Here is a 72,089-nt window from a genome sequence, read left to right on the forward strand (position 1 = left end):
CTTGGGCCAAAGCATGTCGACCGACAGCCAAGGGGGGTCTAGGGATCAAACGCCTCACAAACGTCCAGTACATGCTACAAAAGAAGCTCGTATGGCGCATGCGCACCACACAATCCCCATTTGGAAGTTTTATCTCCACCAAATATGGCGAATGGGCTCGACGAGAGATGGATATCCGAGGCCATCGGAGATGGCGAACATGGCAGGGACACTGGCTTGAGATGGCCATAGTCACGCGCTGGCATATTAGCCGTGGTGAGATCAGTGCATGGTTTGATACTTGGCACGCTGATGCGCCGTTCACCAGCCATCCCCACTTCGTACCACATAGAGTGCGAATCACATTGGCCCAACTGCTTATGGACAACACGCAACACCTATGGGAGCAGCATGGCCTCCCCCCTCACACGTTATTCCAGATCTTGAGTACTCCAATCAGGTCCAACCCCGATCGTGCCATTTGGATGCTCACACTCGATGGAGCTTACTCATGCAGTTCTTCCTGGGAGCATTTCCGTGAGAAAGCCCCCAACCAGCACTAGGGACGCAGCATCTTGTACCCGGCGATCCTAACTCGTGTCTCTTTTTTCCTTTGGAGACTTTTACATCGTGGCCTCCCAACGGATGACCGACTGATCCGTCTTGGTCATTATATCAGTTCCCGCTGCCACTGTTGTCTAGCATCCCCCCATATTGAAACTATGGAACATATGTTCTTCCATAGTGAGATAGCCTTAGACTGTTGGCGCCAAATTACACACCTTTGGCGGCCACTCTCTCATAGTCCACTAACTCCGTTAGAGTGTTTTGGCAAGCTCTTCCTCTCGCCAACATGCTCCAAACGGAGCCTCATCCTTCACATCACCATAGCTTACTTACTATGGGAGATATGGAAGGGGCAAAATTCTTCTCTTTTTGCAGGTACACCCATGCGAGCTGTGGATATCATGCACCGAGTCAAGATGTGGCTTAGACGCACCCATCATCTCACCCCCCCTAGCGCGTGCAGCTCACCACTTGTACGAGACCTTCTCCGCTCCTAGGGCATTCCAGTGACCCTTGCTTCCATCCGCACGCAACTACGGGTTATTTATTGGCTTCCACCGCCAATCGGCATCCTTAAACTGAATGTGGATGGTGCGTCCAAAGGGAACCCGGATCCAGCAAGGGGAGGGGGTATCCTCCGCGATCATACAGGGAGTATTCTTTTCGCTTTCTCCTCTTTCTATGGTGTACAAACTAACACGGTAGCCAAAGCTACGGCGATACGGGATGGTTTACTCCTCTGTGAGGAACGTAACCTTCATAATATCATCGTAGAATCAGACTCACAAGTGTTAGTTGACATGCTACGTGCAGGTAAATGCTCCCAGTGGAGATTACACCACGTTTGGCAGGACATCGTGCGGTGCCGACCTCGCACAACCAGCGTTCGTCATCAGCTGCGAGAAGGCAACCAGACAGCAGATGCCGTCGCCAACCACGCGGTACACACACAATGCCCTTCTTATATTTTTCTTTCTTAGCAGGCGCTCCCTCCGACACCTAGGGGCTGCTATCGCCTCGACCATCTCGGCTTGCCGACCATCCACACGTGTCGCATACTCTCGTCGACACGCCCGCAGGATTGGTGGATTGCATGGAGCACTCGAGGTGGAAGCGCTCACCCTTCTGCCTAATTCGAAGCTGCATCATCTCAAGCTAGCGGGGTGGACTACGCCCACCTCAAATGGAGCCTCACCACGTGCTTCATAGGGGCCACGTACTCCATTGGAGGCGAGGATAACTCCAACACTACTTCACCATCGTCACTAGGGGGCTTCGGCGAGACGTCAACGCAAGCACTTCTCCGACACCTACCAGGTATCACTTATGTATCTTTTCCTTTTCTGTACATGGGCGTGGACGAGTGGGATCAGAGTGTAATTGGAATATTTAAACTCGCTCCACGCCTATAAACATTGATAAACACTTCACTTTATAAATAAAATCTGCCTAGGTGGCGTCCACGGCACGGATGGATCGCTCTACGGGCACAACCCCAGGGTTGGCCGTACTGGGCACCGTGTATTTTGCTAAAAAAAAAACCTAATAATTCACAAGTTAGAACTTATAAATGACATTTAATGGACTAGATAAGAGGGATCAACCATCCAAAAATTAAGGTTTATTTTGTGCCTCAAATATTTATTGAAAGCATACCATATTTCAATGGATTGACATAATTTTTCTACCATGTGTTCACTGCCATAATAATGGTGTTTTACCTAAATTGAAGTTATTTCTTCATCATGCATTGTCAAGTTGTGGATTTGGTGGTGGTGTGCATAATGATGGAAACCGAGCGAAAAAAATGTATGTGGCTCTATTTACCAATTTAAGATGGATGGATAGAGGATGTGAAGACTGAACTATCCAAAAAAATTCTGCTCAATATTTCTCTTGGAGCATTAGATATATTCATTTGAAGTTGGAGCAATCTAAGCCATTTGATTTTCTATCTGCTCTAATTTTTCTCTCCCATGATCCAAATGCTGGATTGCCAGCATGGCAAAAAATTATTGGAAGACCAACCAAAGTAAATAAATTCAAATTTATATTTTGTGACATATAAAATTATTTTCTTCACGAATGTAATGTCAGAAAACAATAAAAATCAAGAAATTGGGAGAAATCAAAATTTCCTTATAAAATATAAGAAATAATAAACATATTTAAATAAATCCAAATCTTATTTTTGATTCATGATATTTTTTAATTTATGAATTTGATGTTCCATTAAAATGCCAAAAAATCGAGAAAGTCAGAATTTGATTATAGAAATACAATAAGCTTCTAGAAATGAAATTATAATAAAACTAAATACATAAAATGAAATAAATTACTTTCAAAATTAGCATGTTAGTTTTTATTATTGTTTACCAAGTTATTGAGTGGCATGATAACCCTCACGATCTTAAAATCAGGCTGACTCAGTTGTAACTTTGAGTCAAGGCAAGCAAGTTACAACATTGATAGCCATTGTTTCATTGGCCCACTCCTATGACCACCTAGCACATCGGCAAATCCCATGAACTGCTGATCCATTTTGTACATCAAATAATCCCAGAAAATTCTTATAAATTAATAATAGTAATCCTTTAAAATACATATCATCGATAAAGAATAACTTCGCATGAAATAAATCTCAAAGTACTGGAAAATTCCAAAAACCTTTAAAATGGTAAATTTCAGAAAATTCCAGAATAACATATTGTTTTATTTCATGCATAATTTTATGTTCAATCATTTTAAAACATTACAAAATATTCAAATATACATTATTTCAATCAGTTTCATGTATAAAGTGATGATAACTTACATATGGTAGTATATTATGAATGAATGTGATCAGGGGGAATGTCATGCATTATGTTCATCATTTATGAAAATTTTCATTGTATGAAATGGTGTATTTGACCTTATCAATTGTTTCTAATGAGAGAAATATGATACCCCCCATCAATGAGATGAATGTTGCTTCTTTTACATCTTGATATTCTTAGTGTGTCTCATTGAGACTCAGATGTTCATTTCCCATTTTGAGAAAAGAATGACATTAAGAGCATAGATATTTGTCTCATTTTTTTTCCTTTGTACTCTGATCTTCTTTGTTCTTAAAGTTTGAGCATTTTTTATAGTGGCTTAGTGTGTTATGGAAATATACGTGGCCAACAAGCCAATCATACATTCTACATCTCATTAATTCTTCATTAATAAAATGCTTGTTTGATGCTCATGAAAAAGTCCATGAATACATGGTCTAACTTATTGAATTATGATGAGATAATAATATGAAGATTAATAGTCTTTAATCATGTATTCTAAATATTTTTATTCAAAAGGATACTAAAAAAGGCACTGAATTATATAGATAAATTAGCACCATCTAGTGTCACTTGTATGATGAGTATGGACAGTGTTGTAGCTATTAGTGAAGAGATATTAAGGATAGATAGTGGGTGTTATTTAGCTGAATCCCTGAATTTATTTTTATGAATCCCTCAATGTAATTATACCTAACTATCAACCAGGTTGATTCACTTCACAACTTTCTATGTGTTCCTTAGACCTAAGACATAGTTTGGATGGATGGTTGTGCTTTAACTATGACTTGTGAGCTCCTAATCCTAATCATCAAATTCAAAAAAAATCTTACTTTGGGTGCATCAAAAAGTTCACGGTGATGATTGAGTGATCAAGATTGGATATTCCACCCTCAGTATAAGATAAGACAGCTCAAGGAAGACAATGTGATGAAGGGGAATATCGGAGAAGAGTTCTCCAAAGATTTTAGAGTGCATCATTACTAAATAGGATGGCCGATTAGGTTTTGATAATGGACCATACCCTAAATTGTCTTAAGAGTTTCAAGAAAATGAGGAACTATAGGTACACAATAGCCAATGATAGATAGGTTCCATGAGTGATCAATACTTCATTAATTTAAAAGCACAACGTGTAGCTTGGTACCCCTCAAGCTGGAGATTGAACCTATCGATTAGGTTGAATCAATCCATCATTAACTAATCTATATGATGAGATATATTTTTAATTTAGAAGCCTATAGAGATTATTGGGCATCTAGAGTCATTAACTAAATGGATACATGATCCAAGAGTTGTTAACTAGATGGCCTTTTGGACCTTGAAAGATATACTTAAAGTTTAGGGTTTTACAAAAAAATCCCCACTTAGTATAAATACTGGAAGGCCCTGAAATAAAGTCACCCAGTCTAGAATTGGTCAAGGCTTTCTCCTTCTTCTGCATTCTCCCCTTGGTTCCTCTCCATTCCCAATATGATCAGAACATCATAGCAACAACAATGGAGCACAAACAAGGGTTTTGAATATGAAGGAGGAGATTTGACATGTCAGAATTTATTTTTCAATCGGCGAAGTACTGAGCTTAGCATTTCTCAATCGGCGAAGCCTCACACCCAAGATTTGCTAGCTCATTTTATTTTTAATTATAATTTTAAATTTTATAATTTATTTTAATTATAAATTAAACTCTCATGAAAAATTTTACTATTGTTTATTTTTGATTTTCTAATTTTTGTCATTTTTTTTTTATTTTTAATTATTTTTTATTTTTTATTTTATTTACATAATTTACGTTTTACAATGGCACTATCTTTAAAATCCTTGTCTAGAGGCTCGTTTTGTTCTCATAAACCTGTTGTTTAGACCCTATGATATGAGGGGGTATGTCTCTGATTTGCTCACTTTTCTGTTCTCATTCTTTTTGTCACTATATTACAATTCTAATAACTGTATTTTTTGCAGTAAAATATTTTTAACAGAATTAAAGTGGCATTCGTAAAACGGTTGATCAAATCACATGCACATTGATCAGATCCATGATTTCTTGGTTCCACGAGTGAGAAATGTTGTTACAATGAAGTGTGAAGCCGCTTGATGCATTCACACACTAATCTAGAACTACATTTTTTATCAAACAATCAACAGTTAAAATTACATCATTTCAAGAAAAACGGGGTTATGTAAGTTCACAAATATAAAACAACGTTTGAGATAAAGAAAGTGATGATAAATGAGTGACATCATGATACAATCTCCAGTCTTTCTCAAGGACAAACCCGTCTTTTTCTCCTTCAATGTGTTCCCTTTAAATAGAGTGACCATCTATTTTGGAGGGCAGGCAGGAGCATTATGCAATTGGAAGCTCCTTGTCTCTTCTCCCCTCAACGTCCAATCTATGTCTCTCTCGCTCTACAATCCCTGCCCTTGTGACCATATCTACCTCATTGCATCTTTCAACGGTTCATCCCTAATCAATTCCTACTCCTCTGTTAAAATTTTCCTCTGATCATTGTTGTTCGCCTCCCCATCCCAGGAACTCTCTCTCACTCATCTCCCCCTCAAATGAATTCCATCTCTACAGAATTGATACATTTCATCATCAAAATTATGTCAAAGTTGCTACGTCCAGTGATAATGTACCATGTTCCCACAATAACAAATCAGTGTGTGACTTAAAAAATGGCAAGCTTTAAATCCATGTAACTTCATTAGTCATATTTTGTAACCATATAAAATAAGAGAAAGAGTCATTTAGTTCACTTAAGTTCCTGTGTTAAGAAGTGATGAGTAATGAACTATTATACCCATATTAAAAATATTTTCCATTCGTTCCCGTGTTAATTTTTGTACTCTCTAGTATCTAGTCACGTGTCCCATCAAGGTCGTGTTTGTTTAGTGCACAATATTTCACTTTTATGACTTTTTTTATGAAACTCATTCAACATTCTATGACTTTTAATGTTCTGTATTCCAAAAAAAATATCAGCTGATATTTGCCAATTTGGTACAAGGATATAATGGACCCAACTTTTTGTAATCTAAGACTCAAAAATCCAACACTCCACCAATTTTCAATCATCAAACCCAACCACATGTAATATTCCACTTTTCATGTCCAGCCCATCTACATTGTTTCCATGTCTCTTTCACTAAAATGTTACATCCACCAATTTTTTGCCTCAAATTTATAATCCTCACATTTTCATTTCACCTCCCTCCATAAAAATCACCTCTCCAAAAAATCATCCTCAGATAAATTTCACGACGAATTCCACTTTAGGTGAAAAAATCCCAGCATACTCCCTGTTAGGATAAATTTCACGACGAATTCCACTTTAGGTGAAAAAATCCCAGCATACTCCCTGTTAGGATAGGTAGGCCAACCACTTAACTTTCAATTGAGCAGTAGACAATTATCTATTGGAACATGAAAGACTGGAGATAAGATTCAGCACATGTTGATTAAGCAGTTCATCAAAAATTGAAAACAAAACTGCAAAATATTCAAGTCCTCCAATATATCAGTCAAATTACAATGAAAACAATTTTTCGATCAACGGCCAAGTCCGTCAAGTAAATGTTTAAGATGGTTTTCAGCAAGTAGATGGATACTAGCTGAGAATGTTCCTCCAGGTCAAAACTTGCATCACCATGGTGTCAAAAATCAAATCACTTTGATGCTTACTTTATGGTGTTAGTCATTTACCAAAGCTCTTATCTGGCAAACAATGCTTTGCACAAATAGTGCAGGGACGCAGAGGAGACGGTTTTCTCGTCCCAGGATGAAAAAATCATCCCGTCCGCGAGGTTGGACGAAAATGGGGACAGAAAATTCGTCCCGCGACGAACGGACGGCACGATTTTCATATCCTCGGAGGAGAAAACCGTCCCGTCCGGAGGTTTTGGACGATGGACGGTAAGTGATGGAAAATTAGCTTTTGACGGTTGAGATCTTGCCATGTGGCATCACTATATCAATTCCTTGACATTTTGCATCAATGTCCCTGCTTTTTTTGCACGCCCGATCTGACGCCCCCCAAAATTAATTGTACATATGTCGCTCTGCTTTCTCTCTACTCCATATTTCCCTAAAAAACTTCTACGGTTTTTCTACGCACGGAACGAAACTGGCAAAGTTGGGACGCGGACGGAACGATTTTTTCATCCTGGGACAAAAAACTCTCTCGCCCGCGTCCCTGCACTGATGCTGGACGTCGGACAGGACAATCTTCATCCCGTCCCGTCCATTGTCCACGTACCAGACGATCTAGAACTATATTTGCACTTTATAATCGATCTCGAAGTGGATCAAAATATATAGTTATCACTCATTGGTGCTTTTCTTGGGATGAATGATAACATAAACCCATGAAGTGGATCAAAAACATGTGCAATCCCAGAAAATATCACATTATCAAAGGCTTTGGTATTATAACAACACTCGGTGCTCAATACATTGCCACTGTTCTCGGTACCAAAAAATATTGCCAAATTATCAAAAATCACATATGATTAAATTATCCGACCACAAACCTTATCTTGGACAACGAGATTTAAGTCATCATCAAAATTTTTGAGATGCTGATTGAGTGGGATAAAATTTTAACCTTGAAATGTTTTAAGTGATGCATTTTAAGAACTGAAATCCCCAGAGTGCCCTCAGGTAGTAGCAAACTGCTAGCAGTTATGATCTGATAGCAAAACTTTTTTAAAAAAAATAAAGCAACACTTAATATAAAATAGTTACATATGATTTATTAAATTTTCAAAAATACTGGTCAATATGAATAGAAAACTCCCTGCGGGAGATATAAGAAAATAGTTTATCCATGCAATCATTTAACTATATTTTTGTAGTCTAAAACTTCTGGAGAATAACTGAAGGAAATAACTAACAGTCTGGGGGTATGATTTGAGAACACCTATGTATGCATATTTAATAGATTAAGAAATTTGTTGGTACAAATGAACTACATAATTACAGTAATTAAGTTTCTCCTTACTGCTAAGCTTGGACGACGAAACCTTTCTCATTATCTTCTTGACTGGCTTTCTCTGGCAGGCAGGCGGCATGTTGCTCCAGATATTCTCTACTGTTCATCTCCGTTAATCTGAATAAAAAAAGATCAATAAAACGCAATTTATTTTAGTATTGGAAAATCAATATTTGGGAAAAGTGCGCTTTAATAATATGGAATTTGTAAATACCGGCTGATAGTGCGATCCTTGGCAAAACCCAGCTCATTGTCAACGCAGAGGTCAACATCATCTGTCCTTTTTGACCGGGACGACGTCCGAGGCGAGATTTTCTGAGCATCCGCCACTGTTAAAATCCGATCGAACAGCTGATCTGGCCTTGCCGCCGCAGTGCACATCAGTCTGGCCTTGCTCTCGTACATCACCTACAAAAGATCAGAAAATAAGACATTATTTCAGATTTAAAAATCTGATTGTAAAAAGATTAAACCAATAAAATTCTACACTAGAGAAACCTACATCGACAAGAGTGACAAAACGATAGGCGGCTGTTCTGTTGTGGAGGCCAAATCTGGGTACTCCATCCAGGGCTAATGTGTGGAATTTCTCTGAAATGAATATTAGAATAATTAATCGTTCCGTATTCAGACATAGATATGAAGAAAATCATTTTTTAAGTGAGCGAATGAGCTTGTGATTAGAGATTATCACTCACTGAACAGGCCAAAATAATCAGCAGCCCCCAAAGGACGGTCACAGAGATCTTCGAAAGAAAAATACGCGCACCCATCAGCACCCAATGGCACCTGAGGAAAAAGAATGAAAAGTTCAGCAGTATTGATTTAATTCAGGATATTTCAGCATTTTTTGACAAGAAAGAAACTAGAGTGACAACGAACATGAGATTGAAGCGTTAAATAGTCTCCGTTTAATTTCAATGAGGCTTTACGAATATATTAACAAAAATAGAAGTCACAGAGTGAAGGAATATAATATTTTAAGCAATTTTTTTTTCTTCTCCCAGACATTTTCGTCATGTTTTATGAAAACAAATTTGGAGAGGAGGAATATGAGATTTGAAGCCATTTTTATTTTTTTAATTCTCTTTGACATTTTCAGCATGTTTTTAGAAAATGAGATTAGAGAGAGAGCTAAAGATTTTAAGCATTTTTATTTTTTTTCTTTGATAATTCAGCATTTTGCTCATTTTGAACAAAAAAAGAAGCTAGAGAGAAGAGACAAGAGATTTTCAGAATTACTTACTTTTTTCATTTCTTTGAGATTTTCAGGATTTTTTGAACAGATAAAGAAGTTAGAGAGAAAGTCTAGTGTGAAGAAGACCTGAAGCTTGCGGCCCATGACCACTTCCACCACCTGGGGACTGGCTGTATGCTGACCAGATAACCAGTAGAATTTCTGCTTGAGGAGCTCTGAATGCTCATCTCCGATGAAGTAAAAACCTTGCTCAGCCTACGCATTAAAGATATAATAAGTTGCCTTAAAAAATATTTGAATTCAGAAAGAACTTGTTCCACGTGTGAGGATGAAAATAGATAATATATTAAGTGTCCTACAGAAGTCAGCTTCCGATAGTCTGTAGAAGACCCAATGGCGTGGGTTACGCATCTTTCCTGCATAGGAATTAATTTCCTTGAATTACTCATTACTCAAATATAATAATTCGAGCCTCAGAGATGAAGGTACCTTCAATGTTTCAATAAATGGCAAGAAGAGATCCCTTTGCAAGCCACCTTCATATAGGTGGTCTGGTGCGCGATTTGAGGTTGCCACAAGGACCTAACGACAAATGTGAGAGGAGTTGAAGCATTTTTATCTTTTTTTTGAGAAATATATTTTAAAGAATTTCTTTCCTCTGAGATTGGGATGGTGGAGAATGGTGAATTCCTCATCGTCATCCCCAGATCTCGCTGTCATCATCATCATCCATGTTTGGGTGTTGGCAAATGACAATGAGGATGATTGTTGTCATCGTCATATCATCATCCTCATTATAGTCATAGTCATAGTCATTGCCATCTCCATCATCATCATCCACTCACCATTATTATCATTGGTGATAGACAACAGATGGCGGAGTATGACAAGTTTGGCATCACCATCACTCATGTTTCGGCTTGGAGGAATGACAATAACTAATGATGTGATGATTCATCGTAATCATCACATTGTATTTATACTCGATCAGGATAGACTAATCATGCACCATAGATTGCAAGGGTGAAACTTTTGTAGGTATTAATAGTTTTTTTTAAAGGTTTGTAGGTATTAATAGTATGGGGGAGATGCAATGAATTTCATCATAGCAGAAATTTGGATCCAATGTGAAATACGTACAATCCCCTTGCCGAACAAATGGCCAAAGAGCCGGTTTAATATCAAAGCGTCTGCAACATCCGTGACCTGCAAATCAGAAACTACAGAAAATAAATGAAGAAATCCGTGACGCATTAAGGATTAATATGTATGAATGAAGAGAAAATCAATGAATCCAACCGTATTTGACTCACCATAAACTCATCCAAACATAATAGTACGGACTCGTCAGCTATCTCACCAGCCACCTCTTCAAGAGGATCGGCAACTCCCTTGTGTTTCTGAAAATAAGGATGAAACAGGCCATTGGCTTAGCAGAATTTTATATTTATCTTGACCGAATAGAATGTGATTTTTTACCCTTTTCAAGATGAAAATCCTATGGTTGTAGAAGAAAATGTTGATAGTTATGGATTTATGCCGAAGGGTAATCAAAGGTTTTATGAACCCACCTGTAGGCGACTGTGGACATTTAACATAAAGTCGTGGAAATGTATTCTCTTCTTTCGCCAGTTACTCGGTCTGCCATTGAAAAAAAATATGACAGACATGCATTAAAATGAAATTTTTTATTCGGTCTCCAATAAATGATTTTTCCCGATGCATTCATATCACATTTGAGAAGTTTTTACTTCAAAAGAATTTAACCATAATTTGCTGAATAACCATAAAGTCAAACTGAATGTCAAGGAAATACTCATCATAGTATGGAGATTTAAGAAGGTATGCATCCAACATGTCAAATAACCTCGTGCATGTTCACATTAAGAAGACGATACTGAGAATTTATTTTTCCGTACGCTTCAAAGTCCACATGATGCTCTCGTATCATCCAACTTTCTCCTAAACATATCGAATGAGAGAAAAATGTAATATCATTTATAACGGAATAGAAGAATCATCTCATAATGTAATGATATCTTCATTAGGCACATCTCCCTTTATTTTTAGATTAAAACAGACAGTAACGGACATTGCTTCACAATCGCACATTTTTCAAAAATGGAAAGCCTTCGTAGACATTAAAGCAGTGAAAGAGAAACCTACATTGGATGTTTAACAGTGAGTTATGAAACTTACAGCTGGTCGAAAAACAAGTCCATAAGCATTGTCTTTCCGGTGCCAACTCCTCCATACAGATAAAGCCCCTTAACTGGAGAGTGAGACGACTGAGGGATGAAACGAGACCAAAGCCATCGGCTCCTAGAAAAAAGATAAGAGAAAAAAAAGAATCACAACAAGATTCTCAATGTTTATGAATTACCAACAGCTACTTAATCAACGAATAAATTGATTACCTTGACGATTTTGCAGACGCTGCATAGCGATCTAAGCGACAAGTATCCTGTTGTTCCACAAGCTCATCAAAGAGTCTCTGGAGAACCTGAAGTGTCTCCACCTGAGAGAGCCATCATTCAGCTTAGTACAGAGTCACCACAGATAAAATAAACATAAAAGATTTATTATAAAACTAATTTACCTGACAATCATCTCCATCCCTCAGATCACCAGATGCGATTCTCCTTTCATACTCAAGCAAGGGACCGGCGCCTCCCCCTTCTGGACATGAGAAAATGCCAGTCAATATCCCAACTATATATCCTTAAAAGGCGAAACCAAGTATATATCCTTACCTCCATCTCTAATGTTAGCAATTGAGTTGGAAAATAGACGTAGGGAAAATGCAGTGTTTGGGTACTTTGGAATGCTAAGCGAAACACGAGGAGAAAAATCAAGGCAAGCACTTGGTCTTCTTCCTCGTGCAGCTTGCCTCAGGCTTCTGCCTTGTTGTTGATAAGTCAACAAAGCTCGCCGAAGATTTCGAGCAATCAACCTCATGGCCAACACTGTGCAGGGAGAAGTCAATAACGTCTGATCTCAAAAAGAGAAACCTGCGTCCCTTATAAGCCAATCCTGCAAGGAGGAAGAATCAGAAAAACTAATAGCTTGGATCCTCTTGTTGGACACATAATTGTGTATGCTAGATTATTGATATTTAAATACACAAATTAAAAATTAAGGTGGTTCTACAAAGTCTAGGGCAAAGGCATTATTCATTGGGGTATGTGATAAGTTCTATGCAATGAAATACAAGAGGAAACACAAACACAGAGCAGATCGGTGCCCTGTTGACTAACGCCGTTGACCAAGAAGTTACTAAATAAAGTCCCGAGGGTATTTCCCTATAAATAAGACGGAGGTCCAGGTATGAAGCAGGGATTTTTCTTGAAAGTAACTCGGCAGTTACGTCGGGAGGCCGAAGCAGCTGGAGAGAGTTCGACAGCTGATCGGAGGGAGGAGCACGACTCGTCGGGCCGCCCAAGAACTAGGAATCACTAGAAGTCGGAAGATTCGAGAGGCATCGTCAAGATCTGGGCCGATCGCGGAGAAGCAGCCTCGGGGTGAGAGTATCCCGATCCGCGAAGATCTGATCGGAAGAGATCTAGAAGTTGTAATTTCGAATTCGGAAGACATTAGGGAAGAAATAATGAATTTCGAACATTGATACTTCTACTTGTATCAATCTGGTATCAGAGCAAACGATCCGCGGCATCAACCGTACCAAATAACGAGATCGGCAAGGAATTCGACGAAAGCACTCAACGATAGCGGAACAGTGATTGGTCAAGATTTATTTGGGCTTGGGCAAGCTATCCAAGATCATTATGGAAGACAGCAAGGAAAAAGGGAAGGCGATGTGCGACGAAGTACCTGTACCAGCGGAGATCCTGGTCGGCATAATGCAACAGCTCCAACTTATGAATTCGAAACTGGAAACTATTCCAGCTTCGGCGCCTAAACCAGTCCCAGAGGGAGAACCAAGGTACAATCGAGTCCAGACACTTCAAGACAATCCTTCTGACCAAAAGAATGTATACCGCAAGGGAGACTTGCCTTATTTCAATGGCGCCAATGCACAGATGTGGTTGAACTGTGTTGAAAGATTCTTTTCAGTCAACAGACTCACCGACGACGAGAAGCTGCAGTTAGTCTCACTGCATATGGAAGGACCTGCACAGGGGTGGTTTATATACACAGAGAAGAGTTTTGGATTCGATAACTGGCTGGTATTCGACATTTCTTTGAAAAAGATACAATTTCTCAGTAAGGACTCTCTGCATTCAGCTTATGAATCTCAAACAGACAGGCACCGTATCAGAGTATCGGTCAGAGTTTGAAGACTTGGTGGCTTTCTTATCACATATACCAGCAGACGTCCAAGAATCGGCATATCTCAAAGGGTTGAAACCTGAAGTACGCGTAGAGCTAAACAAATATCGTCCCTATGGCATACAGGACATTATGGACTACTCGCTTGAGGCAAAGAGTAACTTGGCCATTTTAGATGGACAAGAGCAATCGGCGCCAGTTGTTCAACCTGCTTCAAGACCAGCTCTCAATAACTATCAGAGATCGGTGGTGGCAGGAAGAGGAAGGTCCAGCTCAAAGACACCCCCAAGAGAGGCACCAAACCCAATCAGACAAGAAATACCTCTGAAGGAAAACAGAAAGAGACTTACTCGACTCTCCCTGAGGAATTTTACAAAGGCGAGAAAGGGGTCTATGCTACAATTGCAATGAGAGGTACACTCCAGGTCATAGATGTCAAAAGAAATTGAGTATATATATGCTTCAAGAAGATGTTGAAGAAGAAGAGCAACCGATAACGGAGGAAGACCTCATGCAGCTGGATGAAGCACCACTGATAAGAGGAGAATTTATGTCAATTCAAGGGTCAAAGGTGGTCACCGGGCCCAGACCCGCTCCTTTCAGACTCTGGGGCCGACTCTACAACCAACGAGTGACTATTCTTATTGATGGTGGGGCCACTTTCAACTTCATTAAACCAAAAGTGATCCAACAGTTGAAGATACAGGTAACACCATATCATAAATTTAGCATTACCTTGGGTGACGGATTTTACGACAAACGGAGGGAGTATGTTTGAATCTCCCAATAGAAATGCAAGGGCTGACATTCACTCAAAACTTCATTCCATTTCCCTTGGGGAGTTGTGATATTATTCTTGGCGTACCCTGGTTGAAAACTCTGGGGTGGTTTCACTGTAACTATCACCATCTTATGATCAAATTTTATCTGGATGGGCAGGTCCATACTATTATTTCCGACCCAGAGCTGAATGCGTTGAGATTTACAAAGTTTGCCATTGATCAAGCTCATCAAGAGTGGGAAGAGTCAATGACCTACATTAACGACGCCAAAGATCAGCCTGCATACTCAACTTATGAGGTACTTGCTCTCTCTAGATCATGGTCTGCCTTGGTTAAGAGAATGTTACCCATATGTTTTGAGCAACCGACTGAATTACCCCCATTCCGTGATTGTGATCATCGAATACATCTGGTTCCCGGGGCTAGTCCAGTTAATAAAAAACCTTATAGATACTCACACACCCACAAAAATGTATTGGAAGAGTTGGTACAAGAACTTCTGGAATCAAAAATTATTCAACACTCCAATAGCTGCTTTGCAAGCCCAGCATTATTAGTCAAGAAAAAGGATGGCGGCTTTAGATTATGTATTGATTACAGAGCTTTAAACCAGTTAACAGTACCCAACAGATTTCCAATCCCCATGGTAGATGAACTGCTGGAAGAGTTGCAGGGGATGACGGTCTTTTCAAAAATCGATCTAAAATCCGGATATTATCAAGTGAGAATGCATCCTAGTGATATTCACAAGACGGCATTTAAAACGCATCATGGCCACTTCGAGTTCCAAGTTATGCCATTCGGATTGTCCAATGCTCCGGCAACATTTCAAGCACTTATGAATTCTATTTTCTACCGACATCTTAGGAAGTTTGTATTGGTGTTCTTTGATGATATCCTAACATACAGCAAGGATTTCCAACAACATGAGCAACACCTTAAGGTTGTATTTGACTTACTGACGAGTAATAAGCTTCATATCAACCCGAAGAAGTGCAAGTTTGGGTGTAAATTCATCGATTTCCTGGGTCATATTATATCAGCTGAAGGTGTCCACAGATCCTCAAAAATAGAGGCAATAACACAATGGAAGACACCTATCACTATCAAGGAATTGAGGGATTTCTTGGACTGACTGGTTACTATCGAAGATTTGTGTCAAATTATGGGGCCATCGCCCAACCTCTGACCACCCTTCTGAAAAAGAATTCCTTCCATTGGACAGAAAAAGCTGATGCTTCCTTTGAAAGTCTGAAACTAGCCCTGTCCAGGACTCCAGTATTGAGGTTACCAAATTTCTCATTGCCTTTTATCATTGAGACAGACGCCTCAGATATAGCCGTGGGAGCTGTTTTATTGCAAGAAGGCCACCCAATAGCCTATTTCAGCAAGGCCTTTCCCAACCCCACACGGTATAAATCCGCATACGAGAGAGAGCTCATGGCAGTAGTTTGGGCCGTCAACCAATGGAAGCACTATCTTATGTTCAACAAATTCATTATACACACAGATCAGTTTAGCCTACGCTACTTAACAGAGCAAAAAGAAGTGCCTACTCAATACCACCGATGGGTGTCAAAATTATTGGGATACAACTTCGATATTCATTACAAGGCAGGGAAGAATAATGTGGTAGCTGATGCATTGTCTTGCTCTCAACCAGAGATCTCAGGAGAGTGCCTCTCACTTTCGATGACACATTGGCTGGACAAGATAAAACTCATGCAAGAAGTCAAAGATGATCCGAAGGTGGGAGAAATTTATAAAAGAATTGAAAGTGGCAGCGAACAAAATTCCAATTACACTATTTACCAGGGGTTACTACTTTACAAGGGAAGAATCATCTTACCGACCAACTCTTCTTTAATTGCTGCGATCCTAAAGGAATTCCATGATTCGAAGGTGGGAGGACATGGGGGTTTTCATAGGACCCTCAAAAGAATAACTCAACAAGTCTCCTGGCCCGGTATGAGAAGGACTATCAAGACATATGTGAATCAATGCCCAACATGTCAACAGCAAAAATCCTCCACATTATCACCAGCAGGACTGTTACAACCTCTACCAATCCCCAATCAAATCTGGGAGGATATCACCATGGATTTCATTGAGGGTTTACCCAAATCGGAAGGGTTTGACTCCATTTTGGTGGTGGTTGACCGCTTAAGTAAATACAGTCATTACATCGCAGTCAAGCACCCATACTCGGCTTCCACTATTGCTGAAATATTCGCTAAGGAGATTGTCAGACTGCACGGGATACCAAACTCCATCGTATCAGATAGAGGCAGCCTGTTTACCAGTCACTTCTGGAAGGAATTACATCGACTGCAAGGCACCCAACTCAAATTCAGCTCATCATACCACCCAGAGACAGACGGTCAGTCTGAAGTCACCAACCGAGGGTATATCCAGAGAAAATACTTAAGGTTCGGCAAACTCCCTACAGAACAGAGGTCTTAGTCAAGTGGACCAAACTCCCCATCAACGAAGCCACGTGGGAGTTGTTACATCGGTTTCGCAAATCATTTCCAGAATTCCAGCTTGAGGACAAGCTGTATCTACAAGGGGAAGGTATTGATAAGTTCTATGCAATGAAATACAAGAGGAAACACAAACACAGAGCAGATCGGTGCCCTGTTGACTAACGCCGTTGACCAAGAAGTTACTAAATAAAGTCCCGAGGGTATTTCCCTATAAATAAGACGGAGGTCCAGGTATGAAGCAGGGATTTTTCTTGAAAGTAACTCGGCAGTTACGTCGGGAGGCCGAAGCAGCTGGAGAGAGTTCGACAGCTGATCGGAGGGAGGAGCACGACTCGTCGGGCCGCCCAAGAACTAGGAATCACTAGAAGTCGGAAGATTCGAGAGGCATCGTCAAGATCTGGGCCGATCGCGGAGAAGCAGCCTCGGGGTGAGAGTATCCCGATCCGCGAAGATCTGATCGGAAGAGATCTAGAAGTTGTAATTTCGAATTCGGAAGACATTAGGGAAGAAATAATGAATTTCGAACATTGATACTTCTACTTGTATCAGTATGAGACCAAACTGGATAAGTTATACTATCTGTGATGGGACTTGAATCAGACAGTAAGTGAGGCCCTCAAGCCCTCATTAGCAGAGAGGGATGACACCTCCAAGGAACCTCTTTAAAAAAAACCTCCCAGCTGCATTTCAGTCTTTTGTCCTTAGGTTATTATACTCTATACATACATTTAGCCCCCCAAATGAGGAAGTAAAAAGATGTAATCTTGAAAAGAAAAAATCCGGGAATCTTAAAGATATTCATTTTTGCCCAGAACTTTTTACATGTGACATGGTATTGGTACATCATGTGATCCATCTCTTTTTCCAAACTTATTTACTGCAACTGTATCATTTTTTTCTCTTTATCCTGATATCAATCAATCAATCAATCGGTAGTTATTTCTTTTCTTCAAGGATTTCCTCCCTGAATGAAATACTTTCAAAGGACAAAAGATGGAAACGCCCGAGGGTTCTGCTGCGAACGATAAGAAGATCCATTTGATTCTCCGCATAAAGAACTTTCTATAACAACTATGATTCAATGCACAGAAAAAACTAAAAATCTGCAATCATGCCGCCTCCACCGAATCCCATTCGGAAGCCAAAACGCCCAAATCCAACAAATTCAACCATCCTGCTCGGAATAACAACTCAAGAGCCCAAAACACAAGTTTGAAATCATTCTACTAGAAGAACGCGCCAGAAATCACTCACAAACTCTGAATTCACCGTCGAATCTGGAATCAATGTACAGAAGAGATTAAGGCGAAGATCTCACCGTCAATCTTGCCGGCTTAGCGGAAGAACGAATCGGAAAAGAAAAGATCGTCGAGAAGAACACTCCATTCTCCCTCTCTTCGTCTTTATCCTCGCTAGAGCAGCCATCGAGATGTCAACAGTCAGCTCAAACTCTCCAGTACAAATTGATCTTCACCGAAACCCTACGCCACCGCCAATATCTCACGGTTCCTCTATATATGGACCCACATAAAAGCGTTGCGTACGAACTGGTGCGTAGCAATTTGAAGTCTTTGTTGTTTTACCGCCCATGGTTTTGTTAGCCGACGTGGACAGCGACGTGGCTTGCGTGCCTCTACTGTCACGCGTTTTATCTATCTGGTTGGCCAAGATGCCCAAATTGGATAGATATCTAATTTTGGAAGTATCCGGTAGTGTATCTGTACGAGATATTCTCGAATATAAAACTTATTTGGCGGTTAAAATAAGAGTTTTTGTAAACTAGGGGATATCGATAAATTAACGTCTACGCCCATGCAAGAAGCTTATTTACACGTGGCAGGGCGATTCGGGAAAATATTTTCCCAAAATATTTTTTAAATTTTGCAAGATATTTGTTGTAGTGTTTGCCCACTCCAAGATCAAATCTGATGTCAGGTATCGAAAACCGATATCCAGATATCGAAATCCATACTGAATATTAATGGCGATGTCTGAATACCGATTTAAAAACAAGCACATATTGTCCCATATGGGATTTTTTGTATTTCTAGTGGTATAAGTACATTGGTTATCTCAGATGGTAATCAAAAGCCTAGCAACCTGCCCATTGCAACCAATGAGGTTAAATTTACCCATAATAGGCCATGCTGTGAGAGCAATTAGACCCCTTTTGTTCTGGGCAAGACTATATTCCTACTTTATAGAGGAAAAATTAATTTTAGGTTATAAAAAATGTCCAAAGTAATATATTATAGCTCCTGATAGCTCAGTTACGCAGCATAATATATTATAAAACATATTTCTATTGATATGTTTAAACATTGAAGAAACTGATAACTGACCGTATCGGATATTGGAACTCGAGCAATAGACACCCGTTATTGTCACCCGGTATCTGGGTACCAGTATAGACTGATGTCGTATGGCCCATTTAATGGGCCGAGATCCCGGTTAGCATCCATCTCGATATTGTCATCCGATATCAGGATTTGGATGGGTGAACACTCATTTGTTACCTCTTGTTTTGACCAAGGCGAGGACGAAATAGGACAGAACAAAGTTTTGCTCATCCAGCTAGGGATGGATGATGGATGATGGTTAGAGATGGATGTGCCTTGGTGACAGGACTGAACGTCCTTCCATTCAGTCTATCCACGCATTTGTCCATATTTCATCATCGTCTCATTCCTTGTAAGTCATGCTATGCCAGTCATCCTCGATGAATAACAAAACTTACCATTGTTGTTATTTCATCATCTCCTCGCATATCCACCTGACCACTCCTCTCACTCTATCCCCTTCTTTAAATCTCTCATATCACCCTCCCCTTTCTTGATATATCTTTCCATCAATCAGTCAGCCATCATCATCAGGACATCAGAGTGATGACTAATGACAGAAATATCTTTGTCTTGTCATCCGTCCACCAAGGTAAAAGATAGAAGCAGATTGGGCTAAAACGGATAGACACAGTTGTCATGTTTTGTTCGTTTTAAACAAACAAAAAAATCGCACAAAAGAACTGCACACGGCCTTCTTCTTTGTTTTGCTCTTTTAAAAAAAACAAACAAAATTCGCACATTTCGCACAAAACTAGAACAAAATTCGCACAAAGCGAACAAAAGAACCGCACATGGGTCTGTGCGATGTTCTGTTCGAATTTGTTTTTGGTCTGTTCGGAAAATCGAACAGAACAAATCATTCTCACAAAAAGAACACAACGACCATGTCTAAAAACAGATGACTATCAGTTAACCAGTCATGGATGATGACTATGGATGGGGGATGACTATGGATGACTATGGATGGGGGACAACTGACATTAGAAATATAGATGACTATGGATGACAAGCAGAGGGCAATGGACGATGGCTATAAACGGGGGATGATGAATGACTGATGACTAGCAATGGATGATAGACGAGGGATGTTAGATGATGGATGACAGACTATGGATGATGGATTATGGACAGTGGATGACGGATGACAGACTATGGTTGACATACGATGGACCACAAATGATGGACAAATTGTGGATGATGGATTATGGATGACGGATGATGGATGCCAGACAATAGACGACAGACGATGGATGATGAATGATGTACGACAATCAGTTAACCAGTGACGAGATATGGTGTAAAACAGGACAACTAAAGGCACGCTAGACTGTGGGGGAGTTTGACCGGGTAAAAGAGCGCGTGTGTGTGTGTGTGTCAGTGAATTTGCACGGATAGTTTGACTAACGCCCAATGACAGTAATATGGATGACGACACATGAGGGATGGCGGTGACAGATTATGGATGACAGACAATCTATGATGGATTATGGATGGGGAATGGCGGACGACGGATGATGGATGACTGATGGCGGATGATATGCGATGGATAACAGAATCTATGATGGATTATGGATGGGGAATGGCGGACGACGGATGATGGATGACTGATGGCGGATGATATGTGATGGATGACAGACAATCTATGATGGATTATGGATGGGGAATGGCGGACGACAGATGATGGATGATGGATGGTGGATGACAGATGGTGGATGATTTGTGGTATGTGGATGATGGATGACGAATGGTGGATGATTCGTGGCATGTGGGTGGCGATGATGAATGACGGATAACGGATGACTTATAAACGGATGACGGATGACGGAGAACCAGCAACTTAAATGCGCGTTACTTAGCGGGGGAGGTTGACTAGAGAGAGAGAGAGAGAAGCGATGGCGAACCAGGGGGCGAAGAAGAGGAGGGACGAGAACAAGCAGCACATGACGAAGCTCTTTCGACTCATAATTGCCTCCAATGTTGGTTCCAATCTTCCCCAGAACCTGTTTTCGTCGTCAATTCTCGAATTTGGCCGCGTCGAGAGGTGGAAGGAATCGAAATCGAACTACTTTTGATCATTCTCTTGTTTCTTTTAGATCTAAGGTGGGCTGAATATCGAGATCGGTTGTTTTGGGTCTAGGGCATGTCGAAATCTCGTCGCAATCTAACGCGAGCTTCGAGCTGTTCCTTGATTTCTTGTGATTTCAAAATCCATTTTTTCAGAAAATCAAGGATGAGCTTTTTAATGTTTATGGATTTATGCTAATCTACCCATCCCGAAGTACTTATCCCTTGATCGATATATTCCAATTCCCCAATGAGAATTACTCTGTCCAATGGCTCGCTCCTTTTATCTGGTTTTAACTGCGAACAGCCAACCGGGTGTGGTTTGAATCTCGAGATTATAGTCATGAAATTGCATTCCAGAATACCGGTTAATTACATTACAAAGGATTACCAATTTCACTTTGAGGGCGTTGAACGAGACCTTGGATTATAACCTTCATTCGCTGGAATCTTTTTGAAATTTATTCTAATTGCCCAATTGAAAGGAGTTACTCAGTCGAAATGCCCGCTCCTTTTATCTAGTTTCAACGGTGAACAGCCTGGTGTGGTTCAAATGTCGAGATTAGAAATTAATTTTGCCAACATTCAAAAGTAAAAGTTGTCACATGGAAAACCAGCATGCTTAATAATTGCCTCCTTTTTCGGTTATCTACTCAATGGATTACCAATTTTACTCTCCGGCGTTGAAGGAAACCTAAGCTAGATGGATAAGAACCTCCCTTCATTGGAGTCCACCTTGAATTATGATTTTCAGACTGTTTTTCTAGGAACTATTGTGGAAAAATATATTTTTTTCCGGCTATCTTTTATATTTCATCTTGTGTTTTGATTGCTACTTCTGGTTCTTTCCCGGATTAAAAAATTTCAGGTAATTTATGTGGTTGTACGGCTGCTCATCTTCAATTCCTCAATTAGCTGGAAACACTGGTTTGGGCTTATTGTGACAACTGCTGCTTACCTCCTTCCGTACCAACAACTTTCCAAAATGGCAAAGCCATCGTACTCTGAGGATGGGGAGCTTCTCGATGGTGGATTTAATATGGGATCTGATGGCATTTGCGGGTACTTTTTTACACAAATGCTTGCTGCAGACTATTTTCGTAGAGTCAATGTCATCAATAGTTATGTTGTTATGTTTTCTTTTCATATCTATACTATCTACAAAGGCACGAACTCTCTCGTGCCACTTTGTATGATCGATGTCATGATTTTACGTTTGTGGTTTTTCGTTGTGATATTCTACTCCAGATCACATTTCCTGTCAATACATATTTTGGTTTGGGCTTTCCCCTTTCATATGGTAGGGTTTTTTAAATTCATTAGTTTTATAATCACTTTCCTGTAGCCTTATTTTTTGGTCAGAAGCATCTGTTGTAATGTGGACGAAGGTTCCACGGAACATTGATGCTATTGCATTTTGTCATGATCCTCAATCCCTATCGGGGGTATTTCCGTAATTTTGGCTTTAGAGTAATTTCCTTTAAATACTTGTCATCCTTCCCTTAGGAGGGCATTTGTGAACTTGTAGCTGAACTTGGGGGGAGATCATACTGAAAGGGCATAGCTTTCCTCTCTATCTCTCTGCCGTGCAGTCCAAGATCATTTGTCGTATAGACCTACACCAAGGTCTCTTACACATTTATTTGCTTTGTTACCTTCTCGTAAACTCACCCCCTTGAATCATGAGCCGGGATCATCCAGAGCATACGGACTTTTCATATCTATACTATCTACAAAGGCACGAACTCTCTCGTGCCACTTTGTATGATCGATGTCATGATTTTACGTTTGTGGTTTTTCGTTGTGATATTCTACTCCAGATCACATTTCCTGTCAATACATATTTTGGTTTGGGCTTTCCCCTTTCATATGGTAGGGTTTTTTAAATTCATTAGTTTTATAATCACTTTCCTGTAGCCTTATTTTTTGGTCAGAAGCATCTGTTGTAATGTGGACGAAGGTTCCACGGAACATTGATGCTATTGCATTTTGTCATGATCCTCAATCCCTATCGGGGGTATTTCCGTAATTTTGGCTTTAGAGTAATTTCCTTTAAATACTTGTCATCCTTCCCTTAGGAGGGCATTTGTGAACTTGTAGCTGAACTTGGGGGGAGATCATACTGAAAGGGCATAGCTTTCCTCTCTATCTCTCTGCCGTGCAGTCCAAGATCATTTGTCGTATAGACCTACACCAAGGTCTCTTACACATTTATTTGCTTTGTTACCTTCTCGTAAACTCACCCCCTTGAATCATGAGCCGGGATCATCCAGAGCATACGGACTTTTCATATGTTAACTTTACTTTGACTTTGACTTTAGAATGGTTATTCATTTATCACCTGCTCTTTCTATGTAGATTGATCCTTTTTTAGAAATCGTACTTCATAAACTATAATTATTTATTTTTCTCTCTCTTGCAGCTATTTACATGATGTGATCTATATCACAGTCTTTGTTCAGTTGGCATCCATCGTATCTGAGAAGTTTTGGTACACTTATTTGGTGGTAAGCCTTTTGCTACACTTTCTGTCTTGTATGTAACTAATGTTTTTGTCCTTTTTCTACTAAAATCAGTAGTCGTTTGCTCAGTTAAGTCACTGGGTTCGATTTTTTTAGTTATTCTTTGCTAGGTGTTGACTTTCGTAGCTTGGTGAACTGAGTATGCCAATATGAAATGACTTCTTGGCAATGATATTGAAAGCCCTCTTTCTCATTCATGGGTCTGCTTTCGTCATAGCAAGTTGAGTTTAACCAAAAAAAGGGGGTTGTTGTTGAATAAGATAAAATGGATAGAACTTGGTTACTTAGAAATAAGGGATACATGCCCTTATATAGGGCTGAGAGAGAGAGTATTAGAGATTTATCTATGTGGGATTAAGAGAGGGAACCCTTAGTGGGCTAAGGTCTAGTGGGCCTAATAGGCCACACCACCTATTTCCCAACAGTTGTGATACGGTTCTCACTCAGACATACTTGGAGACATCTTACACATGCTAGGTCAGACAATAAGAGGAAATGAATTGGTGGGGACCCCCTGTATGAATAAAGGACGACAGACCGTCAGAATACCTTCTTGGAAGTTGGTTGTGACAGGAATGGGGGGTGAGTGGGAGATCCTCCTCCTCCGAGGAAGACAAGGCCGATTCGCCTCGTCTCTCCATCTTATCTCACTATTCCACCCCCCTCTCCTCTGATTGCATACGTCCTCTATGTCGCATGTTTTCTGTCCTCGTTAAACTATGGTTCTTGGATTGCATTACCATTTTGGGAAACGCTTGATATTTATCTGGAATTCAAACTATGATTTGCATTTTGTCGATTGTTACACAAATATTCTCCTTGGGAGAATATCAGGTTGTTGTCCTAGAACTATCTCCCCTTTAATTTTAATCAGCTTCTGGTTAGTCTCCATGGTTTTCATCTGCTTCTTATTTTACGGAATTGGTGGATAGTCGCGATCTTTTAATATGGTAATGATGATGAATTTGAATGTAAAACACAACAGCAGTATATTTTCACACATTGTGGTTGATTTCTGATAATGTCTCTTTCTAAAGGTATGCATGAATGTTCAATGCCCCTAATCGTTTTTTTAAATGCCTATTGGGCTGAAATTGTAATAAATCTGTCAGGATCCCCAACCCCAATCAAGGGTATTCAGTCATTTCTGTAAGTGTTAGTTTCAATTTCTATTGATCCAGTCCTCCCTTAAAGAGGGAGAAAGATGTCGAATTTGGCTGGAAGGTTCTTACAGAGCTGGTTCAGGCGCCGATCCAGGCCTGTTACCATTGTAACTTCTATCTCTACCTCTCGCTATCTCTATACCCTTCCAAGATCATTTCTCGATATAGACCACCCAAGGTTTCGATTAAAGTATTTTCATGTGCATATTACTCCCTACTTGGATAAAATGCTCCAACAGAATATTTGCCCTGGCTTGCTTATCTGAGTGTCCAAGAAAGGTTAGAAATCTCATATGACATTTATTAATTGGGTATTCCTTCTTCCAGATTCCAGCTTTTGGAGCGTACAAGATCTCTGGTCTTCTGAAAGCATTTTTACCTGGTTCCCAGGTATTTCAAGAACATACTTTTCGAGCGCCTATTTTCTCCGATTTTATTTTTTTGTGAGCCCTTTTATGAATAATTAACCTTTGGGACGTACTGCGAATGTGTAGGGAGATGATGAAGATGAGAAGACTCGGAAGAAGAGGGAGAAAATGGAGAGGAAAGCCTCTAGAGCCAAACTCATCAGGACCAGGAACAGGTAAACTAATTTATTTATTTGACAAATTGACTCTGTGAGAGGTTTTCCTCTGCAGAACCAACCTTTAAGTTAGAGAAACAGAGTTTAAAACAAAGAAGCGTCGCCCTCATATTTGTACCATTCCATTTGAGAGAATTTTCTGAGAAAGCCATCAGAAATTATACTTTTTGCTCCATGATTCATACGTTTTCTAGCTGAAAAGTTACCCTCGTCTATCCCGAACCCTCAATAAAAAATCTGTTAATAGGCTGAGATTATGCATTTATGTTAGAATTGCAAGAGTAAATTTGTGAATAAGGCATTTATGCTGGAGAGGGAACATAGAGCTCTGACTCTGTAGTTCAAATAAAATTTTCCAATCAAATAGAAGTGTTCAGGAAGATGAAGATAATTGCGTGACAAGGGCCTGACAAAGTGAAACGTTTTTCAAATATTAATCCTCGGCAATGGCTTGGAGGGGCTGAATCAATCCTTTCACGAATATTTCTTTCAGTTTGGGCTATTTATAAGTTCCAATTTTCAGCCCCATTTTTCAAGTCGTATCAATTTATATATAGATACAAATATTAGTTCAAAGTAACTCGCATCTGCTTTCTGTCTCAATGATGTTCTTTTCTTGCTGAAGTTTGAATGCATGCCACACAAAAATAAAATGGGGCCTACAAATCCAGTCTAATTTAATTGCTTTGAATTCCCGTATGGTTTATTTACCATGCAAATCTTGCAGACATTGGTACTCAACAAGGTCTGGATTCCCGAATCACTTTTAATGTTCTACAGTTAGAAAACATGAGTCATCTTTGAAAGCCCCCCAAAGCCTTCTAGGAAATATTGAAACTTGTATCTAGAGTTCTCTATTCATTTATTCGTGGTAGTTATGACAGTTTAATTCGAGAAATATGTCAGTCAGATCACAAAATCAATATTCTTAAATCTCGACATAAAAATCATCATGATTTTTCTCAGGCCAGAATCAAGATGATGCTCCACAATTAGCATTTTATCAGATATTTATCAATTCTGTAATAATATGTATTTTTTATATTTTAGATGATCTTGAAATCAAGAATTCAGATAAAATATTTCCAAAAAATATGGGATTATAAAGTCAGCTTCCTGTCAAATACACCTCATTTTTCTCTTGTATTATTCTATAATATCAGCTTTATCGATGTCTTTTACCTTCTGATATTCAAGTTGAGATATCTACTCAATTTCTGCACCAAATAAACGATGCACAAGTTTATATAATATTATTAATTTTAGAAATAAATTGTACTCAATGAAAACTCAAAAAAATTTCCTTAAAGTTCTCCAGCAAATGATCTTATAAATTGTTTTGACCGCAAATAATCATATAATATCCAAATAGGATGCACAGTCCGCATCAAATTATATTGATTTAATGATCTATGATTGACCTATTTTTTACCAATCCTATATTTCTCAATTGTTAGTACTAGTATCATGACCTAAATCGATTATTTGATAAATTGACCGGACAATCATTCTAAACTTTATCCATTAAGACAGTCACTAAATGATTTCTCAGCAGTTCATCTATATTTGTATACATGAAGATGCATAGTTCAACCCATATGAAGTCATGCATACTTGGTGTAATGATGACTACGCCTGTTATGATATCAAATCCCTCGACTGAGGGTTGGCTTGGCATAACCCACTATGAATGTTCATGAAAACGCATAATTAGGCATCCCATTAAATGCACTAATGTTTACTCTTCAACCTTATTTGAAACTTGTTTGGCATAAGACACTGATTAAAAATGGTTTGAAGTTATTATTTTATCATGCCACTAATCTCATGAGTGAAATCAGTAGCACCGTCCAAGAACACAACCCCAACAAGCAAATTAGGATAACTAAAATGTCACTCAATTTAGACCTCCATCCCCAAAGATAGACTTACTATCTTTCAAAGCCCAGGACATTCAGACATTGGCAGGCATAATTACCTACCCTTGTCTTATTAAAAATGATTGAAATTAATAATTTTACATGCGTATAATATCATAATTGGAGTAACCGTCATCATCCAACAACACAACCAAATCAGAGTAACTAAAATGTCATTAATTCCTTCTCTTTCAAAGCCCATATATCAGGCTTTGGCAGGCATAATTGACCACCCTTGTGTGATTAAAAATGGTTTAAAATTAATATTTTAGCATGCCATTAATCTCAGAAATGGAATCACTAGCATCATCCAAGAAAACAACCAAATCAGAGTAATTAAAATGTCACTCAATTCATGTCTTCCTTCTCTAGGATAAACTTATTCTCCTTCAAAGCCCCATACATCAGATTTTAGTAATGCATAAGTTACTCCCTTGTCTGACTAAAAATGGTTTGAAATTATTATGTAAACATCCCACTAATCTCATGATTGGAATCACTTGAAGCATCTAAGAACACAGGCAAAAAAATATCAGAGTAACTAAAATGTCACAAAGATAAACTTCAGTATCCCCAGAACCAAGAACAATGATAAACTTGTCTGATTAAAAATCAGGGTGGCTAAAATATTCAGACTTCCACAAGGACAATCTTATTCACTCTCAAAACCCCAGAATCCCAACTTTGCCAAGGCATAATTAAGCACCCTTGTATGGTTTAAATGGTTTGCATTAATATATAAACACCCCACTAATATAATGATTGGAATCACTAGCATCATCTAAGAACACAACCCAAAAAAAAAACCAAAATCAGAGCAACTAAAATGTCACAAAGATAAAATCCAGGATTCCCAGAGCCAAGAAAAAAGATAAACTTTTCTGATTAAAAATCAGAGTGACTAAAATGTAGCACAATTCAGGCCTTCCTTCACAATGATAAACTTATTCTCTTTCGAAGTCCCATAGATCATACTTTAGTAAGGCATAATTACTAACCTTGTCTAATTAAACATGTTTTGAAATTAATATATAAGCATCCCAATAATCTCATGATTGGAATCACTAGCAGAATCCAATAACACAACCCAAAAAACCAAAATCAGAGCAACTAAAATGTCCCTCAATCCATGCCTTCATTCACAAGGATAAATTTATAATCACTAAAAGCCCAGACTTCAGACTTTGGCAAGGCATAATTAACCACCCTTGTCTGGTTAAAAATGGTTTGAAATTAATACATAAACATCCCACTAATATCATGATTGGAATGACTAGCAGCATCCAAGAACACAACCCAAAAGAAAACCCTTTATTGAATAAAAATGGTTTTAAATTAATACATCAACATCCCGCTAATCTCAATAATGGCACAAAAATCAGAGCAACTAAAATGCCACAAAGATAAACTCCAGTCTCCAGCATCCCTAGAACCAAGATCAAGATCAAAGACCAATATCAAAGACTCCACCAGATGAACGGTTCAGATAATGCGAAGAGCGATAAGGCCCATCAGCAAATGGGTGGCTCTGTACAAGCTGCTCGAGCCCTGACGACATGAGAAACAGCCAAGATCAAAGACTCCGGCAAGTTGGATTTGATATTTTTAGAATTTTACAAAAAAAAAAGATTAACTTCGGGTTCCGGCTTGTCCCATTGATATAAACTTGTTTGATAAACTAGTCCACCCTCAAATGCAGAACCCACGGTCCCAGTTTAAACTGGTCCTAAACTCCACAATTCCCAGGGCCAAGATCAAAGACTCCACTAGATGAACGGTCCAGATACTGCGAAGAGTGATAAGGCCCAGCAGCAAACGGGTGGCTCTGTACAAGCCACTCGAGCCCTGAAGATGTGAGAACGAGCCAAGATCAAAGACTCTGGCGAGTTGGATTTTATATTTTTAGAATTTGCAAAAAATAATTTACTTTGGGTTCTGGCTTGTCCCTAGGAAATAAACCTGCTTGATAAATCAGTCCTAAACTCTATAATCCCCCGAGCCAAGATCAAAGACTCCACCGGATGAACGGTCCAAATGATGCAAAGAGTGATAAGACCCATCAGCAAACAGGTGGCTCTGTACAAGCCGTTCGAGCCCTAACGACGTGAGAATGAGCCAACATCAACGAATCTGGCGAGTTGGATTTGATATTTTTAGAATTTTACAAAAAATAATTTACTTCGGGTTCCGGCTTGTCCCTTGGACATAAGCCTATTTGACCAACCGGTCCACCCTCAAATGGAGGACCTACGGGCCCAGTTTAAACCGGTCCTCTGTCGTAAATGTCCAACCCTAAACTCTAGTATCCCCAAATGTCACGTGGTCAAATCCCGAGCTAGAACAATTGCTCGAATCTGGAACGTGCCGGCCTCAATGCTTGGAGCAGAACACTGAGCAGCCTTGATTTGATCACTTGCAGCGGAAGTCTCTTGCAATAGCTTAAGACCGCATAGAAGGGGTTAGAGGAGAGGTTAGGGATGCAGCCTCGTCGAGGAATAATGTCATTGCATTGATATCATCAAAAGGTTACATTGTAGTCGTGATCATTACATGAGGGAAGACTAGGGATGATACCGAAGTAATGAGACGAGACGCTTGGTGCGAGGGTAGTGTCACTCCTATGCCTCGAGGCATGCCGCTCCGCGCGCGCGCTCGCAAGTCCTGCCGCTACACATGTGCCCCGGGACAGGCGCCACGCACCCGCGGGCGTGGCGATCACACATGCTACCCCTGTCTTGACGATCACACACGCCACCAACAACCGCGCTGACACCTATCCCCTACAGACTGCGCGACGCTGTCGCATTCGGCGCCTCAAGCCGGTCGCTGCGCGCCTGTCACTACTCGCGGGGGCGCCATGCCCCATGCCGCCTCGGTGCACACTGTGCGCCACTGCCTTAGCCTCCTTGCGGGATGTCTCTCGGCCTGCACCCCGCACACGCGATGCGCGCAAGGCCCGCGCGGTCGCTGTGTGGCTCCCCGCATAACTCTGCGCGCCGCTTTGCGACATTGCCGTCCGGCCTGCACGTCGCGCACCTGCGCGCAGCGCTTGGCGCTCACACGCGGCGCTTGGCGCTGGCACGTGGCGCTTGGCATTGGCGCGCTCGCGTCCTTGTCAGCCTGCGCACCCAGCACAGGCGGACCTCGCCTGATCCGTCCTGCCTAAGCACGAACGGGCACGCGCACCATACGCAGTGTATCACCACTACGGGGGCGATGGCCTAAAAGATCAGGTTGGGCGTCACCGCCCTTAGTATATTGCAGCACTAAATAGGACCAAGTCGTTACAGATCGCGAGTCTAACACGAACACGCCCTCCCAATAAGCACGCAGGGCTCTGGAAAAGGAATGCCGCCTAGTTAGGGACGTAACACCATAGCCAAGATCAAAGACTCCACCGGATGAACGGTCTAGATGATGCCAAGGGAGATAAGGCCCATCAGCAAACGGGTGGCTCTGTACAAGCCCGTCAAGCCCTGAAGACGCGAGAAGCGAGCCTACAATGGCTAAGCCAGCGAGCCCAAGATGGCAACTTTCGCAGCCCCCCTCGGACCCTCTTCGGCCCTGGTCAGTGGGTCGGTCCGAGCCCGGCGCGCCGTCGCCGCCATGGCCGCCAACCCCGCCGTCGTCCCCGCCGTTATAGTCGGCGGTGGCCGCGTCGGCCGCGCCCTCCAAGCTCTCGGCGATGGCAACGACCTCCTCCTCGGCCGCGGCCAGCCCGTTCCCCCCCAATTCCACGGCCCTATTCTCGTCTGCACCCGCAACGACGACCTCGAATCCGTTCTCAGTTCGACTCCTCCGTCTCGTTGGAATGGTAATCTTTTTCGATTTCTTCTCTGTAGATTTCTCCTTTGATGTAGATCGAAGATGGGTTTGTTTTCTTCTCTTTGTTTTGTCCCCAGTGACGAATTTGTTCTCAGTTCTACTCCTCCGTCTCGCTGGAATGGTAATCTCTTCTTATTTCTTCTTTGTAGATTTCTCCTTTGATGTAGATCGAAGATGGGTTTTTTTTTTCCTTTGTTTTGTCCCCAGTAACAAATTTGTTCTAAGTTCTACTCCTCCGTCTCGCTGGAATGGTACTCCCTTTTGATTTCTTTTCTGTAGATTTCTTCTTTGGAGTAGATCGAAGATGGGTTTGTTTTTGTTCTCTTTGTTTTGTCGATTGGGGGGCGTGCCGGATGAAATTCTCGCGATTTTGAATGAGAGAGATCTAAAGGAAGTGGTCTCCTTCCTCGTTCGTTCTTACTCTGAATGCTAGAGATGGGCTTTGGCACTGGGAAAGAGCAGTAGGTTGGATCAACTCACATAAACTAAATGGTCCCAGTACCATAGAAATAGAGGCATTGAGTCTATCGACGTTTTTCTCTTCTTCTTGTTGAAGAAAAGGAGTCAATCAAAACTGTACTCGTACCATTCAAAATAACCGAAGATTTTTTTTTTCAAGAAACAAAGTCAATCAACGTCGTTGTAAAATTCAGAAAGAAAACGAAGATTTTTTCTTGAAGAAATAGAGTCAATCAACGTTGTAGTTGTAAAATTCATAAAAAAAACGAAGATTTTTTTTTCTTGAAGAAATAGAGTCAATCAACGTTGTAGTTGTAAAATTCATAAAAAAAACGAAGATTTTTTTTTCTTGAAGAAATAGGGTCAATCAGCATTGTGGTTGTCCAACTCAAAAAACCGAATATTTTTTCAATAAATAGAGTCAATCAACGACCTAGTTGTGCAATTCCAAAAAACCGAATTTTCTCTCTCGAAGAAATAGAGTCAATCAACGTTGTAGTTGTAAAATTTAAAAAAACGGAAGATTTCACTTATTACTTTTGATCAAAAAAATATTCTGATCTATTTCATACTATTCAATCTGTATGATAAATTGCTTGTCGTCTTAGATGACGGTCTCGATGACAAGGCTGAAGGGTAATCGCCTATCATTGTTGCCCATTTGAAAATCTCGCTTAGACGATGGTTGGACGCCTCATTGTCATCGACCAATTAAATTCAAATGACACAGAGAAAATTAGCATGACCCCTGCGCAAGGATGACGTGCATTACTCGTGATTTTCAACTGGCTTGGTTTCTTCGCAGACTTGGTGTTCTTCCAGAATGGAATGCTGGAGCCGTGGTTCGAGAGCAAGGGCCTCGGAGATGCCAACCAGGTGCTTGCTTACTTTGCCGTGGCGAAGCTCGGTGAACCCCCAATCGATGGAAAGACAGACACCAACCCAGAAGGCTTGACTGCAGCCAATGGCAAGTGGGCGTCTGCCGTCGCTTCTCGTCTTCAAGCAGGAGGACTTTCCTGCAAGGTTAGAAACCGCATGTCATCTGTGTATGATTTTTTCTTCAATTTGGAGGTAGGGGTCTAGCACACATCAACTGCAGCCTCAACGTCAACGTCATTGATCCTCGTTAATACTGACGACAACGTTGACAATTTTTTTAAATTAGATGTTGACGGGACGTTGACAATTCTTGTTAATTAGGTGTTGACGGGGACGCTGATGAGATGACGTCCTTGGCTGGTGTAATGCTCAGGGACTGATGACAGATGTTGTTATAGAACCCGAGGGAATTGCAATTCAGTCAGTCTTCCGTTACAGAAGACAGGATGATTGTAAACCCAGAGCAAATCACGTGCACTCGATGACTGAACGGATGGCACGGTAGCTTTTGTACAATTTTCCGTTATGAGGTCAGGATCATCATCTGTCCCTGACCCTTGTTACAATCCCCATGGAGATCTAACAAAACCAAGAAATACGACGATGGGTAGAGGGGAGAATAGGGGAGATGGAAGAGGTAAGAGAGAAGAAGAGAGAATGATAGGAGAACAAACTCTCAAGAACCTCCGAATCGGGAGTTCTTGCCCTCACGAAAGCCGGATACAGCTACTCGTACCAAGAAACCACAAGTTGATCTTTCATCCAAAAGTCCCTCTAATGACCTTACAAGGGGGTATTTATAACCCTACGTTTTCAAGAATCGGTTATCTCATCAGGACTCTAACAACACTTAGATGGTTGGCACTGATGATGATAGGGTTCTACAGGAGTTTATGTCATCCATCAGCGTCAATTGTCGTTTTTGCTTAGTTTTAAAAATGTCAACCCCATCAATATCATCACCCTTTTTGACGTTGACAATGCCATCGATTGAAAATTTTAAATCAGCGGACGTGTGAGGTTGACATCAACAAAAAGACACCCATTCATGTGCATCATCGTCAATTCATGCGTCATTTTCACATTGGACGTGCCAAACCCTAGTTGGGAGTAAATTTTATCTGCAAAGTCATGATTTTTCTTGATCTTTTGGAAGTTTAAGTGATCAATTTGATGGGTTTTCGATGATCTAATTGGGATGAATTTTGATTATAATGAGGGTTTATCTCTGGTTTCATCCAGGTTCTTGAGAAGGGAGAGTTCCAGAAGCAGATGCTGGAGAAGTTGATTTGGATATGCGCGTTCATGCTCGTGGGAGCTCGGCATAAGGGGATCACAGTAGGCGCTGTGGAGAAAGAACATCGTTCTGAAGTAAGTACATGTCTATTTTCTAGATCAATGGCTTTTTTGATGCAATCATTAATGATTGTGGGCTATTGGGTGCAGATTAACTGGAATCTTACTAGTATTTTTCTTGAAATCTCCCCATTTTCTGCATCAGTTACGATTTTTATGCAATCCTGAATATTGTTTGGCGAAAGACGAAAGATTAATCGGAACCCATCAAATATTCTTCTGAAAACTTCCCATTTTCTCCATCAATGGTGATTTTGGATGACGATGAACGACTTTTGGTGACTAACAGCAGATTAATAGGAACATAACAAAGACTTTTATGTGAAAAGTACCCATTTTCTGCGTCAATGACGATTTTTTATGCAAAAGAGAACAACATTTGGTGATTGATAGCAGATTAATCAGAAGCCAGCAAGTATTTTCCCAAAAATTCTCCATTTTCTGCCTGCATCGATGACAATTTTTGCGGGAATGGTGAGCAAAATTTGAACCGATTAATTGGAACCCAACAAGTTTTTTTCTCAAAAGATTTCATCTTTGGACCGAAACCTCGAAGAAATCATGATTCCGGTGTTCTGGGTCTTAAATTTATCTGGTATTTAAACTTGGGTGAACTCTGGAATTTCAGGTGGTGAGCTTGATCGCAGAGCTTTCCGCCGCAGCGGCAGAGGAGAAGGGCTTCACTTTTGACGGCGGCATGGATGAACGGCTCTGCGCCTATTCGAGAGCGGTTGCACATTTCCCTACCGCCGTCAAAGAGGTCAAAACCTTGACTTTGACTCTTGGTCAAATGCTTGAATAAATCTGAAATTTAGATGTTTTTTTTTTCTTTCTTCGTGCAGTTCAAGTGGAGGAATGGCTGGTTTTACGGTCTTTCGCAGAAGGCGGCCGCAGAAGGGAGACCGGATCCATGTCCATTACACTCTGCCTGGCTCAAGGAACTAAACGTGGTGTAATTTTAACTTTTTTAGTCAGTTTTGTATCTTATCGCCGAGTCAACGCTATTTATTTCACCTGTGAAATTCCAATTTTACCCTCGTATATTTTCAATGTAACTTCTGGTATGGCAGGTTGTGCAATTCGGCCCAGAAACTTGTCCCCCGTGGACGAAGTCCGACTGCCCTATGCCACTTGCGCAGCAAGCGGCATGCTCCATATTGTGCAGGGACGCAGACGAGACGATTTTTTCGTCCTTTTTTGTCCCATCCGTGAGATTGGACAAAAACCGGGACGGAGATTCATCCCGGGACGAACAGACGGGACACTTTTCCTATAGCCGAACAAAAAACCCATCCCGTCCAGAGGTCTCGGACGATGGACGGTAAGGGATGGACAAAAATCCGCCGAATTCGCTTTCGACGGTTGAGATCTTGCCATGTGGCATCGTGAGAGGAGAGCGAGAGACGGAGAGGGAAAGAGGGAGCAGGTGAGAGGAGAGTCATTCAAAATTTTGCGCCGCACATGATCGAACCATCCCTAGTTTTGCCCACTGGAATAGTCATTTTTTTGCATCACAGACTACTTTCTTTCTAAGACCAAAAACAAAGTTTTAATTACGTTTAATTCATGAATTAAATTTTCTATTTGGTTAGACAACCACATAAACCTAACCTGCAAATTTCCAATTTTCTCCTCTTTTTTTCAGTTTACGTTTAATAAATAATTTAATCTCTCTAACGATCATAGGTTGACTAGATGGATTCAACGGTCAAACATCGTTATCTCTCCTCTTATTTATCAATTTACCTTTAATAAATAATTTAATCTCTCTAACGGTCAGAAGTAGATCGAACGGAACGGATGACGGGACGGAGGACGAACGACCCAAACTACATACTTGATGACTTATATGTTCCAGATCGTCCAGTAGTGGATGAGTGACGGGACGGGTCGAAGATCGTCCCGTCTGACGTCCGGAATCGGGACGGGAGACGAACGATTGGACGTTTTTTCGTCCAAGTGAACGAAAACGGTCCCGTCCGGAGGTCACTGGACGAATTTCCGTCCAACCTCGCGGACGGGGCGACTTTTTCGTCCTAGGACGAAAATCCCGTCCCGACCGCGTCCGCCTGCACTATGAAATCGACGGATGACAGACTGACGCGTTCCGTCCGTCATCCATTGCAACGGTAATAAGTTTGACTTGGTAGGACCCACTCGAAAGCTATATAAAGCCTGGCACCGAGTGACGTCATCATTTCTAGGGTTTTTCCGGAGCTTCAGTCCCAGCTCGAACTCGAGCTCGAAGGAAGACGATAATGGCGGAGAACGGGGGATCGGCGATCCACAGATTTCCCCAATCGAAGGCTGTCGACTGCGTGCGGTGGCTTCCGGCGATCTCCGCCTTCGATCGCTTCGTCGCGGCCGCCGTCCACGATCCGGACGCCGGATCTTCATCGCTGGAAGTCCACGCCCTCGAATCGATCCACCAAGCCGACGAATCCACCGTTCCTGACCTGATTCCTAGAGATTCCTGGCCTTCCAGTTCCAGGATCTCGTCTCTCCGCAGCTCCGCCGCCTCCGCCGAGCCTTCCACCGTCGCCGTCTCCACTTTCTCCGGTTCCGTTCACTTCCTCTTTGTTGATCCCGTCGAGGGAGCGGTGGAGTCGGAGCTGAGCGCGCGGGGGCTGCACGGCGGGGTGGTTTCCGCCGTTGATCTTCAGGTGGACGGCCGCGATTGCGTGAGCGTCGGGGAAGATGGTAGGGTGAATCTGGTTTCTGTGGGAGAAGGAGGGTTGGAGCGTCGTGGTGTTCACGATGCGCGAGGTTTGGTTTCGTATACTGCGGTGAGATGGGGATCTTCTGTTGAGTTCGCGACGGGTGGGTTGGGTTTTGGTGTTCAGTGGTGGGATCAAAGGAAGCCCGGTGGACCTGTCTCCAATCTGAAGGGCGATTGGTACGTCTGTTTCAATCCCAATGATAGATTTTTCTGGGTTCTAAATCTGTTTCTATGTAAATTTGGGATTTTCTCAGATTTTTCTTCACGGGATCAGGATAACTGTGCCTTTTGTTTCGATCGAATGTTTATGCCTGGGCCTCAAGTCTTCCATCTGATTTCTTGATTCTCATTTCGTCGATCTGTTTCATCAATTTATCTATCAATTTGTCAATTAATTTATTTATTGATCTGTTTCATCATTTATCAATTGATCTGTTTCATCAATTTATCAATTAACTTATAAATTGATCTGGTTCATCAATTTATCGATTAACTTATAAATTGATCTGTTTCGTTAATTTATCGATTAACTTATAAATTGATCTGTATCGACTATTTATCCATTGATCTGTTTCATCAAATTATCAATTAATTATCTTTCAGGATTCAGGGCATACCATCGGGCATAGTCCATTCGATTGATGTACATCCATCGAGGAAACATATCTGCCTAGTGAGTTATCTTCTCAAGTTGTTTTCTCAGGCTATTGTGCATTTTTATAATCATCGGAGCTTATATAAAAGATCGTATTTTCTACGTTTACATCATTTTCTGTTATTTTTTCTAATTGGATTGAACTTCTGCTCAATTTTTTAGCTCTCGCTATCTTTTATTCCAAGAGAATACCATTGTTTACCGTATCGATGAAGATCAACATGAAGTAATTACATGGTCTGCTGATATATGATGCATTTGAGCATCATAATCTCGTACTAGATCATATTTTCTTCAAAAGATAAAAACTTTTGTGGAACCTTTTACCCGAATCATCACTAGTTTGACCAAAAATTCTTATTTTCCAAACGTTGCAGATATTCTGGATTTCTGTTTGGAAAAGAGCCTGGAAATTTGGGTCGGCAGTTGATGACAAATTTATTATCATCATTGTCATCATCATGACCAAATTCATCATTGTCATCCATGCTTGCCTTGAAACGAATAAAGACGACAATTCATCCTCCATCTGATACGATCCCACTATGATCGTATCGTCTCCGATCTAATTTGAGTATTCTCGGGTGAAGAGAAGAACGGGAATGGTCGGGGGAAGGCCGAGCTGAGGGGGTACGGATCGGCCGGGGACGAGCCGCCTGAAGACGCGGTGAAGTAGAGACGATCACAAAGGACGGGGATCGTAAAAGGAGAGAGAGTAACCAGACCTAGACGAGGAGAGGGGAGACAAGAAGACCTTCAATCAACTTCTTCTTGGCTGCCCTTCTAAAGGGAGGGCATCCCTATTTAAAGGGAATACATAATAGTCAAATGACTGAAATGCCCCTGTGGGCTAACGTGACGAAACTACCCCTAGATAGGTTGAGGATCCTCTCAAGGATCCTATCACCATCTTAGCAGATGATGACAATGATGATGATTATACATCTACTGATTGATGACAATGACGCTTTATCATCATCATCCTCTCGTCATTAGCATCAGAACGCTACTAACCATCAGTCTTTAAAATCTAATAATTACTTTCTTGGCGTCTTAAATATCTTTTAATTATCATTTTTTAATGTATGATTGTTTCAGGCCGGAGGGTCTTCTGGTGTGGTCTTTGCCTGGGATCTGCGGTGGCAGCAGCGGCCTGTCTTGCTATCAGGTGCCGACCTTGGTGAGCCAAGACGGAGTCCCTGCGAGAGCGATGTTTGGGAGATTCAATATGATAGTACTGTTCAATCTGGGTTCGGCTCTGCAGCCCCCGCCAAGATCCTCCCCATTATGATCTGCTCTGAGGATGGTGTTCTTGCCGTTCTTGAACAAGGTAACCAAATCCCTTCAAAAACATGTGTTTCTCAGATCTTGGTCAAATTAATATTCATAACTGGTGGCAATTTTGGCATGATATGCCCTCTTTAATATCCGTCAGTTTTATGTTTTCATAATTGTCTAGTGAAATTTAAGATTTTCTTCCGGCCGACTATTGCCCCACCATAATCATGTTATTTACAGTTTTCTCTTCGTCAACTTCCGTCCAAATGTTATTGTTTATGTTTAAAATATGAAATGCACCCTCATTAATATTTGCCACTTTATATTTTTGTTGAACTCCATGCTAGGGCTTGGAGGAAGGAGAGGAAATGAAATCCTTAACTAGAATGTACATGAGGAGGGGTATATATACCCTAGGAGAGAGAGAGGAGAGAATATGAGTTAGTGATAAGTGAGGGAGCCTAGTGGGTTTATAGAACATGACCCAATAGGAGAGTCCTCTCACTAACAGCCCCCCGCAAGCGAGGTATGGATGTCATCCATGCCAAGCTTGGAGGTAGCACGAACAAGGAGAGGATTTGATAATCCCTTCGTGAGAACATCGGCCGCCTGGTCGGATGACGGCACGAAAGACAAGTCGAACAAGCCCTCGTCCATCCGCTCCTTGAAGAAGTAGCGGTTGATCTCCATGTGCTTGATGCGACCCGTCTGGCCCGGATTTTGAGCCAAGGCAATAGCCGATTTGTTGTCACAATAAAAGTGGATCGGACGGGTGTACTCGACGCGAAGTTCGCGGAGCACCCCGTGAATCCACTGAGCCTCAGAGGCCCCATCCGCAAGTGCCCGGTATTCCGCCTCTGCACTCGAGCGGAGACACGATCCTGCTTGCTGCTTTTCCAGCTCACAAGGCCCCGGGCAAAGATGCAAAGACCGGTGGTAGACCGGTAGTCCACAGTCGAGCCTGCATAGTCAGCGTCTGTATATACCTTTACAGTCGGCTCTGAGCTCCGGGGGAAGAGTAAACCCTTCCCGGGACAGCCCTTCAGGTACGCGAGCACCCGGTGAGCGGCCTGACGATGAATCTCATGCGGAGCATGCATGAACTGACTGAGAAGGCTAACTGCATAGCTGATGTCGGGACGCGTGTGGGTCAGATAGAGAAGTTTCCCCACCAACTGCTGATATTGATGGGTGCTGACCGGCGGAGAGTCACCCCCGGCGCCCAACTTGACGTTGGGGTCGATGGGGGTCTTCACAGGAGCACAGTCGGTCATACCCGTCAAAGTCAGCAGGTCCACCGTATATTTCTGCTGGCTGATGAAGATACCACGAGCCGAGTAGGCCACCTCGAGCCCCAAGAAGTACCGGAGCTGACCAAGGGCCTTGATCTCGAACTCGCGGGCAAGGGAGCGGCTGAGGCGTGAAGCTTCGGCAGTGTCCGACCCGGTGATCAGGATGTCGTCCACATAAACGACCAGGATAGCGACCCCGGCCGGGCCGTGACGGAAGAAGAGAGTGGCTTCCCCATTGCTCTGGGTGTACCCTTCGGCGCGCATGACGGAGCTGAAGCGGCCGAACCACATCCGCGGTGACTGCTTCAGTCCATACAAGGACTTCCGCAGTCGGCAGACGGTCCCCGGAGGCCCGAGAGGGTAGCCCGGAGGATGATGCATGTAGACCTCCTCGGTAAGATCGCCATGAAGGAAGGCGTTCTTAACGTCGAACTGGCGAATCAACCACTCATGATGAGCGGCCAGCGCCAGGAGGAGGCGGACGGTGTCCATCTTCGCGACCGGAGAAAACGTCTCGAAGTAGTCGACGCCGTAGGACTGAGTGAAGCCACGAGCCACGAGCCGCGATTTGCGGCGTTCCAGGGAGCCATCGGCGTTGTGCTTGGGGGTGTGAACCCACTTGCAAGAGACGGCCGTCTTCCCGGGTGGGAGAGGAACCACATCCCACGTGTGGTTTTTGAGCAAGGCGCGCATCTCCTCATCCATCGCCGCTTTCCAATGAGGACAAGCGATAGCATCGGTTAAGCGGCGTGGAACGAAGACAGAGTCGATGCGGGTCAAAAACAGGCGGTAGGGAGTACTCAACCTGGCGAAGGAGCGATAGTGAGAGAGGGGGTAAAGGGGAGTGCGGGTGCACTGGCGGACCCCTTTACGCAAAGCGATAGGCAAATCAGGGGAGTCATCGTCAGCAGGAGAAGAAGACGACTCGGAAATGGCTGGCGGAAGAGAGGAAGGCGCGGACTCAGCAGACGGGGAGGGAGCGGAAGCAGGAGGCGAGGATTCGGGGGAGGAAGATAATGGAGTAGGCGCAATGGGTGAGGAAGGAAGGCCGACCGGTGGAGGAGAAGAAGAGGAGGATGGAACGACTGTGGGAGGAGAGACGACGGTGGGAGGAAAGGGAGCAGCGGGCTCCAGAACCAGATCCGGCTCCAAGGGGGGGGCCGGAGGAGATGTGGGAGAGAAGAAGGGTTGAAATTCAGAGAAGGTGACATTGGCGGAGACGAAAAACCGACGAGAAGAGGGATGAAAGCATTTATACCCTTTCTGAAGCGAAGAGTAGCCAACAAAGACGCATTTGAGCGCCCGGGCATCCAGCTTCGACAGGGAGGGCGTCGTGTCATGAACATATGCCGTGCAGCCAAAGACGCGGGGAAGAAGGTGAGTGCGGAGCTGCGCGGCGGGAAAGGCAGCCGACAACCGGTCAAGCGGAGGGCTGAACTGGAGGGTCGGGGTGGGCAGCCGGTTGATGAGATGAGTACTCGTCAGAACGGCTTCCCCCCAATAAGTCCACGGGACGTGGTAGTCCAGCAGGAGAGTGCGGGCAGTCGACGTGACATACCCAATACGCCGCTCGGCAAGGCCATTCTGCTCGGGCGTCGCCACGCAAGACGTCTCGTGGAGAATCCCATGTGCGGTGAAATACGAGGTCAACTCCTGGTTGACGTAGTCCCGCGCATTGTCGGACCGGAACCGCTGAATAGTCCGGCCAAACTGAGTCTGAAGCATGGTGCAGAAGGCTTGAACAGTCGAGGAGACGGCGCTCTTGGACGGCAACAAGTAGGTCCACGTGTAACGGGTGGCCTCATCAACAAAGATCAAGAACCACCGGTGTCCCTTCAGGCTGGCCTGTCGCGACGGACCCCATACATCGCTATGAATGCGATATAAGGGAACATCACTGTGAGAAGTCGACGGAGGGAAGGAGGCCCGGCGATGCTTCGCCAGTTTGCATGCATCACAAACAACAGAAGAGAGGTCCAAGCCAGTACACAATGTCGGAAAAAGTCTTTTCAAAACATGGAAAGACGGATGCCCGAGCCGCTGGTGAGTGAGTAGAAGCCGCTGCCGGCGCTGGTCCTCGACTGTCAACAAGCACCGCTGCACCGGGTTCCCCGACCGCCCCCTCTCGTCCAACAGCAGTAGGCCATCCGAGCGCCTAATTCGCAAAGTCTTCCCCACCTTGTCAGTCAAAAAGATCCCATCAGACTGAATGTGGAACGAGCAATGGACCGCATCGACGAGTCGCTGCGGTGACATAAGTAAGGTCTGAAGGGACGGAACATGAAGGACGTTGTGAATGATACCAAGGCCATCCACATGGATCGACCCGATACCAGTCACGCGAAGTCGTCCCCCACCCGCCGTGTGGACAGCTCGACCACCAAGGTGCCGCTCGTAGGACAGAAACCGGTGGTTGAACGGGGTCATATGCTCTGTGGCCCCAGTATCAAGCACCCAGGTGGTATCCGAAACGAAGGGAGCTTGGAGGGCCGAGTGTCCACAATACCACTGATCTGACTTGGGAAGGAAGAACGCACCGAAATCACTGAAGTGAGCCACGGTAGGCTGCGAAGAAGACCCGGTCTGCAGGGCAGCCAGCTGGGAGCTGAGACGGACAAGTTCGGCAGTCAGCTGGTCATTAGTCATGGCTGGATGGCTGGAGCTAGAGGGCGACGGGGCCGGTGCCTGGGCAAGATGGGCTCTGGCTTTGCGGGACCGGCGAGACGACGAGGCAGGAGCTGATGACGACGAGGGGGCGACCTCCGGATCCCGGGTACTGTCCAAAAATTTCTTGATGCACCGGGCCTCAAGATGATTCGGCTTGCCGCAGTAGGAGCAAACCACCGGTGCCCGAGAGCCCGAAGGCTTGGGCAGCAAGGGAGGTTGCTCCGTGGGGGCGGACAGGAGGGCAGCACTCGCCGGGGACTCGGCAGGCAGGTCCAGCAGCGGGCGTTGGCGAAGGCTGCTTTCAACCTCCGTCAACTCCTTAACCAGACCATCAAGTCCGGAAGAGGAGTCTGGGAGTGAAGAGCCCGACGCCTGACATCCGCATATTCGGATTCAGCTTGTCGAGAAATGACATGTAGCGGAGCTTGAGAGCATGGCGGCGGTCGACGCACCGGATCCCCACCGGCATGTAATAGTCCACCTCGCGCCACAGGGCTTGGTGGGCAAGGCTATAGTCCATAATGGACATGGTGCCATGTCGGAGTACACTCGCCCGCTCGGCCAAAGTAAAGATCTTCCAGTCATCAGCATCATGCCTGCAGTAGCGACGAGCGTGCTCCCAGATCTCCCGCGGAGTCGTCAGGTGGAGGAACTTGTCATAGACCTCCGAGAGAGTGTGAGTCAAGAGCCAGGAGTGGACGAAGTACTGCTCGGCACTCCAGGCCGGGAAATGCGGGGCCGTGACGGGGAGGGGCTGGCAGGTGAGATGGTTCTGGAGCAGGCGGCCGCGCAGAGTGTACTCGACGAACTTCAGCCACGACATCAAGTTCGGAGCACTGAGACGGCAGTTATCCGGGCGGAGGGAGAGGAGCACCGATTTTCGGCGACGGAGTTCCCGGCAAAGTCAGCCGCGGTGAAATCTGCTTGGGTTGGACGCCGGGCGGTGGATGCAGACGGATCACTGCCCATGCTGGAGGTAGTCGACAGGCCGGCAAACAGCAGCAGCGGCAGCGAACCAAGAACCGAACACGGTCCGAAGACGGGCGAGCGGTCCGTGCGGGCGCTGCTCGCGGGCGCTGCTCGCGGGCGCTGCTCGCGGGCGCTGCTCGCGGGCGCTGCTCGCGGGCGGCTGCTCGCGGGCGCTGCTCGCGGGCGGCTGCTTGCGGCGCTGCTGCTCGCGGCGCTGCTGCGGCGGCGGCTTGCGGGCGGCGCTCGCGGCGCTGCTCGCGGGCGCTGCTCGCGGGCGCTGCTCGCGGGCGCTGCTCGCGGGCGGCTGCTTGCGGGCGGCTGCTCGCGGGCGGCTGCTTGCGGGCGGTTGCTCGCGGGCGGCTGCTTGCGGGCGGCGGCGCTTCTTGCGTGCGAGCAAGGAGAAGATTGAGAGGGTGATGGTGAAGAAGAAGAAGAAGAAGAAGAAGAGGAAGCCCGCACACAGGCTTAGGGCTAGAGATGGGGATCAAGAGCTTGGCTCTGATACCATGTTGAACTCCATGCTAGGGCTTGGAGGAAGGAGAGGAAATGAAATCCTTAACTAGAATGTACATGAGGAGGGGTATATATACCCTAGGAGAGAGAGAGGAGAGAATATGAGTTAGTGATAAGTGAGGGAGCCTAGTGGGTTTATAGAACATGACCCAATAGGAGAGTCCTCTCACTAACAATTTTTTTTCTTAAAACAATATCTGGGGGAATTTAGATTTTCATGATTCCCTTTCGAAGTCTTTTATTTTTCTCTCTGATTATTACCTATAATTTCTTTACCAAAACTTGCAGCTTTTTTCCGTTTTATTTTTCTATTTTGTCTTGCTAATTCCTCTAATCTTCTTTAGTTTCCATAGAAATGTTTTTTTCCTCGAGAGGAATTATTAAAAAAATGATATCCTTCGTCATTATTTGTTGTTTCTTTAATGTTCTTTTTATTTCAACCAAAATCTGGGCGACTAATGCGTCCCACCCTTTATTTATTTAAATGAAGCAAGTGAATTTTCACTTGTTTATATTCTGAATTATCCTTATTCTTCTTTTTCTTTTTTTCAAAATTCGATATTGGAAAGATCTATCCTTTTTCAACATTTGTTATAGTTATCCTTTTAATTCAAGTTTATTTTGGGAATCTATAAATAACCATCCTTTTGGGTTCTGCAGGGCAGGATCCGATCGAGCTGCTTGCAGAGCCATGCGCCGTCAACGCCTTTGATATCGACCGGAGGAACCCATCTGTGAGTATATCCTACGGCATTTCTTTTGAAGTTATTGGCAAGAAACACGGTGCGCGGTACGACCGACATGAGGATCGAGCTCGTGGACCAATCCAGCCAAGCCCGGGACGGCGGGATAAATTTGATTTATTATTTCTTCTACTTTGTCTCTTTTTTCTGAAACTGACCCTCGTCAACGTGCTTTCTGTTCTCAGGATGTGGTCTGCAGTCTGGAGTGGGAGACAATTGCCCTTCTCCTCCGTCCCAGAGACTCCTCTCTCTTCTGACGTGGCCCTCTCTCTCTCTCTCTCTCTCTCTCTCTTTCTTCTATTTCACCTCTCTTTCCCCTCTTTCTCTTCTCTCTCCTCTCTCCTCTCTCCTCTCTCCTCTCTCCTCTCTCCTCTCTCCTCTCTCCTCTCTCCTCTCTCCTCTCTCCTCTCTCTCTTCTCTCCCCAAAAGAGTAAACTTGTCACTTATAGCCAAGAATGCTTAGAATCTTGTGTTGACTTTAGCTCTTCGAAAAGCTTATTGATTATTGACAAATGTATCAGTGACGCGGAGCTGATGTAGCAACATGAAGCGGATGGGTCATGAGCCAATAAGACCGTTCTACTAGCAAGGTCCATTATGGAAGTTCCTATGAGCCCAGATTTCAGAAATTATACCAATTATAGGTTAGTATTGAAAATTATACCAATGTACGGTGCGGCGACACAGTGGACTGAACTAAGCCATCAGATACTGATTTTGGATACGGGGACGGTTGCTGAATTGGATTACAAAAGGTGGAAATCCAATGACCGCTTTTTGACGATATCCGGATATCGGATATGGGTTGCTACAGTACTGATATCTGATATCGATATATTTCCCACTAACAATATCCACTTTTGTCTGGGCGAGGTGAGGCAAGAAGACGAGCAATGGGCAACGATTGGTGGGTGAAGTGGCAGCAATGGACAGCAGCACAAGCAAATGATGGTCTGGTAATGCGACAAATGATAAGCAGTGGGTGGCGGACTGGAGGACTGGAGTCAAATTTTAATCATAAATCTACTCTTACCAGAGTGAATTTTTCTACAGATTAGACACTTCTTAATCCATCTCTCAACATTAGTATACTGTGATCACAGTCCACCGATGTTCGAATATGAACTGTGATCATAGAGCGTTTCTGATCAGAGATTTTTCTGTGCACAAGTTGTATTTTTCTTATTTTCCCTGGTCTGATGATGAGTAACATTTAAGCACTAAAAAAAATCCAAGGATAAAATGCCAAATAACATATTTCAAAATAAACCTTCACTTATTTAATTCACGCCCCAATTGTAGCTTATGTTTCAATCTGATAAGAAACAAGTGCAAGAAAAGTTCACAATTGTCCTAGACTTTTAGAAATGACCAAGCCATGAGTGTTTCTTATAATAAATTGGGATTCCTTGAGTGACATTAATATTGAGCTTTAATTTTAAATCAATTACTTGACATGCTAAGCACCCTGTGTTTATTATATGTTATGTATACATTCGCATCCTACAAATAAATGCATGTTATCCTTTATACTGCTCACATTCTAGTATTTTGTGCTAAGTTCCTGAAGTTTGTCATTTTAAGCTGTTTAATTAATTTTTATGATATACATTCATTATTCAAGTCAAAGGTATTACTATCTGTAGTCATTAGTGCTTGTGATGTGTTATACTCATTTGAAAAAAATCAGATATCTTGACGCATTGGATCTACATAGGAAACGTATTGTGTCCAGTTTACATGCTCCATCTTTGGCCTACCCCATGGGCTTCGTATTCTCAAGATTACCATAAAAAAGTTAAAATTGCAATTTAGAATAATCCCTGAATGAAATTCACATATGTTTTACACTGTGATCTTATCAAATTAATCGTCATCCACTAACTATTTCATTTATTACTCGAATTTATGTGTCAATTCTACAAAATAAATGTTTATTATGCACAAACTATTACAATGTCAAATAATCATTAAAATGGGAGAAAGGGAGAGAGGATTTAGGATAATGAGAGGAAGAGAATAATGCTAATTTTATTGATTTTTGCTCTTTTTAAGCACTTTTGCATTTTTTACATGGCCAATATATGCATTGACTAGACAGAAAATGTTTTAAAAAGTTTCTAAAAGCCGAGGATAGACTTCCCACCATCAGAGTCAACATGGGACAGTTAAGCCTTATAGGGGCTCAGCCATGTACTCATATAGCTCTCAAAATTAATGATGGAACAATTTCTTCCAGTACATTCCACATGGGAACTCATCAAGGAGAACAACAATCCACATAAAATGTTAGGCTGGCACCAAAGGATATAAGCTATGTTATTTTAACTCTGAGATTCGGATTTTGAATCCCGATAGTGATATCAAATTCTGATGTCCAATACCATTATTTACTATCATCACACCCCTTCAAAATCTGTCCTAATTTCCAATATCTGCTACATTACTGATATCCATTCCGATAATTGACATTGTCATCCCATATTGACTTCCTTTTTTGGATATTGGATTATTGATTGTTTGATATCTGATATTGGCACATATATCAAAAGGCGAACACTATCTAGGGCACTTTGGAAATGTAAAGAAGATGTGTCCAATACTTTTAAACACCACCTCACATGTATAATTAATTAAAGTCATATCTTAATAACTGTGAATAATTTAAAAGTTATAACTAACTACTCAATTTTTGGTCTCTCTCCGTTTTGATTATTAAATTCCTTCATTTTCCCACTAATGTTACGTTGTCATTGTTTCGTAAGTATGAGAATGCCCGTACAAATTTGCAATATGAAACAATAGGTGTATATATTTTAAAACATGAAGGTCTAGTATTCAAGTGTTTGGTTCTATGGCTTTCATTGGCTTCTTAAATATATTTTCATGCAAGGGAAGAAGGAAATCTATGCATAATAGACAAATATGGAACTAATTCTATCGCTCACTTTTCTCCTCGAAAGAGTTTCTAGGTGTTCATGTTTTCGACCTCTAGAATATCAAGGCGATGGATGCGACATTGGATCTGCTCTTCAATTTCGCCAACTCTCTTTAAGACCTTATAAATCTTCTCAATATTGAGTCACAATAGTGGAATGAGCGATTTGAAGATGAAAGAAGATGGGGGACTCATCTCGCTGGCATGGGCATCTAAAATGGGTTCTCCCTATTTATACTTATTTAAGAACTTTTCAAAAAAAGTCTCTATCAATAAGGTGTACATACCAACGTCATTTAATCTAACGTGTGAGAACCTCTAGGCTTATGTATCAGTCTAATTAATAAATTCAATGGCCCAATACTATGTATTGGCCAACCTTGTTAATTAACTATGTTGATATGTAGATTAATCAATCAATGATTTATTTAATCCAATTGATAGGTTAAGTTTCCAGCCTGTGTTATGCCAAATTACACTTCATATTCTAGAAGATGCAAATTACTGAATAACTCTGCCGTGGGACCTTTACCAGCATTGTTTACTTTATACATATAATTCTTCATCTACACAAGACACTAGAATGGCTTAGGTTATGGTCAACCATCAAAATCTAATATGTCATTCCAGCTAGTATCGATGTATAATGGGGATTGTTGGAAGATGTATTTTCCAATATATCTATTAGCGTAGCAAAGGATTTGATGCATTTTCTTTCCCGAGTCAACCTCTTCTTATCTCGAGGATGAACAATCCCACCTTCACCATTAAATAACCTTTGTGCTTTTATTGTTGTATTCGAGCCAAGAATAATTTGAATCATGCAATGAAGGTTTTGTATGTCATAGTCAAAACATTGTTGTCCATCCACAATATGTCTTTGGTGTCTTCAGTCTGAGTACCACTTATACAATTGTGACATAAATCCACTTTATTGATACACTTTAGGTACATATGGATAAACTTGCTTAACTATTTTCCCAAACAACACTCACCATCCGTCCTACGGTATCTACACTAATGGATATATGATGATCCATACTTATCATATAAATTAGTTCAAATAGCATTATTATTTCTAGAATAAATATTTAAAATACATAGTTAAAAACTTGTGATCATTTTACTATGATATCATCATACTTCTTCAAGTCATTACATTTATTATAGGACTTCATCATAAACATCAAACGAGAATAATGTTGAATAGATGTCAGTATCCAATATATGGCATGAAAGTGCGATTTATTTGACAGCTTTATAATATCCATCATTAAGATCATTAGTATAACATAGAGTATACAATTTATAAAAAATAATAAAATTATGTTTTTTAATATTTTTCATTGTTATTTCTTGAGATCATTGAACACATAACACAGTATTTTACAGACTTCAGTTTCAGTACTCTTTTATTATTTATTTATATATACGTATCAAGTCTACTTCTGAAATTATGATAAACTTAATATTAGTTGTGTAAATAATGTCATACTGGCTGTGAGTTTAATAAATAAATTTAAAAATATGTATCCAAATAAATCAAGCTAGTGATAATTAAGTATTATCTCGGTGAGGAATCATGATTAGGGATTTAAAACTCCTGAATGGTGATTAGAGAGATTAGAAGAGGTATATTTAAAATTGGAGGTAGTGGGATGAGGAAACTGGAAAGATCTAAAGATGATAAGCATTATTTATAATAATATGAATGATAGAATATATTGGATACTGACACAAGAGAGATGGTGAAAAATAGACAGTGGAGTGAAGAGACAGTGGCGGGATGAGAAGGCGGATGCACAGTTGCAAGCAAGTGTTGATGTGTGAATTATTGTGAATGAATATGAAAATTAAACGAATATGGGATGATGCGACAAAGTGGAAAAGCAGACTGATGACAAGGGGTTAAGAGATAATGACAAATATGGAATGTGATGGGAGGATAAGAGGAGGTAAATATAACCTAATAATAATAATGAGGATGAGAGAATGCAAGTCGAGAAAACTTACCATATGTCCTTCTGTTCCACCAAGACCATGATGCTTTGTTAACGCATAAGCTTTTCCACTTCTCTGTTGCCTCCTCGATCACCCAAGACAACTACAAAGCACTTGATGGATCTCTTAACTCGCCCTATTTTGATCAGCTTACGATCATAGGAAGTGATTTCAGTTATAGATTTTACAGCGATCAATACCTCGATTGATTCTTATGTGGTCATGTATAGAAAGAGGGGACAAAGAGAAAGCTGCCCCAAAATTTCAGCTTGGTCAGCCTTGTGGATCATGAGCTACAAAGCCTTGAACCTGGATCATTCCTTATGATAGATTCAGTTTGAAATGTTCTTTATCATCGCCTTTGGCACTCCGTCAACCTTGCCTTTTGCATCCTTTATTTTTATAAATATTATCCAATGATTGGCTATGATTTTGTCACATCATTATCAACCTATGACTCAAAAAGGGCCACGCATCCGAGCACATAGAAATAAAAAATAAGAATGTTGAATAAATAATAGGGCTGTCACATCACAATGTATCAGCACACATCACGTCCATGAATTTCATCTTCTATATTCATAATAAAAAATATCATGTTATTTTAAGTAATAAGTTCATGCATTTATGTGTGTAATTTTATTTCAATGATAAAGAATGCATGTTTTATAGCTTAAAATGATTTATTACAAGCTGGGAACGAGGTTCCAATTTTTATTGATTTTATGATATTTTAACATAAATGTTTGACATTAATATCATGAATAACATAATCAAGTGAGATTATAAAAATATTATTTATTTATTTAAATAAATTTAGCTTTTATTGTATTTTTTAGACTGATATTTTTATTTTTCTATAATTTTCTGTATGGAATTTTGTGACCTTAAATTTATAAAAAAATCATTTGATAAGACAGAAAATATAACTTTGAATTTATTTACATACTTTGAATGACTTTTCCACATCTTTGTAGAATGTTGTGTCATGTTGGAAATCTATCACACAGACTGGAGAGAGAAATTATGATGGCTCATATTGCTCCAAATTCAAAAAATGATATCTATGATTCAAAAGAATTGCAGGCCTATGAGTTTGAGGGTGGTTTATCTTTACCTCCTTTACCTGTCCACCATCTCGGATCCCCCCGTCCTTGTAAAAAGACACCTCGGGATTATGTTCCCAAATATGATTGACATAGTGATATACTCATTTAGAATATTGTTTGGATCCATTGTTTCATTCCAAAAGCAAAGGATTGAAGGGTGATGTTCAAATAAATACTCATAAAGAGAAAGGAACACTCAATGACGGGCACATGACGATATGGTTAGTGTCATCTTTGTGTTTTCTAAACTGATATGTCTTCATCATTTTTCCTAGGTTATCGTCACGAATATCCCAGATTTTCACCATCATGCATGCCACCTCCACTCAACAACGAGTATTCAACTCCATCTCTATCACCAGAGGTAATGGTAAAATCATCAACACTTACCCCCACTCTGTTACTCAATGTTGCATATCTGCCGCCATTCGAGTTGCAGTCAGAGTCGTTATTTATTTCGTTCATTCCACTTCACTCACAACTACTGCTATCGACCATCACCTGCATTGCCGATGGGCCGGCTAAAGTATTTATATTAGAATTATTAAGAATTTATCATGTTAAAATTCCATTGAAATTCCCAGCTTTATTTCATCAAATTCAACAAATTAGATTTTCTTTTACTCGCATCATTATCTCTTATTTACTATTATTTATAATTTTATTATCTTGATCTTATTAATAGTTATAACCTCTTTGCCTCAAATTTCCTAGTCTCATTATCCGCTATTTATATGAATTTATGTTCATCTCGTTACTATATATTTAAAGAATATTAAATTCCCAAGTTTTATCTGCTATTTAGATGCGGAGACAAATCATACTCAACACTAGCTACATTTATTTGCACAAGTAAAAGTTTACAAGTTTTATTGATTAAAATCAAAAAAGCACCAATGACAAATTAACACCCTGATATTGGGTTTACGAGAGAGCCAATGAGGGAAAGTAGAAGAATAAAGGAGAGCTGAAGAATTCTAACCCAGTGAATTTGTTAAAGGTTTCTCATGTTCATACTCAAAAGGTAAATTTTATCAAAACTCCTAAATCTCAACCCTATCTTTGAGTATCTAAAATACAATTTGTGTGTGACCCTCGAGGCCATGTATTGGTCTGGATAACTACTACAATGGCAAAAACCTTTTTTGGGTTCACCCTACTAGTTTTTATATAAACATATAAATTAATTAATATAGGATTATTTAACTTAAAAAATAGGTTAATTTACTTGTGCTCTAAAAGATAAAAAGAATTATATCAATTATCTCATGCGACATTTCCCGTTATTGTTTTCCGTGCACTTATGGTCCTTCATTTTCTTGATGGTCCTAGGATGATTAATGGTACGGTCAATTGTCAAACTCTACTCGGTCATCCTAGTTATCACTTATACAATGGGAAATCATTGGAGAACTCTTATGAAATATTCCACTACTTTGGCCAAGGACTTCATTCTATCATCTTCCTTATTATGTCACCTTATATACTATGGGTGTACAGATTCATCTTGATCACTCAATCATCATTAGAAACCTCTTCTCAACCCTAGATAACACAGTTGAAATTCCACAAATATAAACTTCTTGGTCAAAAGTAAAAGCACAATTTCTCATCTACAACATGTCTTTAGTTTCTCGGGTTTAAGGACCACTTACGTAACCATGAATTGAATCAAACTGCTTAATAGTTTGGCATAATCCCATTAAGGGATTCATACGGATAAATTTACTGAACTCTTTTCCTAAAAGAGTATGTGCTATTAGCCATATTTATCATATGAGTATGACTAGATACCATTATTCTTTTAGATATTTTTATGTCCTTCTTAATTATCACTTAAATAAGAATATATGAAACAAATTTTGAAGTCTAGTGATCTAAGTATTTTGATATCCTCGTAATTCAGTTAGTCATATCAATTGTTAATGGGCTTCATTGAGCATCGCACTTTTATTAAGTTGAGTAAATATTGAAATTGCTGAAGATTGAGTGAGATATGGAATTTGTAATTGGTTTATCATATACATATATTTTTGTCATCTATATCCATCTCAAATTTCAAAGTGTTTTGCATTATGTTTGTAGAACAAATGCATGTATGGTCTCTACTCAAAGGATCTCCTTGAAATCCATTACAGTTGTAATGAGAAAGGTAGAGAAATACAAACATATTTTGGAGATGCATGTATAGATGCCACAAAGGGTGTATGAAAGTATTAAGGGCACACGTAAGCATTGGTGTGATAAATGACTGTGATTGATCCCGTACCCACAAGTGAGGATACACATAGAACATAAGGTGTGTTTTTTTTTAAATATAGTTCACTAGATCTATCTTTATGAATCCATAATTGGTATTATACAAGATTGTCTAGTAGTTTGATTGATGTCACATTTGTGAGAGTAGTCATTAGATGTGTGACACCAAAGACATCTTAAGGATAAATGGATGTCCTTCAACTCTGATCTATGGTTCTCTAACCATTAGATTCAAATCATTCCTACCTCGGATGCAGCAAGAAGTCTGTGAATGCGATCGCGTAGTAAAGACAATATTCTCTCCCTCCGCATAGAAGGCCGTATATATTTGTATCACATCAAATCATGACTTATACTCATATACATGAGTATAAAAATGTACATCTATGGATGTTATTGATAAACCCAAAACGTGGCATGCATTTATACACATTGTAAAGTCATTTTAGGATCATTTTATGTGTATTACCTTCAAATTTACAAGAATTTTCATCTCCTCCACTAAATTGAAAAACTGATAATACAACACATTTTAATGTATTTTTTCATATTTTACAAGTCTGAGTATTTGTCAGTAAAAATGTGTTTAAAATATTGTTAATTTTAATCAGATTATTCTCTCTCTGGTATGTCAATCAATGCTTTTTCAGGGAGGAAGTCAAAGTTTAAGAAATGAATAGATAAAAAGATTGATAAAGACAGAATAATAAAGAATGGTTTTAAGTGGGCAGCTAAGGCTGAGCCAAGGTGAAGCAATGCCCAAGACAACCATAGGCAGGCAAACACAGGGAACTCAAGCCCACCCACAGCCGACAAGGGGTGGCAACCGGCACAAGCCCCAGCATGCCCACCAAGGAGCCCACCAAAAATCCCCCACAGAGGCCCATGATAATCAAGCACACAGACACGGAAGAGGGAAGTAGTTATTTCAATCCTCATTCTCTAATAGAATTTATATATTTATTATTTTTCTCAACTATTTGGTATGGGATTATATCCAACTGTTTCTTTCAGCTTCATGATAGGCTGGGCCTAATAACATTTATTGGCCTTATAAATGAATTAACTACGTCATCATATAGATTAATTCATGGCGTATCGATTTAACCCAATCGATAGGTTGAGTTTCCAACATGTGGGGTGTCAAGCTTCACCTCATGCTCTAGAAGATACAAGAAGTGTATCGACTCATCATGGAACTTGTTTGTCATTGGTGATCATGTACATATAGTCCCTCATCCTCTTAACGCTCCTAGGATGACTTAGGGTATGGTCAACTGTCAAACCCTAATCAATCATACGAGTTAGTATTGATGCGATCAAAAATCATCGGAGAACTCTTCTATGATCTTCCACTGTCTTGGCCAAGGAATTCATTGCATTGTCTTCCTTGAATTTTCAGCTCTTATACCAAGGGTGGATGATCACATCGTGACTGTACAAATCCATATTTATAATCCCATGATTAGAAACTCCTACGTCATAGTCACAGTACAACTGTTCATCCACAAGATGTCGTTGGTGTCTTAGGTCTAAGGATCACTTACATAATCGTGACATGAATCAACCTGAGTGACAGATTGGTATAATACGATTCAGGGATTCGTATGGATCAATTCAGTGAACGCTTTCCTCTAAAGAGCACTCGATATCTATCCTTAGTGTCTACACATTAATGGCTACGGGATCGGCCATAATCATCATATGAGTGAGGCTAGATAGTGTTAATCTATCCGGATACTTTGATGTCCTTCTCGAGTATCCTTCGAATAGGAATATTTAGAACACATGCTTAAAGACTAGTGATCTCCATATTATGATCTCATCATAATTCACAAAGTTCGATCATGTATTCATGGACTTCATTATAAGCATCACATGTGCACTATAATAATGTGTTTTCCATGGATTTTAAATAAGATCATATCTTCTATCAATAATATTTTACTATTCCATGTATCTTATTAATCTTCTGTACTTCTTCCTTTGGGTTATGTGCCTTGGTTTGTCCATGGAAAACACGATTCCATGGATGCAGAAGCAAGTTGATCAATTCATAATTGATCTTGAAAATCATACATTGTATCTTTTGGGAAACTTGTTCCACCCTTGACTTTGCCGCTCTGACATTGTTCTGAAGCCGTTCATGTGTCCGGCCTCTAGAAGTATCCACGTCTTCTTCTTCAACTCTTCTTGAAAATCTAGAAGATCTTCTCACCATGAAGACACTCTCCCTGGATGAGTGCAGAAGAGAGTGGAGAAAGGGAGTGCTCTCAAATCTGGCTGGCCTATGTGTTTGAAATGAGTGTCCCTTCCCAATTTATATTTTACTTAAGTTTGACCTTATGCGTGTGACACTCTAGGCCCATGTATCATTCTAGTTAATTACTTTAATGGCCCAATAATAATTATTGGCCAATCTTATTAATTAAATATATTAACATATAGATTAATTAAATAAGGATCAATTTAACCCAATCGATAGGTTAAGTTTCCAGCCCGTGGGGTGCCAAGCTACACCTTGTGCTCTAGAAGACACTGAGTAGAGCTGAACTCTCCCATGAAACATTTACCGTCATCGGTTACCATATATGTATAATCCATCAGTCGAGCTAGACTCTCGAATGACTTAGGGTATGGTTTACCGTCAAACCCTAACCCGTCATTCGATGAGTACTAATGCGTAACAAGGATAATTGGAGAAGTCCTCCAATATCCTCACTACTCTGGCCAGGGATTTTCTGCATCGTTTCCTTGAGTCAATCTCCTCTTATACTGAGGGCAGATGATCCCGTCTTGACCACTCAGTCATCTCCGTGAGCTCCTTATTATATCCAAGCTATGACTTATTTGAATTCCATGATTAGAGGCTCATAAGTCGTAGTCAAAATGTAATTGTCAATTCACGAGATGTCCTTGGTGTCTCAAATCAGTGGATCACTAATACAACTGTCACATGAATCAACCTGATTGACGTTTAGGTATAATACCATTCAGGGATTCATATGGATCAATTCAGTGAACTCTCTCTCCACCCACTAATTGTCCTTAGTGTCGCTACACTAATAACTACAAGATCAGCTATACTTATCGTATGAGTAGGATCAGCTAGTTCTATTCTATCTAGATAATTCAATGCCCGTCTCAACTATCCATCGAATATGAATATTTAGAATACATGTTTAAAGACTAATGATCACTGTATTATGATCTCATCATAATTCACTATGTCATTGCATGTATTCATGGACTTCATTATAAACATCGCAATGGAATAATAATGAACATAAATATTTTATTTAATGTTTAAATAAACATTGTGATGTGATTGGCTTGACGGCCACATAATATCCATCACTTCCTCTATCTATATTAACATCGCCTATTATTATAATACCACTACTTATTTTCAATTATCTTACTTCTTTATTATCTCTATTATGTATAAAAATATATAAATAATAATATCTGATATTCTCTCTTTCATATCTAGTTCTCTCATCCATTTAATATTTTCTCCACTTGCTAATTACGCATCTTCTACTCTTCCACTATCTTCACTAATGTTATTACTTCTATTACTCAATTATAACTGATCATACTATCTAACCACCAATATTATCATACTATCAGCCTAACTCAATTATTAAATTTATTTCTAAAGGCCAGTCCTTTTGGAGATGACTTCCCTCCTACTTTACATTTGAGTTAGTTTTCTATTTTTATCAGTTATCATGGATGAGATTTATTAAATATCTTTTCATGCAATTTCATAGATTTTCTACTTTTTTCTCGTCTTTTTATAGTTATTTCACTTTGTCTTCACGAATAAATTTATTATATTTCTTGAATTCCAAAATTCATTATTATTTATTTTATTTTCACGTGTTTCCACCAAATTTTCAGACAGTAGATTTATTATGAAACTAATTTAGAAGACAGTAAGTAAAATTTAAAGATTTAATAAATTTATTTAATATATAGTATTTCTTTAATGATTTATCATCATGTTGAATTATTTTCTGAGTAATTTTTTTCCAAATTGGCGCATTCAATCATTAGAAGAACTATCTTGGCGTCATGATTCACAATGTCATGATTACATGATGATTCGTACATAATTAATAATTAAAGGTCAAAGGGATGGGAGGTGGGATACCAAAGGGTACATATCCAGCATTGGGTACTTAAATGTCATGAATTTATTGACGAATTTAAAAAATAACAGGGCATTTTTTTAAATAAGTGCAACACAATTTTTTAGAAGATACAAAGTTTGAAAGGCAACATGGAATTTTAAATAGAGCATATTCTTGGCAATGAAATCCACTCAACAGTATCTATTTTTAGTCTTAATGTCTTTATTTATTTAACACATTGTATACGTGGCATATTTTACTAGGTTAAACATGTCACCTTCTAGTGCTGAACTCGGGGCAATAAAGGGGGTGTGTTTTAATTTTTAACTTTTTAATGTTTTTACCTTTAGAGCTCAGCACACCTAGCACCAGGTTGTTGATAAAGTGAAGGAGGAGAAGGATTTAACCTTTGAAATTATGGATTCTAATCTATATGGTGCTTAAATTTGGGAGACATAAATGAGATCCAATGTCTCTTATTGCTCCATTTAATTGGGTTCAAAATTCGACGATTTTTTACCAGCATCGCCGTTGGTCCTATATGATTGGACTAATTAAACAGCCTAGGAAGAGAGAAAAAAATATCTACAGAAATTTCCCCAGACCTAGTTAGCTAGGAAGGACACGTGTCTTTTTTAAGTCAGTAATTTTATTTTAAGTTATAATTTTCTTCTTGATCTTCTGATTTCGTTTTTGAGCGTTTCCAAAATGCCAAAGTGTGGCCATCATGTAATAAATTTTGTTGATTCTTTATGATTAAGAGTATCAAATCACATTCATGATAAATGTTCAAAAAATATAGAAAATAGTTTACCCTGTTCCTCATCTCTATCTTTATCTTAGTTTTCTAGATACGTTCCAAATTCACCTAATATTTCATTTTCCCCCAATTTTATATTATTCATATCTCTAGATTGACTTCACTATATTATCTCTCTACACATGGAATTCTATTTTTCACCATTTAAATTATGAATTGATCTTATCTCTTCTTAACTTTTAACAAGAAATTCATTCATCTTCCCCTTCAATTTTGTACTTTATTCTCCTCTTTGTAATTTTCAACAGATCCCATGCAATGTATTTTAATATTCAACATAAATTTGGCATAAACTGGATTTATGATTTTTTTTGAAGTATTGAGGTGAGTATTTCCGCCTGTCATGTGGGTGACCTGGGTTCAATCTCCGGCTGAGGTGCCATTTTGATGGCACATGACTCGTAAATAAAAAAAACTTTATAAAATTCTTATTAATGATTTATAATCTCATACTCCTACTTACTATGATCTCATAATTATAAAATAAAAAACTTTATAAAATAAAAAAACTTTTCTTGCGTCATTATCTCATACTTACTACGATTTATAATGATTATCTTGATCTTATTAATAGGTATAACCTCTTCATCTCAAATTTCATCATCTCATTATTTGCTATTTATATGTATTTATGTTCATCGTGTTACTATATATTTGAAGAATACAAAGTGTATGATTATTATTCCCTGTAGAGACAACTCATTCTCAATAATGGATATATTTATTTACGAGTAAAAGTTTATAATTTTTATCAATTAAACTCAAAAACACCAATGACAAATTGAAACCCTAATTTTGAGTTTATGATGTAGCAAATGAGGGAAAGGAGAAGAATAATGGAGAACTGAAGAATTATTGTCATCTTGATTAATAGTATGGTCAATTGTCAAACTCTAATTGGTCATCCTAGTTATCAATTATACATTGGGAAATCATCAGAGAACTCTTATGAAATATTCCACTAGTTTTGGCAAAGGATGTCATTGCATGATCTTCCTTAATATCTCACCTCATATACTATAAGTGAACAGTCTCGTCTTGACCACTTAGTCATCTTTACAAACCACTTCCTGAACCACAGATAACATGGTTGGAATTCCACAAAAATATAAACTCCTAGGTCAAAGTCAAAGCACGATCATTCATCCATAATAAGTCTTTAGTTTCTCTCATTTAAGGACCACTTACATGATCATGAATTGAATCAAACTTCTGAAGAGTTTGGCATAATCCCATTAAGGGATTCATATGATTAAATTAAGTGACCTTTTTTCTTAAAATAGTACCCACTATTAGCCATATTTATCATATGAGTATGACTAGATATTGTTAGTCTTCTAGAGAGTCTCTTGTCCTTATAAAGTACCATTTAACTAATAATATGTGAAAAAATGTTTTAAGACTAGTGATCTAAGTATTATGGTCTCCTCGTAATTCAGTTAGTTTTATCATTTATTAATGGGAGTCATTAAGCATCACACTTTTATTTAGGTGAATAAATACTGTAATTGATAAACATCGGATGAGATATGGAATCTGTAATTGGCTTACCAGATTATTTTTTTCATCTATTTTTGTCTCAAATTTCATTGTGTCTTTCATTATGTTTGTAGAAAAAATGTACGTGTTGTCTCTACTCAAAGGATCTCCATGAAATCCATTACACTTGTAATGATAAAATATAGAAACCCAAACATATTTAAGAGGTGCATGTATATATTCCACCAAGGGTGTATGAAAGAATCAAGGGCACATAAGCATTGGTGTGATCAATGAGGTGATTGATCCCGTAGCCATTACTGAAGAGTCACATAAATCAAAAGGTGGTGTTTTTTTGAAAAAAACTTCACTGGATTTATCTTTATGAATCCATAATCAATATTATACAAGATTTTCAAGTATTTTGATTTAGATCTCATTGTGAATGTAGCCATTAGACGTGGGACACCAAAGACATCTTAAGGATGAATGGATGTCCCTCGACTATGACCTATGAGTTTCCGACCATTAGATTCAAATCATTCCTACCTCGAATGCAGAAACAAGTATGTGAATGTGATCATGTAGTTAAGATAGTATTGTCTCCGTCTGCGTAAAAGTAGATATCTTAGGGAATAAGATACAATGAAGCCATTGCCCTGTGAATTTCTGTCACATCAAATCATGACGTCTATACACATGTGTTTTAAAAAAACCATCTATGGATGCTATCATGTTGAGATTCATTGAACTAGCCTTTGATGTAATTTAATGGACTTTCTAAAATTTTCTTGTATTTTTTAGTTATTTTACTTTTTCGTCATGAATAATTTTTTTTACAAATCAGATATTATATTTCTTGAATTCCAAAATGCATTATTATTTTATTTTATTTTCATGTGTTTCCACCAAATTTTCAGACAATTGATTCATTATGAAACTAATTTCAGAAGACAATAAGTAGATTTTAACGATTTAATAAGTGTTTATATATATATATATAAATTATTGATTTAATGATTTATCATCATGCATTGCCTTATTTTCTGACCAAATTCTTTCCAATAGTCGGCGCATCCAATCATTGGAAGAAGTTGCATCTTGGCATCGCGATTTGCAAGGTCATGTCTACCAGATGATTCGAGCATAATTATTATTCAAAGGTCAAAGGGATGGGAGGTGGGATGTCAAAGGTACATTTCTAGCATTATGTACTTAAAGGTCATGAATTTGTTGATGAATTGAAAAAAAGAACTGGGACTTCTTTAAAATAAGTGCAACATGATTATTCCAAGATACAAAGTTCAAAAGGCAACGTGGAATGTGTTTATTGGCCTAAATAGATCATCTTCTTGTCAGTCAAATCCACTCAACAGTGTGTATTTTTATTCTTCATGTCTTGATTTATTTGACAACTCGTATAAGTTGCATATTTTACTAGGTTAAACATGGCGCCTTCTAGTGCTGAACTTGAGCAATAAAGGGGCTGTGTTTTAATTTTTAAAATTTTAATGTTTTTACCTTTCCAGCTCAGCACACCTAGCACCAGGTTGCTGATGAAGGTAATGAGGAAAATTCTTTAAACATTTGAAAGCGTGGGTTCTGATCTATTTGGAAGAGATAAATGAGATCCCATGTCTCACATTGCTCCAACTTAAATCCCTAATATCTGGATATCTAACCATTTAATTGGGCTCAAAATTTGAGAACCACCTCACCGTTGGTCCTATATGATTGCACTAAGTAATCGCCGTTGGTCTTATATGATTGGACTAAGACAAATATCTACAGAGTTTTCCCCAGACCTAGTTATCCAGGAATAATACATGTGTCTCTAAAGTTAACACCTTTATTTTAAATTATAAATTTATTCTTAATCTTTTGATTTCCTTCTTGAACTTTTCCAAAATGCCAATTTGTGGCCGGCATGTAGATACATTTGGTTGATTATTTAGGATTAAGAGAATTAAATCACATTCATGATAAATATTCAAAAATAGATAGAAAATAGTTTGCCATTTTCCTCGGCTACACCTTTTAGGTTCCTAGATCCGTTCCAAATTCACCTAATATTTCGTTTTTGCCCAATTTTATCTAATCCAGCTCTCTCGATTGACTTCCCTACATTAACTCTCTACACTTTGAATTATATTTTTCAGCATTTAAATTATCTACTGGTCTTATCTATTCCTAACATTTTACAAGAAATTCATTCATCTTCACCTTTAATTTTGTATTTTATCGTCCTCTTTAAAATTTTGAACAAATCCAATGCAAATTCTTTACATATTCAACACAAATTGGGCATAAGCTGGATTTATGATTTTTTAAAAGCATTGTGGTGAATATTTCCGCAGGTCATGTGGGTGACCCAGGTTCAATCACTTGCAACTGTGCCATTTTGATGCAAACAAATCATGTGGTCGTTCTAGCACATGACTCGTAAATTTAAAAAAATTATAATAATCTGAACCCACTCAAATATGTATACGGGAGTATGATGATGAATACGGGTTGAATCCACAAAGACCAAAGGTTGAATTTTAAAAAAATCAGTTTAGTCGGTAAAACTAAATGAAAAGTGACGTAAAAATGTGATAATATTTATCCAGTTAGATTGAAGAAGTTTTCTGATCCATTTAACTCAAAATAGACCAAAATTGAATTCAAAATCTGATTAAAATCAATGATAAAGTCAACTAAGTGCGTGTGTTGACCAAGTCAAGTTGTTAATTTTTAAGGGATATTTTTCTAAGAAATCTATTAAGTCATATTAAAATTTTAAAAAACCTAAATCTATCATATAATTGTTTATTTATTTATGTCACTCATCATCTCTAATAATTTATATTTGGTGAATGATTTATTCCCCATGGTTCATCTTCTTTCACATGATAAGATTTTTATATCTTGAAATGGGAAATTTGTGAATATTATTTTATAAGTATAAACTGGAAAGGCATGATTAGTTTACGTTAATCACAGCCAAACTTAGGCTTATGAACCCCACAAAGAATATGATGTGATGAATGCCTTGGCCTGGGTAGTGGAACTAGAGAAGGCTTCTTTTATGATTTTCTAATGCATTAATACTATGTAGGATTACCTATTAGGTTTTTATAAAAATGATATCCTAAGTCACAATAGTACCATAAATCAAGTGATGGGTTTTACATACGTAGTATTTGATGACAATGAGGTTCCATGAGAGATTTTATAAAATACATTGTATCTTTGTAATGATTTTTCTCCAATAATATTTACCAAAATTTAACACTCTATTCCAGGCTATGTTAAAATGATAATGCATCAACTAAATCTAATGCACTCAGTGAAAAACATATTATTTATAGCAGAAATCCAATACAACATACAAAAAGGGAGGGAAGGTTAAAATATAGTGTATTATATATAATGACCTTTAGATTTAATTATAAGGCTCTGGGGGGCTGCGACTATTTTTAACCCAGCCTGGATATGTATTCCCTGCCCAAATTTAGAAATGGAATTTTTCAATTAATGGTATTGTATAGAAATATCGACATCGTCTCAATGATATACATCATCATTATCAGTTTTCCAACCTAAAACCATTATCCATTATCAATATCTGTCATCATTATCAGATTTTTCCGAATAAAGGATATTACAATATCTGATAAGGGATGTCACATATGGAGACCGCTAGTCGCACCTAGGGTTTGACGGTTCCGGTCCAGTCCGGTATTTTGGCATGTACCTAAACCTCACCTGAAGTTTGGTCCCATTCCGGTTCGGTCTTGTTTGGTCCCGGTCCACTCCCAGTCCCGTCAAATCGGCTAATCAAAGTCAAAATCAAATTCAAAGATGAAAATTTGGCAAGAAATTTTCCTCAAAGAATATGGAATTTCAAGGCAATGTACAATATTCATCTTGAAAAGTGAAAACACCATTTAGATGTTGTGTCCTAGCTCTCTTTAGTTTGATCGCTGCACAACCTCCAACGTAACATTGCTTTGGCACCACCTTGCTGCTACAACCTAAAAGAATCATAGAAATACATCATGATTAAACAAAACACAATTAGAAAAGACAATCCAAATTTTGAATAATAGCAATACCATAAAATGATCACAAAACGTTCAGTCTTGATCAGCATCCTATGAAATTTCCTCCACTTCACCATCTTCCTCTTTGTTCTCCTCATCGGCTTAATAAGCCCAACATTTTAAAGTCATCAATATGGATGTAGATTTCCAGATCGCTGTCCTCTTTCGAAAGTGAGAATTCCTCTTCCTGTTGAAAAGATACGCTCTGATGGCGCACTCAAAGCACAAATAGGGAGGAACGCCTTTGCGACAACTACAAGTTGTGGATATTTTAACAGACCCAACTTCAGACCACCATTTGACTGGGTCATCACGAGGACCAATGCAAGGCTCTTTCAAGTATTTATCTAATTCGTCTCTAGTGGGTCTTTGACTTGGACTTGTAGTTGTTTTATCAGGCTCCATCAATGCAACCATTAATTTTGAGTGCTTTGCAAGTGTAGATGGTTGTTCTTCAATAGTTTGTTAGTTGATTAAAATTAAAGAGCTGGGCACTTTATCGAGCAATTGTAAAATAGTGTGGATGATGAAAAAAAAATTCATCATGGGGAATAAACTCAAGCTTCTTTCGTGGGTTTAACATTGTCACAATGGGGAACATAGGCTTTAACTTCAAGTGATGTTGATAATCTATCAATTTCTCCTTCATTGCACCATATGCAATTTTAAGCGACCTTGTTTGTTCCTTGCTGGATGACCTTGAGAGTTCAGGATGCATATTTTCCAGCATATGAATAATAGAGTCTAATTGATCTAACAGAAGTTGATGCGCCCTAAAAATAATAGATGTTGTAATGGTTTGTAACTGTGAAAGGATGTTATTAGCATCACGAAAGCCTTCTATTTCATCAGAAAACCTTTTCAAGAGATCCCACTCTTCAGCCATGATTGAAGAGCTAATTTTGTTTGTGTTTAGATAATCACTTGCCATATTTTCTAACACAATTATTTTCTCGTAAGCTGCTTCAATCATTTCATATGTAGAGTTCCACCATGAGAAAGTTCTGATTTTCCATGCCCAAATCATGGCATAAAGTATGATAGTGGTGAACTCTCTATGGCGACACCCAGATGCAATGACAAGTCTTCTAAGTCTATATAGAATTTCTTTAAATTAAAGCTGAGTATTATTATGAAGGATATTTTGGTCGTTAATATCTTCATAAAATGAACTTGTGCCATTGTAATGTGAGTGAAATTATGCGCTAAATGTTTTCCAAAAGAAGGATTTTCATTAGAAAAAGTTAAGAACCTTAAAAACCTAGCTCCATCAAGCCTCTTTGAACCACCAAATTTAGAACAAGTGACATGCATGATTGTGTGATATTGGTCAGTGAAGTCTGAACCAGAACCCTTCACAAACCGTTCTAAAGTTTCAACCATGGTTTTATTATTACTGGCATTGTCAACTGTGATGGTGAGTACCTAGGAAAAAAGGAAAAACATTTCAAATTTGTAATTACTACACCATAAGAATTAATGACGACATACCTTGTTTGTGAGATTATAGTCCTTCAACACATTGAGCATTACATCTACCAAGTAAGCACCTTGATGAGAACCAATTAAATGGCGAACACCTAGAACTCGTTCACAAAGTATCCATGTTGTATCAATCCAATGAACAGTGATCCCAAGTATAACTACACAGTTTGAGGTTGTCCAAGTGTTCATCATGAGTGACACTTTTTCCATTGGCTTGAGTAATTATGATAACTTGCAAATTATAATGTTAGATTGATGAATATTACATTAAATATATGTGTTTTACTAGCCATATTTTCATGTAAAAAATGAAATGAACATAAATGGCTTGCACTATAGTTTTATGATTGTTTTTTTAATTTTTTAGTATTTTATACATGACATTTAACCTTAGTGCATTGAAGAATTTTTTTTCTGGCAGGGCATAAAATACTTGGCCAGAGGTTGGTAATGCTTTTACTAATTTTTCTGTAATTTTTACATATTTTTTATATTTTTCTGACCATTATATAGCCAAGAAATAATTATTAAAATTAAAAGAAAATATTTTAGAATTTATTTGACATTAAAAAATATTTTGAAAATTATGAAACATCCATAATGAGAAAATCCTTATCGCAAAATAAGAAATGGCATGGGCGGTGAGGAAAAGTTACACTTTGTTTTTTGTTGGCTTTTTCATGCAATAAATGCATGCGGAGAATCAATCTCTGCGTGTCATTTATGAAATAAGAATATTCTGCATAATAAATACACGTGAAATTGATTAGCAGCGTGCATTGATTGCATGCGGCAATTGATTCTGAGTGCATTTATTTTAAGAATATGAAACAAAAAGACATGTTTCTTTTTATTAACTTTTTCTTATAGGGAGGCAGAATAGGCGACGTGGCGATCCTAGTCACTCAAGAAGAATTGCCATCAACAAATCATTTTGCCCTTTGGATTGCGTGCTAAAACATGGCAGCACGTGATCCCGGGAGGAGAAAACAAAGCAACGAATCAAAGAGGGCCATTTTCTATTGGCGTGGAGGAGAGATAAAAAATAAAATGGCTACACTTAATCGCCAAAAAAATGGCGATATCTTGAGATCTAGCCGTTCGATCATGCTCAAATATTGAGGGTAGGTTTGTCTTTTCACCCTCTACGATCTGTACGGTTGAATCTTGAAATAGAGGTAGGGAAGATGGGGAAAATTACCGTGGAAGCTCTCCCCAAAGAATTTGGCCAGGAAGGACACGTGTTGCTTCTGAAGTCAACAGATCTTGGTTCAAGCATCAAAGTTGTAAGTTTCTTCTTCCCTATTTGAACTTTTTCTTGAATGAATTTAAAATGCCAAGGCATGGGCGAAATGTACAGGCCCTTGGAGTTGATTTTAATGGTGATTAGCATTAAAATTTGAGTCTGATTCAGGATATGGTTTTTAATTCTTAGTTCTACATTAATTTTTATCTCAAATTGCATCTTGAATCTTTAGATTAGGGTCAAATTTCATCTATAATTCATTTTCCCCCAATTTGTTCTACTTTCTCTCTCTAGGTTTATTGGTCCACTTTCTCTCGCTAGATCTAGAAATTGATTGTTTGAAAATTCAATTCAATATATAAAAACCTAAATCCAAATTTCATTGAAAAATTTGTCCATCTTCAAGCCCAATTTCAAAATCCATTTCTTGATCATAAATTCCCAATCTTAATACATAAAAAATTGTGTTGATAAATCAGATTGATTTAAATCTTGATAATCCAAATTAATATGATTCAAAAATCAAAATTATTCTATCTAGAGTGTCTTGATCAAAAATATTAAGATCACTATTAAGCTTTTGCTTTATTTTGATTAATTACAAAATAAAATTAAACACAATTAAGGCCCATTAAATGCAAAAATTAATTCATTATTGACTTAATTCATTTGAATTAGGATTAAAATTATCACAAAGTTCCTCCCTGTGCTTCGAACCCTTTCTCATCCACAAGTTTCTATATTTTGAAAAAGGGAATTCTATAATTGTATTGCATAAGCTTAAATCAAAACAACTTTTCTAAACATCAAATTTAGGCTTATCAATTGGCACCATTGCCGGGGAGGCACGGTGAATATCAAAAATTTTAACACATCAAGAAGATGCATATCTAGTGTGCCTAACTTTTTTTGCTACATTCTGGACTTGAATTCAATTTTTGCTTTTATTTTAGAATTTTTATCTCATCAAAAGGCATACTGAGAATTTCAAATTTGCCATTTCTTTTCTTCTTATTTTGATTTTCTTGTTCAGATAATCTGACTTATCCTAAAAAAATATCAAATACTGGATTTTTAAGATAAACTATCAGAGATTTGTATATTTTATCATTGATTGAACTAACGTGAACTAACATTGTTCTTGAGTGGTTGTGTTTCAAAAGAAGGTGGTCATCGCATTTGGGACTTCTAGGCATCCATTGAGGTAAATTTTTTATTTTAATTTTTTATTCTCACACTCTGATATTACAGAAAGGGAAGACCCTCTCGGAGGAGAAAATGGAACATAATAGAAGTCAGACAAGAAATACAATCCTAGGGCAAGATATGCATCGTGAAACGATTAGGAAAATGATGGAATTGAATAAATGTTTAAATTATTCTACACATTCATTAGATTCCCATGGAGATACCGCTCGTAGGAAACTTAGAGAATTTTATGAGCCACCAAGTTTTGAAGAATATCTTGCACTTAAGGAAAACTCATAGGAATCATGGAGAAAGGAATTATACAGATGATCCTAGGGAAAACTTGAAGGATTTTGAAGAAAAAAAAGCTGAATCATTTGAAAACCCTAATCTTGAGTTTAAGGATCGTCATGATTACACTAGATATCATAAGTCACCATCTCCTAAAGCCATAAGTCAAGGTATAAGTTCTACTAAAAGCATAGATATGAGTGCTCCTATCCCTACTAGTAGTAGTCCCAAACTGAATACCCCTGCTACTAATATCCCTACTAGATCAAGTTCTCCGATAACCAAGGAATCACTTATGAGTGCTCCTATCCCTGATCATTCTCAAATATTTCAGGTTGTCTAAGCTATGATATCCATGTTATCCCAAGTGAAGGATCATATGATGGAGTTCAATGAAAGAATTACAAAAATAGAGAATGATATATGTAAAGAATTACAAAAATAATGGAGGATTAGTCAAACACTCCAAAACCCTCAAGTCACATAAAAAAAACATGTAGGGAAACCTCCTAGGAGGAGGAACTTATATAGGAAGACAGTGGAACAAAGAGATTTTAAAATTACGTGTGAAATTGGAGGAACAAAATTTAAGAATATAGTTATAGAACTTGGTTCCAATCTGAATACCATGCCTTCTTCTATGTTGAGAGATAGGAAAGGTAATGCCCTCATCTGATGTTGTTTGTTTTGATGATGGAGTCCATATAGCTTGTAGAATAAAAATCTCCAATATTTGCATTGATATATAGGGGTGTCAATTCAGATTTGATTTTGTGATCCTTGAGGGGAAATCAAAGAAAACACCCTTAGTTTTTGGTCGATCTTTCCTAAAAATTGCAAGAGCTACGATTGATATTGAGGAAGGAGAGGTAATCCTTTTTGTAGATTGTGTTGCTTAATTTAAATATTTCTGATAGTAGAAGTGTATACTTTGAGGAAAACATTAAAAAAATTTCCAAGGAAAGACTGAGATAGAAAATCATTTCTTCCATCTAGTTCTATCCCTAAAATAGATGATTCATCATTACCATCCATTAGTCCATATTCTCTAAAAAATTTTAGACCATCATGCATATCATTTCAGGTGGGATTTTTTGCTTTAAAATAGTTAACCTCCACTTGAGAAATCATATCAAGAAATTAAATAATCAAAAGAGTGAGATGCATGAAAGGATGGAAAAGTTAAAAATGGAGAATGAATCACTTACTAAAAAGCTTGCCTCAATACTGTTAGCCTCCCAGCCAAAGAAGGAAAATAGAAGATCTTGACATGACAAGGAGGTACGAGAATCATAGAAGTGAGAATTTAGGGGATCATGGGATGTATGAACATAAAAGATGGATTCCTATGCGATATATGTCGACGAGGACAAAAGTACTAGAACCCAAAATCAGGAGCGAAAAGTGCAGATTCCTAAATCCATCTTAAAACCATTTAAAAAAATATCCCATAAGGAATTATGGATTGCAAAGTTCATTATAGAGCCCATTTGTATGACCCTAAATAGTAACATTTGTCTAGCTTGCCATTTTTTTCTTTCTTTAATCGTACTTTTCTTTGATTGTATTTTACCTTCGTAAATAATGGGAACTAATCTATTTCCCTAGCTTGCCATTTGTTGTTTTGCTTTCAGTTTTAGTTTCCAGGAATAAACAAGAAGCACAATTCTTACATAACTGACAACGAGATGTCAGCTCAACATTAGTAAACTTTGCAAAATCACGACTACTCAGGTTTCCAATTATGAACCCCTGAATTTATTATCTTCAGATACATGCATTGAGGGCATTGAATTATTTAGTGGGGGGAGAATATTTGGTGTTTTTAGAATTGCAAGCATTTTTTTTGAATCATTATGTCATAATCTCGTCACTGGGACAGTCACCACGTCGTCGAAGCTGTCATCATCGTCACCGATGACCCGCCGGCTCGCGCCCCACATGATCGGCATGCCAAGGCTATGGTGAAGACATTCGGGTTTAACACCCCGAGTGATAAGCACGACCGCTCCATCGCGTGCTTCAAATTTGGCTCGTGCTCGTGCTCGTGCTCATTTCATTCGCTAATTTATCGTGTTTTCATTTTTGTCATCCGTATCGTCGTGTTCGTCCGTATCATCGGGTTCATATTCGGCTGTATCATCGTGTTTGTATTCATCCATATCGTTACTGCGTCTAATTTCTAAAGTTTATTTTGTTGTAAAAAGGGGTCCCCTTATTGGACCCCTTATTTGGACTCTTTGTAAGGGCCCATCATGGCCCTAAATAAGGAACCAATTGTCATCAGATCTGGAATTTGTATTTTGGCAGTTATCATCGCCCCAAATCTCACCCCAAGAAGAAGGAGAAGAGGGAGAAGAAGAGAGGAAGAAGAAAGGAGGAAGAAAGAGCACCCTCTCTTTGCCGTTCGGCGCCTCCATAGGCCGCTAGTCCATCCCTTGACTGCTCCACCTGACTCATCCTACCACTATGGACATCCCCGTCTGGTCCAATGCGGGTCTATCTATAGACGCTTCCTCGAGGCCATCCGGTCAACGCACTGAGCTGCGCCACCAGCGTGCACTCAAGCGCCCTCAAGCGACGCCCTTGTGCGCCACCATGCACCACGCCAACTGACTACGGAGCGCGGGACGACTGAACATGGGCTCGTCGCAGCCTAGCCACAGGCAACCACCGCTGAGTACATCGTGGTCGCAGCCACGGTGCGACTGGTGTTCTTTCGCCCATGATGAGACTGACGCCAGCTGGGGGCTTGGTGCAACCGCCGTGACCAGTTATCTGTGGATGATGTAACACGGCGATCAGAATTGACAGTTTGTGTTACGTCCGGAGGGTAAACTTTAAATGCGATGTTAATGATGTGGAATAATATATATGATTTGAGAAAATAATAATGAGAAATATGTTAATCGTCGGATGATACAAGACGCAGCTCAATTGGACAACACGTGACGGGTTTTGTCATGAGCAAGCTCCCAATGACCCATGTGAGCATATCGAAAAACGATGAGTGGGGGATGATCTCGTCCAAGAGCGTCCGCACCGTCAACATAATTGATCAGGCTCGACATCATCAAAAAAATTCTCTAACACATATAGAACGGAACTTGTGACACATATAGGCTCGACATCATCAAAATCCATGTTTAAACTCACTCGAAGGCGATGAGCAATTTAGAGATCGGCACTGAAACATATAATCAAGCTGAATAGAACGGAACTTGTGAGAGAGCGTAACATAGATAAGCAGCATCCTAGGTGGATGGCAACAATTAGAGATGTTGGAACAATAAGCATGGTATCATAAGTTGCATGGTTTGTTCATCCGTGGAGACAAATGGGGACGCCTCCAAAGTAGAACAAACAAAGCACCCGATTTTCATAGAAGATCCAAAATCACTGTTTGGAGAGTTCACTGATCGACAAATAATTACCATGCAATGTTGAAATGTTGACATTGTCCGGACGATATGTGTCGTAATTCACCAATCAAGATAAAAGGGGCTAAACACCATTGTCAGAATCAGCAGTCGTGGCGACCAGATTAGTAACTACCTGGGAAATCGAGTCAGGAGTTCATCGTCGCAAAACAATTGCTGGCAAAGGATGAATCTCAACGAGGTGAATATTCTCCGTTGTGTGATGGTGACGAAAGATATCAAATATTGCTTGGAAATCTGGCTGTCATGACTGATTATCGTGGCCAGATATGGCTTCCTATGGAACTCACGGTCGCATGTGACTAAAGATGTCGGACCTGCATTGATTTGGCAGGGTAGAGCGACGATTGTTGAGGCCTTCACGGTGAGAACCAGGACCGTGACATGGGTTCCACAATAGCAGAGAGGTATAACTCAAAGGATCGATGATCCAGTTCAAGATGCGGTTGGCCGATCATGAATCACCCATGGAGAACGTTCTAATGGCGGTTCTTCGATCTGAGTCAGAAAATTAACAGGGCTTGGCTGATTTCGGATACATCA

General features: G+C 39.7%; 4 protein-coding genes and 1 non-coding gene across 6 annotated transcripts; 4 read left to right on the top strand and 1 right to left on the bottom strand.

Annotated features, from left to right (window-relative positions):
• Positions 1 to 8,273: 8,273 nt before the first annotated feature.
• LOC144709202 (AFG1-like ATPase family protein) lies at positions 8,274 to 18,588 on the bottom strand. Of its 2 annotated transcripts, none has more exons than XM_078582654.1 (15): positions 18,434 to 18,588; positions 12,311 to 12,590; positions 12,157 to 12,236; positions 11,975 to 12,075; positions 11,757 to 11,879; positions 11,129 to 11,198; positions 10,871 to 10,957; positions 10,698 to 10,763; positions 10,047 to 10,139; positions 9,917 to 9,973; positions 9,684 to 9,812; positions 9,058 to 9,148; positions 8,862 to 8,950; positions 8,574 to 8,767; positions 8,274 to 8,476 (listed from the first exon to the last, which is right to left on the bottom strand). In XM_078582654.1, exons 2-15 carry the CDS (start codon positions 12,513 to 12,515, stop codon positions 8,371 to 8,373), a joined length of 1,491 nt encoding a protein of 496 aa, XP_078438780.1. In that variant the 5' UTR covers positions 12,516 to 12,590; positions 18,434 to 18,588; the 3' UTR covers positions 8,274 to 8,370. The 2 variants fall into 2 exon arrangements, with proteins under 2 accessions (XP_078438780.1, XP_078438781.1); XM_078582655.1 differs by having other exon boundaries at positions 18,370 to 18,519.
• A 2,708-nt stretch (positions 18,589 to 21,296) lies between these two features.
• Positions 21,297 to 25,971, top strand: LOC144709661 (transmembrane protein (DUF788)). Its single transcript, XM_078583269.1, has 5 exons — positions 21,297 to 21,433; positions 22,390 to 22,583; positions 23,944 to 24,028; positions 25,534 to 25,596; positions 25,701 to 25,971. The coding sequence occupies exons 1-5, from the start codon at positions 21,350 to 21,352 to the stop codon at positions 25,791 to 25,793; spliced, it is 519 nt and encodes a 172-aa protein (XP_078439395.1). The 5' UTR covers positions 21,297 to 21,349; the 3' UTR covers positions 25,794 to 25,971.
• Positions 25,972 to 31,201: 5,230 nt separating this feature from the next.
• Positions 31,202 to 35,268, top strand: LOC144709564 (nuclear protein). The gene is made up of 5 exons (XM_078583139.1): positions 31,202 to 31,522; positions 32,798 to 33,015; positions 34,114 to 34,242; positions 34,856 to 34,987; positions 35,070 to 35,268. The coding sequence occupies exons 1-5, from the start codon at positions 31,234 to 31,236 to the stop codon at positions 35,181 to 35,183; spliced, it is 882 nt and encodes a 293-aa protein (XP_078439265.1). The 5' UTR covers positions 31,202 to 31,233; the 3' UTR covers positions 35,184 to 35,268.
• LOC144709936 (U6 spliceosomal RNA) lies at positions 32,689 to 32,786 on the top strand. The gene has a single exon (XR_013583154.1). It is a non-coding gene; the product is annotated as a U6 spliceosomal RNA (small nuclear RNA).
• A 1,146-nt stretch (positions 35,269 to 36,414) lies between the features above and the next one.
• On the top strand, positions 36,415 to 45,568 carry LOC144709790 (Transducin/WD40 repeat-like superfamily protein). Its single transcript, XM_078583435.1, has 5 exons — positions 36,415 to 37,123; positions 37,550 to 37,619; positions 38,700 to 38,931; positions 44,981 to 45,054; positions 45,249 to 45,568. Exons 1-5 carry the CDS (start codon positions 36,486 to 36,488, stop codon positions 45,318 to 45,320), a joined length of 1,086 nt encoding a protein of 361 aa, XP_078439561.1. The 5' UTR covers positions 36,415 to 36,485; the 3' UTR covers positions 45,321 to 45,568.
• The last annotated feature ends 26,521 nt before the right edge of the window (positions 45,569 to 72,089 follow it).

This window comes from Wolffia australiana, chromosome 11, assembly GCF_029677425.1.
Source record: "Wolffia australiana isolate 7733 chromosome 11, ASM2967742v1".
Taxonomy (NCBI): Eukaryota; Viridiplantae; Streptophyta; class Magnoliopsida; order Alismatales; family Araceae; genus Wolffia; species Wolffia australiana.

Bases quoted from the DNA above. Each gene is read 5' to 3' on its own strand.
- LOC144709202 (XM_078582654.1), bottom strand. From the start codon at position 12,515: ATGAGGTTGATTGCTCGAAATCTTCGGCGAGCTTTGTTGACTTATCAA. The intron at 9,149-9,683 runs GTCTTCTTCACA...CTTTTTCCTCAG, and splicing joins TCATGGGCCGCAAGCTTCAG to GTGCCATTGGGTGCTGATGG. The intron at 8,951-9,057 runs GTGAGTGATAAT...TATTCATTTCAG, and splicing joins TGATTATTTTGGCCTGTTCA to AGAAATTCCACACATTAGCC.
- LOC144709790 (XM_078583435.1), top strand. From the start codon at position 36,486: ATGGCGGAGAACGGGGGATCGGCGATCCACAGATTTCCCCAATCGAAG. The intron at 37,620-38,699 runs GTGAGTTATCTT...TGATTGTTTCAG, and splicing joins CGAGGAAACATATCTGCCTA to GCCGGAGGGTCTTCTGGTGT. The intron at 38,932-44,980 runs GTAACCAAATCC...TGGGTTCTGCAG, and splicing joins TCTTGCCGTTCTTGAACAAG to GGCAGGATCCGATCGAGCTG.
- LOC144709564 (XM_078583139.1), top strand. From the start codon at position 31,234: ATGGCAACTTTCGCAGCCCCCCTCGGACCCTCTTCGGCCCTGGTCAGT. The intron at 31,523-32,797 runs GTAATCTTTTTC...GTTTCTTCGCAG, and splicing joins TCCTCCGTCTCGTTGGAATG to ACTTGGTGTTCTTCCAGAAT. The intron at 34,988-35,069 runs GTCAAAACCTTG...TTCTTCGTGCAG, and splicing joins TCCCTACCGCCGTCAAAGAG to TTCAAGTGGAGGAATGGCTG.
- LOC144709661 (XM_078583269.1), top strand. From the start codon at position 21,350: ATGGCGAACCAGGGGGCGAAGAAGAGGAGGGACGAGAACAAGCAGCAC. The intron at 24,029-25,533 runs GTAAGCCTTTTG...TCCTTCTTCCAG, and splicing joins TTTGGTACACTTATTTGGTG to ATTCCAGCTTTTGGAGCGTA. The intron at 25,597-25,700 runs GTATTTCAAGAA...GCGAATGTGTAG, and splicing joins CATTTTTACCTGGTTCCCAG to GGAGATGATGAAGATGAGAA.